Genomic DNA, 72,089 nt, shown 5'->3' with positions numbered 1-72,089 from the left:
CCTATCGCACTCCCGCCTCTATCACTGCTCTGTCTCCATCGCCATCACCGCAAGAGTTGCTGTATCACCCCCCTCTCTCTCTCTATATCTCCCTCTTGATTTCTTAAACATCTCACAGAGGCCTCTCGGTTTCCCTCTCTCTCTCTCTCTCTCTCTCTCTCTCTGTTTACACATACACATACATGTATATATATATACACACACACAAATCATATATACACAACCTTCATTCCATATATACTCGATTATATACACAAATCATATGTACATTCATGCCTCTATCACTGGGTCTCACTCACACCTCTGCCCTCTTGTCTATAGTTTTGTCTCCATCGCCATCACCGCAAGGCTTGCTGGATCATCCCCCGAACTCCCTCCTAGGTATGATTCAGCATTTCGCATCTGTCTCTCCCTCTTTCTGTATCTCCCTCCCAGGTATCCATATATATATATATATGTGTGTGTGTGTGTGTGTGTGTGTGTGAAAACACACAGAATATGAAGTAGGAAATGCTGAAAATTAGGGCATTGTTATTGAAATGTGATTGAAATTAAAAATTAGAATCTTTTCTTGGGGTGAATCAAGCCATTTGCTACATAAAGTAGGGCAAAGTCTTGTAGTAGTATACATATATATATATATATATATATATGTGTGTGTGTGTGTGTGAAAACACACAGAAATCATATACGAAATGCTGAAAATCTACCTCGTTGTTATTGAAATGTGATTGAAATGAAAAATTAGGGCAATGCTTGGAGTGAATCAAGCAATTTGCTACATAAACTAGGGCAATGCTTAGGGTGAATCAAGACTTTAATTCATGTTTATCGTGTGTTTGTTTGCATGTTATTATGTAGATTTGGGGAAATTTACAGTGAAGTTACAACAACAAAAAATGAGGTTGTTTATAGTTGAATTTTAGGGATTTACACTTCGTACTTGTGATATGCAATTAATTGTTTTCGTAAGACAATTATTTTCGTAAGCATGACCTTGTCAAAAGGAATTTTTATGGTTTTGAGCTAGATATACAATTAAATCATACATATGGATAGCATTGCCTAGCGTAAATGTTTACTTTTGTGCTATAAATAAGCATGGTAGTTTGTGGATGGATAGCATTGCCTTGCCTTGAATGGTTAGCATTGACTTGTTAAATTCTTGGAAACTACTTGGCAAACATGATAATTACATTATAGTAATATTTAAACATCATTACATAAAAAACTACACGGAGGCTGCTCTTGGTATGGGAACTGAGGAGAATATAACCTCGATGCTTCCATTTTAGTTCAGGTTGGAAATTTATGATGATTGCATCATGGCGGCATATTGTTGATGTTGCCTCCTTATTAATTTAAGTCCATATTTTCAAAGAAGGAGAAAGCTCGTTTATGCCCAAGGCTGGAGTTGGAAATATGTGAATATGCATGTTGCGGACATGCACATCTGACATGTATGATTTTTTGTTTTGTGATTTTCAGAATATGATGAATGTTCTTTTCTCTTTTTTTGGTGTTTCTACCTTTACTTTTTTATTTTCTGTTCTCTTCTTTACTTTCTTTTTTTTGGGACCAACTATCATAATGGATGCTTTTAAGTTTTGTTCTTTGATTACAGATTTAGACCTTGCAAGAAATTGCCGACTAACATGTTCTTTACAGCTTTGTCTTCATCGCCATCATCGCAAGGCTTTCTGGATCATCCCCCAAACTCCCTTCCAGGTATGTCCTCCATTTCGCATCTGTCTCTCCCTCTCTCTGTATCTCCCTCTCGATTTCCCTCTCTTTGCCTCTGTCTCTGTTTACACACACACACACACACACACACACACACACACACACATACATACACACATATATATATATGTGAAAACACACAGAAATCAGTTAGGAAATGCTGAAAATTAGGGCATTGTTATTGAAATATGATTGAAATTAAAACTTAGGGCAATGCTTGGGGTGAATCAAGCAATTTGCTACAAAAACTAGGGCAATGTCTTGTATGGAGGTGTGTAATATTGTCAACATGACACTTCCATAAATAAATTTAAAAGTAAAAAAAAATCCCAATGAAGCTGCTACTTCATGTCCTCATTGCTCATGCTCTAATAAACAACATCTTCCTTAATCTCAATTACTGTATTTGTACATAAATCAATTTCAGAACTATACATAATTATCTTACATAAAATTCACAAAAAAATAAAATTTATCTTTATGAAAGAATTCTATTTCATTTTTTGATCGATTTCTTTATTCGAAAATTTTACAAAAAGAGGGGTCTGGTCTGGGAAACAACCAGCAAGCTTAAGGTACATCAAATTGGTTACATAATATAATACAAAGTCTACGTAGACAATATATATAGACATAGGGGCTTTCAATTCAATGTAAAAATTCAGTTGCAAAGTCATTGTCGGGTTAGATGAAAAGGATGAGTCCACTAAAGGACCATATTAATGTTAGAGCCTATAAGTAGTAGTAGTATGTATACTGTGTGGGTGATTTTCTGACCACACTGCTAACTTAGTACTCAATTGGAGAACACCGGCAGAATAGATTAAGCCCGAACGACCTACAACAGAAAGAAGAGTTTCCGACGGTGGCTTGTCCACCCGGGGGCACTCCGACGATCAAGTCAGTACTCAATATCTCTCAAAGATAACCAATAGTGCTTAACTCACTAGACAGAATATCAAAAGCATAAAAGACATACCTTAGACCCATGAAGGTGCCTCTCTTTTATAGCCAACATAATCCTAGTCCCAATAGAATCCTAGCTCTAATGGACTTAGGATTACTACTAATCTTGGACTCCTAGTAGGATTAGGATAAACTCTCTAAGAGTCATACCTTTACCCAAATTGAAGTCTTCTCTTATTCTAGGACTCTTGTCCCTTATCTGCTTATCTCCGATTTTGACATCTTCGCAGATAACCTCGACTTAACCGAGATCACCTTGGCGTCATGACCCTGACACGTGGCACCTCGGCTGACACGTCGGCGTCACCTTGCCACGTGTCTGTACTCAAAAATATATCCCCACAACTGCCCCTAGGTTCTATTACCTCAGTATTCTGAGGTGATGGAACCTATATCATTCCGTTTTTCCAGTACGTCGGTTTACAGTATCTCAGCCGAGATCATTATTTCGGCTGATATGTCTTTGTTGAAGAATAAGAACTTCAAGAACCCTTTCACGCGTATGAGCTGTCATACACCATAATTCAACCGTTTCTAGCCACACATTTCTTTCTTACTAGTTCGTACCTGTGACGCGCCTGTAAGCCGTCTCTCTCTCACATGCGCCGTCTGACGCATACGTTCTTCTAGGCGTATTGATTACTTTTTGTTACCATTTTCATTTTTAACAAAACATCTCTTCGATTTTTCCCTTTCACCTTATTCTCGTTTCTGAAAAAATTTTTCTCTCTCTAGCTTTTCTCATTTCTTCCATTGTTCCAGACCTCAAGCTCTGCAACGGCCCTCATTCTTCCTCCCGGTGAAGCTTCCGCCGTCTTGTTACTTCTATAACCATCGTCTGACTTCGGCGATCCTTACACCGGCTTTATTTTTTCTGGTAAGCAACTGTTCCTTCTTATTTCAGTTCTTGATTGTTTTTCTGGAACTTCTTGTTATTATTGCTTCATTCGAATGTTTAATTTGTGAATCTGAATGTGTTTATTCCATGGTTTGGCCCTTGCCCATATCTTGAACACACGCACTGTTTCACCACTTCCCTGTATTTTTGCCACTGATTTTGGCCCTATATTTCTTGTATTCTTTATGTTCTTGATAGACCATCTCTGTTCTTGATTCTGAAACTCCGTTCTTGCTTTCTGTTTTTTGTGTCTTTTCCAGATCTGTGCCTTTGATCTTCATCTCCATAGTTTTAGGTTTGGAATTTATTTGTAGAACCCACATTTTAGGACAAAACTGAAACATCCCTTACAAATTTCTGCACCAGCTCAAACCTAGGTTTTTGCCGAGGTCCCAATAACCCTTTTTTGATACATCTTCTTTCTGAAATCCAATACCTTTAGTTATCCCGATATCATGGGTATGTGAAAGCATCGGGTAGACACCCCCTCTAAGCTAGAATTTTTTAGGCAAGAGTTTGAAATCCCAGCCGATGTCAATCTGAGATTGGCTTGGGATGATGACTCCATCATGCCTACAGACAACTCCATGCCCTTCCCTGTGGTTGCCTTTATTGAGTGTGGACTTCGGTTTCCACTTGACCCTTTTTTCCGTCAAATCCTTTACTTCTATAAGTTGAACCCAATGCAACTCGCCATCAATTCTTACCGAGTTATTACTGGTACCATAGCTTTAGTCAAATAAGAGAATGCCAGGATTACGCTTGCCGATTTCCAGTACTGTTATACCATGTGTCTCCTTAGAAAAGACACGGACTATGTTTACTACCTCAAGCCAAGATCCACTGAATATAAAATCGTAGCCGACCTCCCAGACTTCAACAAGGGAGTTGGAGACGATTTCTTCATCGTCTCGGGCAATTGGGAGTTTCATCCTAATGATGACCTCCATCTTTATCCCTTAAGCCGAATAGTTCTTAGGGGAGGAGCTGGTAAGGGCCACCCTTCATAAGTTTTCTTATCTTCTTGCATAAAGTTTTCAATATTCTGTTTTAATGTCTGTGTTGTTCTATCTTTGTAGTTCTTCCTTAGCCTCCAAAGAACTTTCGCCAATCCTTCTATCCCAGCAAGGATTTGAAAAAACTTCTGAACTTGCCAATTCACAAACGAATGGTGCCTCTGCTCTTCAACTTTATTCCAACATACAGGTCTGCTTTGCCCGACGTCCCTAGGAGGAAGAAAAAAAGACTTTCTCCACCATCTGCCACAACTCCACAGATTGCGTCCACATCTCGGACAGATCAAGGGTCAACTTCCGATCCAACTGATCAACCGTCAACCTCGGCTCCATACTTAATTCTAATATCTCAACGCCGCCGTCGACGCCGATTAGTTTCTTACGCCGAGATGGGTCACCAAAAACCGGTTGCAAAAGATCTTCTAGCCAGCATTCCGTCATCCGTTGATGATCAACCAGCACAAACCCAACCTCCATCGAAGCTGAAAAGAATAAAGAAGGCTCAACCAAAGGCTAAGGTAACTCAGGTTGAGTCTGAAGATACCTTGCCTATTTCAAAGTTGGCTGAGAGTGACAAACCTCAACCCTCTGCTAGGAAGAGGCGCTCTGAAGCCCAACTATCAGAATCCCCAAAATCAAAAAAGCTGAAGTCATCCTCCGCTACTACTTCGAGGTCTAAAAAAAATGATGCCCGCTGGTCCCCAAAAATTACTTTGGAGGATAAGCCAGTCCTTGCTACTGATAATGCCGATGACATAAATGTCGGCGTGGCGCTTAGTACCGCTTTGCTTTTGCCCGGCGATCTTGATCGCAATGCTGAGCTGAGCGAATATGAAAATTATGCTCTGATGCTTCAACGCTCCGTCCAAGTAAATATCTTCTACTTGGTAATTTTCTTCTTTTTTATGTACTTAGAAAATTTTACAATAACTTTCGTTTAGTTTACTTTCAGGCTATCCAGCATGCCCATTCTTTTTCTGTTCAATCTTTCGAAAATCGGCAGAAGCTGGTCGATATGAAGAGGGAGTTCTCTTCTCATCAAAAAACCAACAAGAATTTGCAGTCCAAGATGAAAAAGTTGGAGGACCAAGCCGAGGCTGCAATCAAAGCCCAAACTGAAGCCGAAGAGAAGGCTGAATCTTCCGAAGCCATTAGAAAGGTTGCTGAGTCCCAAAGAGAAGAGGCTGAGGAGAAGATGGCCCAAGCCGAAAAGGAGCTTCAAGAAGCCTTGGCCACCAAAGAGGCTAAAATCAAAGACGCCGATGAAAAGGCATACGCCCAAGGCATGGCCGATGTTACTGAGGCTTATGAAAAACAGGTGAAGGAGGCATGCAACAAAGGTTTCACCCTTGGTTGGATGTCCCTTCTGAAAAAGCTCAACGTTCTTGAGGACTCGCCCTTGAGAAAAGCCGACGTCATTCCTCTTTCATTCCCTCCATCTCCACTTCCAAGTCAAGACTTCGGCGAATCTGAGTCTGAGGATGGTGATGAGGATAAAGATGAGGCCTTGGTGAGAAAATCCAAGGATGCTGATGGGACCAAGTCCCCTCTTCAGAAGGAGCAAGTCCTAGACTTGACTCAAGATAAGGAAGGTGATGAGGTTCCCAAAGACGCTGCTCATGAGAAGGTATCATCCGACGTCCCCTTTGCCGACAGGAGTATTGAAGAAACTTTGCAAGAAATTGATACTGAGCTAATGGCGGAGAAGGCGGCCGAGGTTGCTTCTCAACAATCGTCCGAGGTCCCAACCCAGCTCACTGTCAACGCTGAAGAACCTTAGTTTTCATGTCTTTTCTTTCGTACTTTGTTTTTTGAAACAATGTAAGCCCTTCATATGGCCGACGTTCTTCCCTTTTGTTGAATGCTAATACAACTTTTCTTCACTGATTGCTTGTACTTTTGTCTTTTCTTGACTGCTCTGGTGTAATTCTATACTTAGAATATTCTGCGTGTCTTTCATATACTCTTCCTTCTTTATACAATCTTCTCGGGGTGACACACCTCGGGTAGATAAACTTCTTGGTTTTAATCTTAACTTGTAAACTTTTAACAAGTGTTGAACATCATATTGGTTTAACTCAACTTGTAAATTATCCACAAATTTCAACAAGTGTTAAAAAATGACTTCGGCTTAACTTCAACTTGTAAATTGTCCACAAATTTCAAGAAGTGTTAAACAATGATTTCGGTTTAACTTAACTTGTAAATTGTCCACAAATTTCAACAAGTGTTAAACAAGGATTTCGGCTTAACTTCAACTTATAAATTGTCCACAAATTTCAACAAGTGTTAAACAAGGATTTCAGTTTAACTTAACTTGTAAATTGTCCACAAATTTCAACAAGTGTTAAACAATGATTTCGGTTTAACTTAACTTGTAAATTGTCCACAAATTTCAACAAGTGTTAAACAAGGATTTCGATTTAACTTAACTTGTAAATTGTCCACAAATTTCAACAACTGCCCCCTAATGTGACCCTGAGTTCTACTTGGGTTCTCATTATGCATGTATTCTAGAGACAATGTCAAGTGTCTTGAAAAGAAGATTACAAGTGTTTATTTATTTACTTCGGTAAATGGCAAAGGAACAAAGAAATTCTAATGATAGAAAAGTTTTAAATTACAAGTGTTCCAAGGTCTTGGCAACTCTTTGCCCTCATTATCTTCAAGCCGATATGTCCCATTGCCCAGTACCGAGATGATTCTGTAGGGTCCTTTCCAATTTGGGCCAAGCTTGCCCTCTCTGGGATCCTTCTTATTGTCGACGACTTTCCTCAGGACTAGGTCGCCGACTTGAAACTCTCTTGGATTGACCTTTTTGTTATAAGTTTTTACAAGTTGCTACTGGTATGCTGCAAGTTGGATTGCAGCTTTCTCTCTTCTTTCTTCTAAAGGATCCAGATCTCGGGCGAAGAGTACATTATTAGTCCCGTTTTCTACTTCCTGGGTTCTGATTCCTGGGATGCCGAACTCCAGCGGAATGACTGCTTCTGTGCCATAGGCGAAGGGGGATTCCCCTGTTGATCTTCTCGGCGTAGTCCGATATGCCTAGAGTACATTGGGCAATTCGTCTACCCACTTGCCTTTTGCTTCCTGTAGCCTCTTCTTTATTCCATCCAAAATTACTTTGTTGGATGTTTCTGCTTGTCCATTGCTTTGTGGAAAGCTTGGGGTTGAAAAGTAATTTTTGATCTTGAACTTTGCACAGAAGTTCTTGATTAGCTTGTTGTCAAATTGAGTTCCATTGTCTGCAACAATTGCTCTCAGAATCCCAAATCTGGTGATGATGTTTCTCCATATGAAGTTCTTGACATCCATATCTCGAATCTTGGCAAGAGGTTCTGTTTCTATCCATTTTGTGAAGTAATCTATTGCTACCAGCAAGTACTTTCTTTGTCCAGTTGCTTAGGGTAATTGCCCAACGAGATCCATGCCCCATTGGGCAAATGGCCAAGGACTGGATACAGGGTTCAGGTCAGCAGCTGGCTGGTGTATCAAAGGTGCAAACCTTTGGCATTGTTCACACTTCTTCACATAGGCTTCTGCATCTTTTTGCATGTAAGGCCACCAATACCCCTGGGTAATGGCCCTGTGAGCTAGTGATCTGCCCTCAACGTGGCTTTCACAAATTCCTTTATGGATTTCGTATAAAAAATCTTCAACCTGCAAAGGGTGTACGCACCTTAAAAGGGGTCCAATGAAGGATCTTCTGTAAAGGTGTCCCTCTTCTGTTAGACTGAATCTTGCCAACATCAATTTGATCTTGTGTGCCTCTTGCGGTCGTCTGGCAGCTTCCCTTCTTTTAGGAACGCAACAATTGCGTCCATCCAGCTTGGTCCCATGTCTACGCACATTGTTTCATGCTCTGTGGTTGTTGGTTCAATGCTCGGGCCCAACAGGTAGTCAATCATTATTGTCCTTGGTTTTCCAGGTTGTACTGCACTAGCTAAGTTGGCCAACTCATCAGCGTGGCTGTTATCATCTCGGCTTACCTGAAGCAGTCGGCAGTTCTGAAACAGGGCTGACAATCTGATTACTTCTTTTGCGTAGGCCGACATTCTTTCATCTCGGGCTGCAAACTCGCCTGTTGTCTGGTAAACTATCAGTTGTGAATCACAAAAAACTATTACCTCATTTGCCTGCACTGCTGTTGCCAACTTCAGTCTTGCAATGAGTGCTTCATACTCTGCTTCATTGTTTGAGTCCTTGAACCCCAAACGAATTGACTGTTCTGGTACCTGCCCATCTAGGGATATCAATACCACTCCTGCCCCTGCTCTTTGTCGGTTTGAACTCCCATCAACAAACAGTCAAAAGAAGTCACCGATGTAGATACTGCAGGGTCTGAGTTTGTCCTCCTTCCTTTGTTCTTTCGTCTTTGGCTGTGCTTCTCCTTGCTTGGTTGGATATCGCTCATCCTGGCTCAACGGAGCCCGATGTTTGATGGATTCTGGTGTGAAATCAGCCACGAAGTCAGCTAGAACCTGGCTTTTGATTACTGTCCTTGGCCTGTACTCCAAGTCATACTGGCCTAGGGTGACTGCCCATCTGGCTATTCTTCCTGTCAGGTCTCCTTGTTGCAGTAAGGACTTCAAGGGGTGTTCTGTTAGCACCATAATTTTATGGGCCTGGAAGTAATGGTTCAACTTCTTTGAAGCCATTACTAAAGCTAGTGCCAATTTCTCTAAGGGTAGATACCTCGTTTCTGCATCGGCTAGGATTTTGCTTACATAGTAAACAACCATTTGCTCCCCTTTTTCTTCTCGGGTTAGTACTGCACTTATCGCATGTTCTGAAACGGCTAAGTACAGAAACAGCTCCTCCCCAAGTTCTGGATTTGAAAAAACTAGAGATGTGGTCAAGTATTTCTTCAGGTCGGCCAAAGCGGCTTCACATTCTTCTGTCCACAAGAAGTCTGTGGCTTTCTTCACTAGGTTGAAGAAAGGTCTGCACTTATCTGAGCTTCTGCTGATGAATCTGTTTAGGGCTGCAGCCCTTCCAGTTAGCATTTGCACCTGTTTTGCCGACGTTGGGCTCTTCAACTCTAGGATGGCCTTCATTTGATCTGGGCTGGCCTCGATGCCCCTTCTAATCACTAAGTATCCTAAAAACTTACCAGATCCAACTCCAAATGCACACTTCGATGCATTGAGTCGGAGCCGATATGTTTTAAGGATTTCAAAGACTGTTTTTAGATCGGCAAGATGACCCTCAGGCTCCTTGGTCTTAACGACCATGTCGTCGATGTAGACTTTTACTGTTCGGCCAATCAGGTGTTTGAACATTTTGGTTACTAGCCTTTGGTAAGTTGCTCCTGCGTTTTTCAACCCAAAAGGCATTACTCTGTAACAGTACAGGCCTTTTGGGGTGATGAACGCAATCTTCTCTTCGTCTGGGAGGTACATGGCTATCTGGTGGTACCCCCTGTAGGCATCTAGGAAGCTCATTCTTTCATGCCCTGAAGTGGTATCAACTAGCTGGTCAATCTTGGGTAGAGGAAAGCTGTCTTTGGGACAGGCTTCGTTGAGGCTGGTAAAGTCCACGCAGACCCTCCATTTACCGTTCTTCTTCTTTACCACCACTGTATTGGATAGCCATGTTGGGTAGTGTACTTCTCTAATGGCCCTAGCCTCCAGAAGTCTGTTTACTTCTTCCTCTACTGCTTCGACGTGCATCAACGTCGGTCTTTTGGCTCGTTGAATTATAGGTTTAGCCGACTTGTCAACATTCAGTTTGTGGCAAGTGACCTCGGGGTCAATGCCAGGTATTTCGTAAGGTGTCTAAGCGAACACCTCAATATTTGCTCTTAAAAAAGTTTCCAACTCTTTTTCCTCTTCTTCGGCTAAGCCCGAGCCGAGAAGAAAGAAGCGTTCTTCATCCCCATCCTGGACGAGGATTTTCTTCAGTGCCTCTTCGCTCTTCTCGGCTGGCTCGTTGCCGACGTCTTCTAGGACTTCCACGTCCTCATCTTTAATTTCTGCCTTCTATGGTTCTCGTATGTTGCAGGTAGATTTCATTGCTTCCATGGAGCAATTCTTTACCTGTAGCTGATCGCCTCTGACTTCCTCTATCCCATGCTCTGTTGGAAGTCACAATAGTTGATGCAATGTTGAGGGAACTGCCCTCATTGCATGCAACCATGGCCTTCCCAAGATGATGTTGTAAGGGGAGGGTGTGTCGATGATGGTGAATTCTGTCTTGATCTTCCTGGTGCCAGCCTGCACCTCCAAGCTTACTGTTCCCAGTGGCCATGTCGGCGTTCCATTGAACTCGACCATTGGGCCATTAGATTGTTCCATATCATCTAGGTGAAGGCCAAGCTCATTGTAACATCGGACGTACATGATGTCGCAAGAGCTGCCTTGATCAATCAGGATGCGTTTCACTTGGCACTCCCCAACCTGGAGGGATACTACCAAGGCATCATTATGCGGATGCTGGACCATCTCTAGGTCGGCTTCAGTAAAGGTTATCATTGGTCCCTGGTACTCTTCTGCCCGATGTCTTTTCTCTTCGACTTGGTAGACATGTTGCAGGTGCTTCACTTTTTGGGTCTCTCCTCAGATTTTGTTTTCGTTGACCTTCGAGTGGGTTACGTTGATTACCCGAGGTCCTCCTGCCTGCGGCTGCTGTGCTGGGAGAAGTGGGGCTGCTGGTGCCTGAGGAAACCTTGCCCGTTCTTCCCTTGTCCTGGTCTCATCGACAAGGTCTCTCAGATGTCCTTGTCTCACCAAGTCTTCCAAATATGTTTTCAGGGCTCTACAACCCTGAGTTGTATGCCCATCTTCATTGTGGTAGGCGCAATGTCTACTAATGTTTCTTTCCATGAACTCTCCTGGAGTCCTCTCTAGCATTCTGAAATAGGGTTGGTTCCGAATTTGATCCAGGACTTTGGGAATTGGGATTCGGAACACAGTTGTTACTGCTTGTGTGGCTCTCAGTTCTGCCTCTTGCCTGCTCGTTCCAATGTTACATCGGCCTCGCTTTGGCCAGCCGTTTCCTTTCTCTTGTTTTATCTCCCTGGTTCCCGACGCGTCTTCTTCGGCTCTGGCATACTTCTCGATTCTCGCCATGAGCTCCTCCATACTTTTTGGCAATGTCTTTGCCAAAGATTTTCGTAGTGGACAGTTGTCTTTCAAGATGTTCTTGAAAGATACGACTACCACCTCTTAATTACATTCGGGTATTCGATTGAACACTTCATAGTATCTTTTTGCATAGGCCCTAAGGCCTTCATCCTTGCTGATCTTTAGAGCCATCAATGCGTCTACCCTTAATGGCTGCAGCTTGTTTGTCACAAACCTGGCCACGAACACTCGGCCAGGCCTTTCCAAGTTTTCACGCTTCCCTTCGGTAGTTTGTGTAACCAATCTGATGCAATCTCCCCGAAGGATGAGGGGAGCACTTTGTAGAGCAACGGCTCGTTCCCACTATACAATGCCATTGAATTCAAATATAGTCCAACGTGGAAGTTAGGGTCTGACTTACCATCGTATATTTGAAACCTCGGCATACTGAATCGCTTTGGTGCCTCAAATCTGTCTAATTCCACCGAGAATGGTGTCCTCAGCTTATCTGGAGAGGTTACCTCGGCTTCGGCATTCTGTTGCTTCCTCTTGAGGTAATCTCTTAAGTCTTCTTTGCTCCGCCCAGGAGCTCGGCTATCTTTCGACTTCAATCTTTTCGGTATACTACTCTCGGCCTCGTGGTGAGTCCTTTTCGATCCTTCTCCATGAGTTGTGTCGAAGCATAGTGCCTGGCCCTGAACATGCCGATGTCCTTTGGGGTTTGCCTCCTTTGTGCGATGCGTCCTCCGTGATCCTTCTCTTCTTGATTCTCTTCGTCCGTCCTCCCTAGAAGGTCGGTGAGATTATCTCTCATTTCCGTTGTGCTGAGGGGCTACGAGGATTGTTTTCTGTCCTCCTTTCTGGGTATTGGCCACTGGAATCGGCGTGTCCTGCAGCGGGAATGGTGGCTGCATGACGTTATTTTGCATCATGAAATTGACGACCGACTGCAGGTCTGCCAATTTGTTTGCCATCTCTTTTACCTCTTCGTCCCTCCGTAGGCACCCATCCTTCCAAACCTAGAGGTCGTCCTTGTTGTAGTACCTGCTTTGATCAGGTTTCTTTGGTGCATCGTTAGTCTGGCCGTCGTCTTTCGCTCCGTGATTCTGGTCACGAGTTTCTGTATTGCATTTATCTCCTGTGATATCAAGGTCAATAGGTCTCTCACTCTCAGCAGGAGTGTGGTCCCCAACCTTTTCTTTTTGTCCGTTACTGGCCATCTATTCTCCTTTCTTTCCCACAGACGGCGCCAAATTGTGTGGGTGATTTTCTAACCACACTGCTAACTTAGTACTCAACTGGAGAACACCAGCAGAATAGATTAAGCCCGAACGACCTACAACAGAAAGAAGAGTTTTCGACGGTGGCTCATCCACCCGGGGGCACTCCGACGATCAAATCAGTACCTAATATCTCTCAAAGATAACCAATAGTGCTTAACTCACTAGACAGAATATCAAAAGCATAAAAGACATACCTTACACCCATGAAGGTGCCGCTCTTTTATAGCCAACATAATCCTAGTCCCAATAGAAGCTTAGCTCTAATGGACTTAGGATTACTGTAATCTTGGACTCCTAGTAGGATTAGGATAAACTTTCTAAGAGTCTCACCTTTACCCAAACTGAAGTCTTTTCTTATTCTAGGACTCTTGTCCCTTATCTACTTATCTCGGATTTTGACATCTTCACAGATAACCTCGGCTTAGCCGAGATCACCTCGGCGTCATGACCCTGACACGTGGCACCTCGGCTGACATGTCGACGTCACCTTGCCACGTGTCGGTACTCAAAAATATATCCCCACATATACCAATCTATGAATCAAGCAATTTGGAGTGTAGAGAGAGAAAGAGAGAGAGAATAATTTGAGACATTGAAAACAAAGTGTCATAACCCAGGTCTACGACAAGCTTGGAGATCTACAAATACTGCTTATATTCTAAAGATTTTGACGTAGAAGAATGTTATTTATAGTCAGCTATATTTTACCACTTTAATTAGTTTGTGTTCATTTGATTGAACTTCAACCATAATATGATGCAAACTTCTATATATACTTAAAACATCTTCAAACTTTACTCAAATTTCTACTTTACTTTAAGTACAAAGTTGAATAAAAACTATATTTAAGACGAAGCACTACAATAGACAAACAAAAACAAATAAAGAGAACTAGATAGGTTACATAAAGACGAAGCACATGCATTCTTTCTAAGGTTTTGTAGCCACTTTATTCAAGCCCATTTTGCTCTATCAACATTGATTTTACTAAATAGGTTAAATTTGTTAAAGCAGGGACGCACCAGTGTTACCTTTTTCTTGTTTGTCATTTGCTCGACAAAGTTTTGTACATGGCTATTCAGATTGCTATAGGCATCCATTTAGATTTTACAGAATTATAGATTCTTGGGCTGGACAGGCAAGCAATTATTATATTGCTGATGGGAAGATTATTTCCCTAACTTTGATAATCAAATTTAAGCAAAGTCCTGTTTCCTAAATGAAGGCCCCCCAAGTGTATTGGAGGTCAGTGAGCCTACAGAACAGAAGCGTAGTTTCTTGCATTATAATGCTCCTTTCAGTAGGTATGCCAGTGTCATATATGAAGTGTTTCCCTTGGTTATCTTGAGCAAATTGATGCATCTCAATAGGCCCCTGAGTATGAGTTAAGTTTCCAAAGTTTCCATTACTTACATTTATAGATAAAAATATTATATTGTTTGCAAACTACAAATAAGACTCGGACTAGTTATTCAACTTAGCAAGAATGAAGAATCCCTGAATACCTTTTCTCTTTGGCCTTCTAACTATGCAACTCAAAATAGTTGAGACAGTGACCATAAAATGCTTATCATGTCATGCACACACACTGTTGAGAGCATGGAAATGGTTTTGATTCTTTTGATATATCATTCTATTATTGACCATATGGTTTCACTAGTACTAGTGCTTTACTAGTTATGCTATCTAGTGGTCCAAAATTACGGGTCATTTCTGAAATTAACTTCCATAATTACGCATTGTTTTAGAACAAATCGTGTCATAAAGTCCCACCCTAAAAGAGATTTATGTGACAAGCCAAACAGTGAATGAAAAACAACATAATCTATCTCAACTTGAAATGCGTGTTCTCATTTGTTCCTCAGTTAATCTTTGTGTGAGTTGTAGATGACAAAATGGACAAGAGTTGGATGACGATAAATAAAAGGTTGACAAGTAAAGAGTATCAACAAGGGGTGAAGTCATTCCTTGATTTTGCTACGGCAAATGTAGGCGTAGATGATGAAATTAGGTGTCTGTGTGTCGATTGCATTAATGGCACAAAATATAGCAGACAAGTTGTGTGGATGCACTTGATCCAAAGAGGAATGGCATCTTCGTATATAACTTGGGTGCACCACGGGGAACATGTTCCCGTGTCTCGTCCTAGTGTATCAAATGACCAATGTGGAGGTAGTGGCGAATGTATGATAGATATTGATGATCCGCCCATGGATGAATTGCCTATTATGTTGGAAGAAATTTACATGAGTGGTCTTATGGATGATCATACCGACGAGGAACCTAACGGTTTGGAGAGGGAGGATTTGCATAAGTTCACTAGGTTATTCGAAGATGCACACGCAAAGTTTACTCGACATGTGAAAAGTTTTCCGTGTTATCATTCGTCATTAAGATGCTTCATGTGAAGGTGTACAACAAATGGAGCAACAAGTCATTCGATATGGTTATGCAGGTATTCAAGGACATTCTACCAGAATGTGATCAAACAGTTCCATGGACACTCTATGATGCTAAGAAGTTCTTACGTGACTTGGGTTTGGGATATGAAACAATTCATTCGTGTAAGAATGATTGTGCACTATTTTGGAAGGAGAGTGCTAATTTGAAGAAATGCCCTACATGTGACGCGTGTAGATACAAGTTGAACGACGATGGTGGTAAAAAGATTCCACACAAGGTATTGCGATACTTTCCTTTAACATCGAGGTTGAAAAGGCTGTATATGTCCAAAAAAACAGTCACAGATATGAGATGGCACAATGAGAAGCGTGTGGATGATGACATATTAAGGCACCCGGCCGATGGTGAAGCATGGAAGGACTTTGATAAGCAGCATCCTACGTTTTCTGATGACTCTCGAAATGTAAGGCAAGGGCTGGTAACAGATGGTTTCAATCCATTTGGAAATATGAGCACATCATATAGCATGTGGCTCGTAATCTTAATGCCTTACAATCTCCCACCATAGAAGTGCATGAAAGAGCCATATTGCATGATGTCATTGCTTATTTCCGAACGTTCGGCACCTGGAAGAGACATTGACGTTTACTTGCAACCATTAATAGCAGAATTGAAGAATTTGTGGGAGCATGGTGTGCAAACATATGATGCATCGAACGGGCAAATGGTAATGTAGACCATAAATGACTTCCCTGCGTTCGGTAACATGTCAGGGTGGAGTACAAAGGGTTACTTGGCTTGCCCTACTTGTAACAATAATGCATCGTCCTAGGGATTACGAAGTAAAATAGGGTATATGGGTGCTCGTTGCCACTTGCCTGAGAACCACACTTGGCAAACAAGTAAGCTCTTCAATGGTCAAACGGAGCATAGGTCCAAACCTTTGGACTTATCGGGGGACCAAATACTAGAGCAAATTGATTCTGGGACTTACAAGCCATATGGAAAGCACCCACAAAATCGAAAACGACAAAGGAATGAACATCAAAATTTGAATTGGAGCAAGAGAAGCATTATGTTTGACTTGCCCTATTGGAAAACGTTGAAGTTTCGACACAACCTTGATGTCATGCATATTGAAAAGAATATATGTGACAATGTCGTTGGGACACTTTTGAGCATATATGGAAAGAATAAGGACACTGACAAAGCACGCTTAGATTTGGAGGACATGAAAATACGTAAAGAGTTACACTTGAGGAGGCGTTCTAATGGGTCCTTTGAGAAGCCTCCCATATTGTACACATTGTCTGTGAAAGAGAGAGAAGGATTTTGTGATTTCTTGAAATCAATGAAGTACCCTGATGGCTATGCAGCAAATATCTCCAATTGCGTGACCGCTCAAGCTGGAAAATTATCTGGCCTCAAAAGTCATGACAGTCATGTCCTTATACAACGACTTCTTCCAATTGGGATGCGTGGCTACCTTAATAAGGAAATCAGAACGACATTTTTTGAGTTGGGAAATTTCTTCAAACAATTGTGTTCAAAAACATTGAGGCGTTCAAATTTGCAGAAATTAGATGAACAAATCGTACTCATACTTTGTAAGCTTGAGATGATTTTCCTGCCGGCTTTTTTTGATGTCATGGTCCACTTGGCAATTCGCTTGCCTCAAGAGGCTATGCTTGGAGGCCCAGTGCAATATTGATGGATGTACCCAATTGAGAGGTATTAACTCAGCCCTCGTATTACTGTCAAATTTTAATTAACGCTTTACTGCTGATATAAAGATTACAGTATAACATTGTCATCGGCTTGCTCATTAGGTTGTTTGGCCATCTAAAAGGGTTTGTGGCCAACAAAGCTCATCCTGAAGGTTCTATTGTCGAGGCTTACATTTCCAAAGAATGTACAACATTTTTTTCAATGTATTTGGATGGAGTTGAAACATTGTTTAACCGCCCAGAAAGGAATTATGACATGGGTGACCGTGGCCCAGGGTTGGCGGTATTCACTCAAACTGTACGTCCCTTTGGTCTAATGACAAGGGCGTCCGATGTGTCCGTAGCTGAATGCGAGATGGCTCATTGGTTTGTCCTACACAATAGCACAAAAGTGGATAAACACGTAGAGTATGAATCCTTCAAACGTATTTATAATGTATTTGTTATAAATTGATTAGTCTTTATCTTAGTAAATATTTTTGAATCGCATTTCTTGTAACTAGGGAGCACAAGAACTTGTTACACCAAAGTGCCGGTGCGTTCGACATTGAAAACAGACATCGGAAAGAATTTCCTAAATGGTTCAAAAATCATGTAAGCTAATATTCTCATAACCTACCATAAATCGTACATTACGTAAATGTCACGCATGCTTGTAACATGACACATGTTCTTCATGTAGATGAATGAATTGCAAAGCCAAGTTTCCCCCGAAGCAACTGATGATATGTGGTCATTAGCCAATGGTCCTAGTGGCTTAGTGAACACATATTCAGGATGTATTTGTAATAGTGTCCATGATCATACTATCGACTGTGACAACCGTTGGAAAAGTCAGAATAGTGGATTAGTCGTGGAAGGGAAGCATGAAGGGCAATTGATACACTTCTATGGACACTTGTGCAGAGTGTGGGAACTGAACTATCTGTTCAGACGTTGGATTGTATTGTTCCAATGTGAATGGTTTAACACCGATAGTAGTAGAACTATGCGTGTAGAACCACATTTGACAACAGTTGATGTAACAAGTCGATGGTACAAAGATGAATCATTTGTATTACCAAGTCAAGTTGAACAAGTATTCTATGTTAATGACACCAAATTAGGTACTAATTGGAGAGTCATAGAAAAGTTCCAACATCGAGGAATTTGGGATGTGCCAGAGATGGATGTCATACAACCTGATGATGTGTTCCAACAAGAAGAAACCACCGAGGTCGTACTTGCTATGGCTATTGATGATGATGTGGTTTTGCGTCGACATGATATTGAATCTGAAATTATTCCAATGGAAGTTTTGCAATCTGTCAGAGGTGTAGAAGCCAAGGGTGTTACAGATGATGCCTTCATCTGTGATGATGAAGATGGATTAATGAGGGAGGGTGACGACATAGACGAAGAATATGACCTACAAAGTGATTTTGATACAGATGTTGATGTAGAATCTTGATGTATATCATGCTTTAGTTCATGTCATAATTAGAGCAATGTGAATGTTCAATTGATGCACAAATGCAAAGGAAACTCATTATAATGAAGGAGGATCTATCTTTGTAAATGTCAATATGTCGTGATATAAAACACTATCATGAATGAGTTTTTTTTTTTTTTTGGAACAATTGGTGCTCGTCAAACTTCTATTATTATGAAAATTCTATAGTTATAATAAGAACGCTGCATATGTCATTGACTATTGTAATCACACATGAAAATAATTTGGTTTTTGTCCAAATCTGGAAATCACCTTGGTCTGTATCTGCAAATCTGAAAATCTAGAAATCACTTTGGTCTGTATCTGAAAATTTGAAATTAACTTTGGTCTGTATGTGAAATTAACTTTCTGTATGTGAAATTAACTGGTTTTTAAGAAAAATTGCCAATGGCTATCATATTTTCATTTAAGGCAATTGGAGCTTCAGCTGCTAGATTTAAATATTTCTTAATATTTGAACTAGTGATGCATTTATGCTAACACACACTCTTTTGCTATTCCAGGTTGCTCCTTATGAACGTCCACCACTCAGCAAGGCATACTTGTTTCCTAAGTGTAAGTCAATTTATCTTTGTTTCTGAAGTACAAGCCAAGTGAATTTCTGTGTACAAATGTTCTTCTCCTTGTGATGTGTTAACTCTTTCCATACTAGACTCCTTGAAACCAACTTTAGATCAAAGTGTTTGGCATGATTGAAGTTGACGAAGTTTTGTGACACTGTAATGTTGATGCTACATTTGCTTAAATATGATGTTTGTATCCTTCATACTTGATTGGCAGCTGCATCTCTGTTCCAATTGATTTGTTTGGTATTTTTGTTTCTTTATAGCAAACTTCACAATGCAATCTGTTTTGCAACACTTGCAAGACTTCCAGGGTTTCATGTCTGTGTTGGAAGCGGGGGTGAGAGGTTGCTTCCTGAGTGGTATGTTGAGAAAGGTGATACTTATTTACACACATTTCCCAAATTTTGATTGATACAGAATTATTGTAACATTGATAGCCAGCGTTTTATTAATACTTCTGCCTATGGAGATTTCTTTCAATAAAAGACATTCTCAAAAGAGTGAATTCATTTTTGAAGCTCAACTTATTGTTACAGGAATTGTATTGATCCTCAACACAAAAATAGTGAAAGCAGATCTTACTTCAAAGACTCTCGTTAGTGCTGCTAGAGAAACTTTCAATTATCACTTCTTAATAATCGCAATTGGTTCTTCAGTAAGTATCATTTCTCTGAAGATTTACATCAGACTGAATGTTTCTTGTATTGTCTTCATGTTCCATATCTAAAATCAACTGTTTTTTACTTTTTCTGCAGGTTATAAGGTTAATAGACTTTGGTGTACAAGGTGCTGATGCCAAAAACATCTACTACTTGAGAGAAATTGATGATGCTGATAAACTTGTAGAAGTAATTAAAGCAAAGAAAAATGGAAAGGTTGTGATTGTTGGAGGAGGATGCATAGGTCTTGAGCTGAGTGCAGTGATGAAGTTAAACAATCTCGATGTCTGCATGGTTTACCCAGAACCGTGGTGCAGTAAGTAGACACTTATGACATGTTTTTCTGTTCTGTTCATTTTCCAGTTACCTTATAATTGACAGTCTTGCTGAATTTATCCACTTCCGTAATGACATTATAATTATCACCCCGTGGCTTCTCTTTTCCTTTTCCTTGATTAGAGTTGGAATATCTAAGTTCTTGAAACATGACCACTAGTGATGGATCTCCCTGGCATTTCATGGTGTTCCTTTTCTAGGGGATTTCAGTATGGATCCGGTTGTTGAATTGGACTGGTCCTTAGTTTATGGGCCTTGCAGAGTGACATTAAAATGAATTAGTATTACATAATTAGAGAATGACTAAATTAGTGGAGATGTCATTGGCTGCTGTTTTATTATTTTCATATGAAGAATTTGGTTTTCAGATTTTACGTGTAATATGCCATTGATATTTTTGTCATCATTTTAAGCCTTCTTTGCAGATTGATTGGTGCTATAATACTCTATAAAAGATGGAGTTCTTATGCTAGGTTCTATTTTCTTGCAGGTTGACAGTGCAATTGCTGCTTTGAACTGTAGTGGTGTGGTTTTGGGATCACTGCCTATAAAGTTGGTTTTGTGAATTGTGCACTTTACATACTTTGACTATATTTTTTTGGTAGATAATAAAAAAAAAATTACGGAGATATATAGCAGGATACGTAATCAAGATGAGATGAAACCCCTCTAATACAAACCACAAATACATCTGAAAAAAACAAGTTATCACTTCAAAAACCCTATCAACAACGAGGCTGACTAATTAGCTTACCAAGCCATAGAAACAAAACCAACTTTCAACTATCTTTTAAAAATTCTTGTTGAGATGTTCCAAGCAAGGCATAGCTGCCAATTAGCTTGGTTGTTCTTCACCATTCTCCAAGAACTAATTCTAAACCTAACATCATCTGATATCTTCCTCATTTTCTGATAAAAAAAAACTCTGTTGTACCCTTTCTTTCCTAATGTAATATATTGCAACTGCAAATGAGAGCTATTATAGACGGCACAATTGTGATTCTTCTTACTGGGCACCATAGGATCTCATCTTCTTTAGCATTTCTTTCCAAATGGTAGTTGAGTAAGGACCAGTAAAAAAGAGATGCTGCTGAGTTGCTAGGATATGTAGTTTAATAGAAGCCTTTTCAATTAAAAGAGATGCTGCTGAGTTTCCAAATGGCACTTTGAAACCTTTTCAATTATGGCTCGGTTTGTTTCAATGTAGTTTTTTGAAGAACAATAAGATCATTTTTTTTATCATAAGAAAATCAATATTTAGCGCACTCAAGTAATTTCATCTGAAAAATTAAAAGCTTATAGCTAAATGATCAATTAAGTCAAAAATGCTTGTGTAGTTGATACATTTTATTGGGAATTAAAGCTTTAACTCTAATTCTTTGCAGCAGCAGCCACAAAACTTTATTTGGACAAAGCAGCCTAGCATATCAGACCAACAACAGATACAACATTTCAGATTGCCCTCTGTAGCCCACTAAAACATATTTAGCATCAAAGCTCCCCTGTGACACACCATTCCACAAATAGCAGCAAGCAACAAAACATCCAAAGTCAACAATAGCAGCACAAACTACTCATCAACAGCAGCAAATAGATCAGCTTATTCCTTCTGTCCAAACAGCAGCAAACAGATCAGCAAACAGCACAGCAGCAAACAGATTAGCAAACAACACAGCAGCAGGCAGATAACAGGCCAACCCCTCAGTTCAATGTCGGTTAACTTGCTTTGTAATGCTTTATATCATGCTTAACAAATCAGCTTATTTATTTTTATTGTTTATATTTTATTTAGTTCATGTATATCATGTTTTATAATGTAATTAAGCATGATATACATTGAGTTAGTTCATGCTTTCTAATTTATGTTTGTATAATTTAATTCATGTGTATCATGTTTTATACTGTTACTTGTGTTATTGAAGATTGGAAAACGGTTCCTGGCTTAAAGACTGGTCGACTTCGGAAAAAGACAGTCACGAGCACAATAACAGACTCACCGGCTGATATTCCTTCAGGATCAACCGTTGCTCCATCTCCTGTTCTCCAGGAGATGTCAAATGTGGGACCATCTCATCATGCCACTAGCCAACCAATTGTTGATTCTGATAAGACACAAGCCCCATTCGAAACGCAGCCGAGTGGCGTAGGTAAGATTAAAGTGTATCAAATTTGTCAATTATCACTTGTCATTGTAGCCAATTTTTTTATTTTTATTTTGTTAACAGGGACTTCGAAGGCCCTATGTGTACACGGACCAACACTTGGCAAAGGGATACAAAAAATAATTAGAGCCAAGAAAAGGGAAAAATGTTATGTTCACATCGATCGTGAGTTGAATGCAATGACTGGCAAGTATGCCACTTCAGCAACTAACGAGTTAGGAATTCAAATTAGGACCTTGTGCCTGTGAAAGATGTCAAGTCATGGCTGGATCTTGATGAGACTACAAAATCTGCCGTCATCCAAGCTGTTCTTGTAACTGACATTACTTGTCCACAAGATGTAATTGTATTATGTATGCTTATAAGAAAGACTTTTATTTAATTATTACAATTTCCATTTGTTATGCTTGTAGGACAAGTTTCAAATTAGAGACGATTTCCACAATGACTTACAAGCACAACAGATTGTGAATAAGAAGGCCTATGGGTTGCACAAAGATTGGAGGTACACCTTGAAGCAAGAATTCGAGTTGTTAGAGGGACTTCCACGTGATGAGATCTATGCCCATCCGCCCCTAGAGGTGAGTTTAGATTATTGTAAGCATTTGATCGATGTGGCATGGCAAAATGCATCTCACAAGGTAAAATAATAGACTAGATAGAGTACATACATCTATGAGAAAATCCGTAATATTTACCAAAAAAATGTTTATCTGCTTGTCTTATTTTTAGAAACGGTCAAAAGCTGGCAAGAGTAATAGGAGTCAATTGCCATACAATCATACCAATGGGTCTCGCTCATTTCCTATCGCAATGGCTGCTATGGTGAGATTGATTTTATTTAAAATTAAATCCATTATATGTTGTTTGGATATGAAAATGATATGTTGTGATTTTTGTGTAAATGATATGTTTGGATTAAATCCATTTTGTCATTACAAGTTATGAAAATGATATGTTTGGATATGAAAATGATACATTGATATGTTGTGATTAAATCCATTGCAATTACGTTAAGGGGATCTACGTCCATTGCCACTTGTGAAATTTGTGTAAACTAAAATACTACTGTCTCTATTTCAGAATCTGGCTACAAATCTGCTGAAAATCTGGCTGCAAATCTGTCTAAAAATCTGTCTCCAAATCTGTCCAGAAATTTGTATAAAAATCTGTTAATGAAAATTTGACTATACAAATCGGTCTGCAAAGAATCTGTCTAAACTACAAATCTGTCTGCAAGAACTCTGTTATCATACAAATCTGTCTGCAAAAATCTACTTAAAGTGTCATTGATTTATACGTTGATGTGTTAACAGGTAGCAAAAAATGGAGAGTTGGATTTTCCTAAGTTCTATGAGGACAGCTACACTTCAAAGAAAACGAATGACTGGATCCATCCGAAATGCCGTGAGCTGCATGTAAGTATGTGACAAGGAAATATACGTATTCAATATGACTGTACTTAGTACCCAATAATACATATATGTTAGTTAGCTTTTTTTGTCTTATTTATTTGCAATGATAGCAAGAGATGGTCAATGTACAAGCGGTTGCCATCGAGTTAGGGACGCCATTGACACAGGAGGAGCTTTCAAGGCAAGTGCTTGGACAGAAGAAAAGGTACTTGCTTGGATTTGGGAGTAGCCCATAACCCTCTACCATAGCTGCATCACAAGCACACGATAAGGACATGAAGGCAATGCAAGCTGAGGTGGAGGCACTTCGTGAGAAGTGACAAAAAGATCATGACGAGTTAATGAAAGAGCGATAGGAGCGTGAGAGATATTACAATGAGCTGTTGAAAGAGTGAGAGGAGCGCATTCAATTAGCCAATGAGATGTTGAAAGAGCGGGAGGAGTGACAAAAGGCAAGGGAGGAGACAAATACAAAGGTCGAGCATCTTAATAACGTAGTCGCCAAACTGTCACAACTCTTGGGAATCTAAGTTGGGTATCCGACATTTGCTTGTTGGTAAGAACAATTTCATTAATGTCACACTTACTTTGTTTAAATATGTTCGCTTTAAGAGTTGAAAATGTCATTAATTTGGGAGTTAATCTGCCTCACAAATTCAATGAGAGTTGTTTAAATATGTTCGCTTTAACTTTTGTTTTTATGTTTCTGAGCTGAATCTTTATACTCATTCCTAGATTACAAACCAAGACCGTCATTCACTGAAACCTTTGTTTATACCCACCAACCATCAACAAAATCCTTTTCATTTTCAACTCTAATTTACATTGTATCATTACCACCCAAGACCCTCATTCACCGAACTCTTACCTAGCAAAAAGAATACTTCAAATGAGAAGTTGTAAAGGAAGAGCACCGCTAAGTGATAATGAGGAGACATTTAAGATGCCTTGACAATTCATTGAAAACTCTACTAACCAATTTTAAAGTTTCATTAAACTGTCTACTACCTAGAAGATTAAAGCTTATTTATGAGTTTTTATAAATTAATAAAAACTCAAATCTCTTTTCAAAAATGTTATTTGTGCAATTGATTTCGTGTGTAGTTACTAGAGTTTGGTATTGAGTTTACTTAACAATGAACTTGTATTTAACATATTTACTTGATTAAGATTAACTATAGTAGCAACATGTCAATAAAACATAGCGAATTTCAATCTTCGTTTAAAGTAGCATGTTGTTTTCAACAGTGGTATGTTGAATAGTAACTCAAACCACTGTTTTAACATAATGGTAAGCTTCCTAGTGACAAATGTGACATGTAGGGACAGACGGTACGTGAATAGGACACATACGTCGGGAGTGCGAGTTGAAAATGTCATAAATTTAGTCGAAAAAAGGGGTTCGGAGGGCGAAAATGCCAAACAACCCCCAAACCACTATTTTTATGTAACGGGAAGCTTCCCAGTGACAAATGTATCATGTAGGGACAGACGGTATGTAAGTAGGACACGTACGTTGGGAGTTAGGGTTGAAAATGTCATAAACTTAGTCGAAAAAGAGGGGGCGAAAATGGAAAACAGCCCCCGAATCCCTGTTTTTTCGTAACGGAAAACTTCCCGGTGATAAATGCATCATGTAGGGACAGACAGTATGTAAATAGGACACATAAGTTGGGAGTTAGAGTTGAAAATGTCATAAACTTAGTTGAAAAAAGGGGTTTGGGGGGCGAAAATGCAAAGCAACCCCCGAACCACTGTTTTTTCATAACGGGAAGCTTCCTGGTGACAAATGTGTCATGTAGGGATAGACGGTACATAAGTAGGACACGTACGTTGGGAGTTAGGTTTGAAAATGTCATAAACTTAGTCGAAAAAAGGGGTTTAGGGGGCGAAAATGCAAAACTGCCCCCGAGCCACTATTTTTTCATAACAGGAAGCTTCCCAGTGATAAATGTGACATGTAGGGACAGATGGTACGTAAATAGGACACCTACATGGGGAGTTAGAGTTGAAAATGTCATAAACTTAGTCGAAAAAAGGGGTTCGGGAGGCAAAACTGCAAAACAGCCCCCAAACCACTGTTTTTTCGTAACGGGAAGCTTCCCGGTGACAAATGTGTCATGTAGGGACATACGGTACGTAAATAAGACATATAAGTTGGGAGTTAGAGTTGAAAATGTCATAAACTTAGTCGAAAAAACGGATTTGGGGGGCGAAAATGCAAAACAGCCCTCGAACCACTGTTTTTTAGTAACGGGAAGCTTCTTGGTGACAAACGTGTCATATAGGGACAGACGGTAGTAGGACACGTACGTTGGGAGTTAGGGTTGAAAATGTCATAAACTTAGTCAAAAAAAGGGATTCGAGGGACGAAAATACAAAACTGCCCCCGAGCCACTATTTTTTTTAACGGGAAGCTTCCCAGTGATAAATGTGATATGTAGAGACAGATGGTACGTAAATAGGACACCTACGTGGGGAGTTAGAGTTGAAAATGTCATAAACTTAGTAAAAAAAAAGGGGTTTGGGGGGCAAAAATGCAAAACAGCCCCTAAACCACTGTTTTTTCGTAACGGGAAGCTTTCCGGTGACAAATGTGTCATGTAGGGATAGACGGTACGTAAATAGGACACATAAGTTGGGAGTTAGAGTTGAAAATGTCATAAACTTAGTCGAAAAAAGGGGTTTGGGGGGTGAAAATGCAAAACAGCCCCCGAGCCACTGCTTTTTCATAACGGGAAGCTTCCCGGTGATAAATGTGACATGTAAGGATAGACGGTACGTAAATAGGACACATACGTTGGAAGTTAGAGTTGAAAATGTCATAAACTTAGTCAAAAAAGGGGTTGGGGGGGCACCATTTTGCAAGAACTAAATGTGGCGAAGGATATATCCTGTTGGCCTAATCAGCTGGAAATTCAAATAATGGATTTATAAAGTTCAGCTAAGGTTTAGGCGCAATTGTGTATTTGATCAATTTAACTATCACCACTACAAAATGTGCAACAACAGTTGAATAGTAAACAGTTCATATATATAACATGGCCTCAAGATTTGGCTGATGGAAGGATAATTCCTCAGCAACAGATCAGGGAACTTAGGACTAAAGAAGCTAAGTATTAAAGATACCTATCAAAATTAGATGGTTTTATAGATGAATAGTTAAGCATAATCTTTTTCAGCTTTTGTCCCCATAAACCTGTAAAGAACCCAAGGCATTACTCATTCACAAATAGAAGTATATGTAACATCTATAAACCCACTAATTAGTTGAATAGAAATGAACAGTATTATGATTTCATTACATTGTTGACTTAGTTTCTTCTTTAAGGAAAGCGTTTCCAAACTTTCTATGATTATATCGAATAAATTAGAATATTTTATGAAGAAAAAGTACACACTAATTTCCATCCATGGAGGTCACAAAAGCACTGTTTTAACGTAACGGGAAGCTTCATGGAGGTCACAAAAGCATAAGCATAGTGAAAACACCATCTTCATGATAACCAACACAATCTCCTTGCCTTTACAAATTGCTTAATTCAGGTTTCTTTATTGTAGGGCCAGTATTGCTTAACTCTAATGATGGGTCCTCTTACATTTTTATAACAAATAATTTTTGGATGAAATGGTAAGTACACCCATAAGTTTTGTAATTTGGTAATACCTACACAGTTTGCTTTCACATTTAACAACTAAAATTTACTTAGATAGATTTAGAGATTAAAAAGCTATAACAAGTACTCATGATGGGTTCATGTTTGGATGTCTTTCATTAGTTAATAGCTATTACTCTCCTTGTCTTTTAATATTTGAAATTATTACAATATATATATATATATATATATATATATATATATATATATATATATGTCGTCCAGAAGTGCCTCTATACGCACCAAGCTAAGGATTAAAATTTGTTTTTTTGCAGATGTTTTTGGACATACAAATGTGGATATGTTTTTTTTAACAAGTACGGGAGGGCATTGTTTTTATATCTCTATTCGTATATATAGCAGTTTGTACAAATTACTTTTTTGGTGTGATAAATATTAGCTAAGTTGGCATGGTAGAAATTAACATAGCACGTGGTACAAAATAGTTTTGGGGTAATACAGAATATAATTTTTGTTGTGGTACAGAAGTTCTAGGTATACAATTAATTTGGTTATTCCTGTATTATGTATGGAATTAAATTATTGATGTTGGATTAGACTTGGTTCTTATGGAATTTGTAATATATATATAATTGGATGTTCAATATTAATTATTTGGATGGTTGGAACTGAAATGTGTGCACGTTGTTGAATGCTTGATAGCATATTTAGTGTTGATGGATTATATTGTTTATACAGGGTACAGGTTGTATTCATAATGGATACATGTTGTTTAGAATTTTTTTTTTTTTTTTTTTTTAAAAATGCACGTTAAAGTATTTGGCCATCAAATATTTTGGTAGCCAAATACGTAATAAAATGTTTTGGTGACTAATAATTTAGTAGCAAAAACATAACCCAAAAAGTTTTTGCGACCAAATAATTAGTTGCTAAAACAATTGAGAATGAGAGAAAGAAACTATTGGCCACTAAATTTTTTAGTCACGGAAAAAAAATGATATCATTTGGCGACTAAACATTTGGTGGCAAAAAGTGAAGAAGTGAATGTTAAGAGGCTTTTCTCTACGAAACTTTTAGTGGACAAAAGTTACAACGACAAAAATTACTTAGTCACTAAATATATGTATTCTATTGGTGACCAAAATGTTTAGTCTATAATAGTCATTCTCATTTTATGGTAGCACTTTTAGTGACTAACAATTTAGTCGCCGAAATCACGTTTTGCCAACTAAATAATGTTTCGTAGCCAAATGTGTACTTTCGGTGACCAATTTTTTAGTAGCTAAAAGTGACACCTTTCCCAACCACACGAACTTTAGTAGCCAAAAGTCTCATTCGGCGACTAAAGATTTTAGAGGCGAAAACATAATATATGCGGACTAAACAAATTTAGTAGCTAAATGTAGTCACTTTCGGCAACCAAAGAAAGTTTAGTCGCCAATACTATCGCTGACAGGGTATAGACGACGAGTTTGGCGACAAAATATTTTAGTCGCTAAATCGTTTCAGCGACTAAATATTGAACTTTTGGCGACCAATATTTTAGTAGCCAAAAGTGACATTTATTGTAATGATGTCACATCTAAACTATAAACATTTCATTTTTTATTTCATAAAAGTAAAAAAAAAAGTCAAAAAATCAATCCCATGACATGAGTTTGGGTGAGATTGAGATTATTTTAGTCATAAAAAGACAGAATAAACTTTTTATGTCACATCTAAATTATAATTATTTTATTTTTTCTCTTATAAAAGTTAAAAAATTTATTCCAAATAAAACTTTTAACTCCATATTAAAATAATCAAAAAATTAAAAATCTAAAATGTTAACTCACGTTCCAAACAAATTCTTTTTAATCTTAAATTGAAATAATTAAAGTCAAAAAATTAAAAATCACCTCACATTCCAAATAAAGACTGCATAGTCAAGTGAAACATATCTTCTCGTACATTGTGACAATTAGTGGTCTTTTTAATCAATGGTCAGCCATGTAGACTCTCAATTGAGAGGACAGGTGAGTTCTTCTCATGGATAAATATTTTTCATTTATTTATTTATGTTAATTAAAAAATATTATACTCAGGCCTGATTTGAGATGTTTCAAAAAATTCAAAAAGTTAAAAAATTACACAAAAGAATAAAAAAGTTATCACAATTTATAAATTAAAAATATAAAAAAATTAATATACATAATATTTTAATATGAACTAACTTTACACGATTTTCAGGACTAAATTGATGGCTTTAGTACCGTGAATGGAACCAAAAAACAAATTACATATATATTCATTAAGTTGAATAGTAATATTAGGCTCACGGGAGCTCACCATGGGTTCCGTTTTGATAATCTGAACCGTTTAATGTGTACAACTCGTCCAGTACTATATGCTGTAAAAAATCACGTTGATCGGATATCGCTAACTACATAATCAAATCACTTTTGTATAAAAAATAGATGGTGTTATAGTTAATGATTGGAAAAAAAAACTAATCCGATCAATAGCTATAGATATCCGATCAACACAATTTTTTACAAACATATAATACTCGACGAGTTATATACATTGAACGGTTTTGATTAGCAAAACGGGACCCGTGGTGGCCCCCACTGGCCAAAGAGCACCGTCTAAATGGTTGCCTGAAAAGAAGGCAACCATTTCCTATTACACCACTCAGCAAACCAAACCTGCCACCGTACAGTCAAAAAGTCAAAACTTTTCCTACACACTAATATATACAATTTTTTAATACACATTTTTTTCGTAAAAAGTCAAAAATTTAATCCAACCATTCATATTTTTTTCCTCAATTTTTTAGTCCAAAAAGTCAAAAAATACACTTATTTAGGACATTCCAAACAACCCCTTAATGTATTATATATTCAATTACAAGTTGCTCAATTGAAATGTATCGAATCATAATATGAATATCAAAAGGGATGTTTCGATAAGAAAGAAGCTTTCTTCTTCTTCTTCTTCTTCTTCTTTTCTTTTTTTTTTTTTTTTTATCAGAAGAGGAGTTTCCATTAAGGTAGCCAAATGGCACTTACAAGGAGAGGAATCCATCCAAAAATCACTTACACCACCAAAGGAAAGATGAGAAAACAAAGAAAAAACTAGAGTAAATTTATGAAGAATCCCCAGCTACACAACAAGTGCTTGTGTTTGTACTGCAAGCAGAGGCCAACAAATGGCCGTAGAGCATGCCGATGATAGATCATAGAATACAACCACAAAGTGGGCAAGCAACACCAAGCACTGATGGATTCCAAAGGCCAAACCAAACCAATATAAACAAAAACAAAATAAAACCAGAACTCAACCTCAAACCAATGAGTAATCACACTTCTATCATGGGCTCGTACTAAAACTCCTGTAAGCTAAATCCGAGGAGGCCAGTGTATGGAGGCAGCAGATTCGATGAGAAGTAGAAGAGTTAGTGTCGATGTGGTGGTGGCGACGCCGACGTGAAGCAAAGATGAGATAGACGACGAATCTGGTGAGGGCTACGGCTGGGATAAGACAGAGGGAAAGAGAAGTGGAGAAAAACATACTGTAAATCCACCAGAAGGGGAAAAACACCTCACAATGAGGAAAAAGATGGAAAGCAAAGCTTTCAAAGCTTATTGATCAGAAATGGTAGAGAAAAATGGAAGAAAAAAGGGGTAGAGAGGAGGAGAGTGGCGGCCGGAGGCCGGAGCCCCCCTCTCCCACCCCCAACAGCGCTCAGAAAGGAAACCCTAGAAGAAAAAAAGGGTAGAGAGAGAAGCTTTCAAGACGATAAAAATATATACGCATAGAGGCATTATTACAATATTAAAAAAAAATAAAAACAAAAACAAAAATAATCACACAAAATAAATATCACTAAACACCTTCACGGCAATTAATCATCACAATAATTATAGTGTTTTAAGCTCCACTTTCAAAATAAATTATTGTAAATCTAAAATAATTACCTAACGTATAAAAATGCATTGAGCAACATCGAATCTCAATCACGAATATGATAGGAAAGCTTCCTTGGTGATAGCGAATAGTATAGTGATGAATTAAAAAGAAATGGTCAAAGAAGAAATAGAGACAAGGAAGAGCTAGAACCACCGCCCTTTGCCCCTAGGCAAGGGATTGTAAAAGAAAATAAGGTATTGCTTGAGAACATATTATTTTAATATTTTTTTAATTTTTTTGATAAAATATGAAGTAAAAAAAATTAAAATGTTTAGAATGATATTTTGATATTTTATGAAAAGACGTGTAAAAATTAGAGAAAAAAAAACTTTTTGATTTTTTGATATATATTATTAATTTTTTAATTTTTATTAGTAACTTTTTAACTTTTAAACTAAAATAGTGAGTTACCAAATAAGGCTTAAATAAAGAAAGAGAGCAGTTAAGATATCTTAAAGATAGAAAGAGAGAGGCTGTCTTAATTTGAAATACATAGATTTGCAATTATTTTTAATTATTAATTTTTTTTTTTTTTTGTTTACTTGTTTATTTCTTCCCAGTTATCTCATTCTTGTAATATTGTCGGAGGTTTGTCTTATTTGACTTTCTTATGCCGTTAATTGTTCAGCTTAATTTATGGGTTGATTTTTTTTCAAATTTATATTTGAATTTGAATGAACTTAGGTGATCTTAAGGTCTTGTTTGTCATATACTAAAAAAGTTAAAAAATTAAAAAGTTAGCATTCTATTTAAGTCACATCATCTTATTTAAGTCACATCACCTCTCTACCACATCACTTCAAACTCAACCTATATTTCATAAAAAGTCAAAAAGTACACTTATTTAGAATATCTCAAACCAACCCTAAGTTTGGTTTTAGTTCTTTGAACAGAGCATTTTATAAAGTTTTATATATATATATATATATATATATATATATATATATATATATATATTACCTATAATAAACAATTGATGAATTCCATAATAATATTTTCATTTTATTTAATTTGTCTAAAAAATATGGATGGTATATTTTCAAATACATATTTATCATCTTTTTTTTTTTTTTTTGAAAACAAATGTGATAAAATAAAAATATTATAATTTTTAAATTGAACTAATTTCTTGATAAATAATATAAACTAAGAATCATATAAAATCAATAATTCAAATTATTGAAACTGAAATAGACCCTATAGATACTCAATTTTTTTTCATATTCAAAGTCCAACCCCAATCTTATATTCTTGATATCCATAATATTTGACTAAACAGTCGGTGGATACAATTATATATTGTAATTTCAATTTATTTTTAATTATGTCAGTCATCTTAAGGAATTAAAGCCTTGTCAAGAAAGGAAAACCGGACTGCCCTTTTTTGAAAGGACCATTTCATTGGAAAAATCTCACTATTTCTCTCACACATAGTGAATCATGATTCCTTCTGGAAAGCTTAGCACATTGTTGACTTAAATATAGGAATTAATTGTTTGTAAATGCTACCCATTTGGAAACAAAAATTAATAATTTATAAAGTGTTTACAAAATAAAATGTGTGACTCAAAAATAAAAATAAAAGTTTAAGTGTGATTTATATTATACTAAAGCCTCGATTTAGTAATTTTTCAATTTTTTTGATTAAAATATGAGATAAAAAATTTAGTATATTAGGAATTTTTTTAAATTTTTTTTATAAAAAGATGTGTAAAAAGTAGAGAAAAAATAAAATATTTGACTTTTTAATATATGTTGTTGACTTTTTAATTTTTTAGTATTTTTTAACTTTTCAACTATAATAGTAAATTATCAAACAAGACCTAAATTTAAAACTGCATCGCAGGCTTTATATTTTTAAATTTAAATCTCTTTCTGAATATGTAATTTTTTTTCAATTGTTTAAAGGGCACAACTCTAATATATATATATATATATATATACACATTAATTATCAGCATTTGGGCAAGTTTCATTGCACCAGTAGTGATAAATAAGGGAATGACTATCTTCTATGCCACTACCCTCCAATTTTATTTTGTGAGTTTCATCCAGAACATATAACGATAATTCGAATCATTCATTTTATAAATATAACAATAAAGATGAATTATACAAAAATAAATAAATTCATAGAACTTTCTCTTCTATTTCCGTATTATGTCACATTGTCATTTAAAAAAATGAATACCATTTTTTTTTTTGATAACCGAATGTTTGAGCTAATTAGAATGTACTTCGACTAATGGACAAATCTCCAGCGGTCCTTTGACTTAACTCAAACTCAACCCTTTAAATTTTATTATCAATTTTTTTATAATTTAGCGAATTCCTAAGTTAATCCTCTTCTCATTAGATAACCGTTTGCATAAAAAATTATTTACCATAGTGAGCTCGTTGGTCCGTTTTTAGCTGAAGACTACATGGCAACATATAAGACAGATAGTTGGAATAGAAAATTGAGATGAAGGTGTTGGTGGGAGTGGGGTGCAAACCACTGTTGGTGATTCACAATGAGAGGATTAACACTAAACCAAACTGAAATTTAAATTCATTCAAAATAATTCTGAGAAAACAAACAAACAGACCACTTTTTTATTTTCTTTCTCCCACACACTTATCACTCTGATACATTAGCTATTTATAGATAAACTAGAAATGTGAAAGCATTAAATGCAAATACGGCTAGCAATGTGAAAGCATTAAATGCAACAACGGCTAGCAGCCAACCACCTTTGAAAATTTTGATTTCAGCCATACTTCTACTCTTAGGTCGGTGGAAAATTTTTATTTTATTATTATAGATGAAGCAAGATTACTTCACAGCATTCCCCCTTAATCTTGATTCTCAATGCGGCTTCATCCCAAGCATTATCTTCATTCTGTTGAACAGATCATTTTTCAATGGTTTCGTGAAAATATCTGCAAGTTGATCTTGAGATTTACAAGGAAATAATTTCACCTCTTTATTTTTCACATGCTCGCGGATGAAATGACAACGGGTGTCAATATGCTTACTTCTCCCATAAAGAAAGTAAATTCCGTAGTACTTTTCCGTTCATCCAAGTCACGTACCCAGTCGCTATCTGAGTAGCCAACAAAACTGAAATTATCAGTTGATTTATAGAATAAACCATCATTGATTGTACCTTTGATGTACCGAAGGATCCTCATTGCTGCATAAAGGTGTGACTGATTTGGTGTTTCCATATATCTGCTAATCGGTCTTACTCCGTAGAGCATGTCTGGCCTAGCGCAAGTAAGATAGCGGAGACTTCCAACTAGGCTCTTGTAATAAGTTGGATCCACATCACTTGCCTTTGTACCTTTTTTGAGCTCCACTCCACTGTCTACAGCAGTGTTCACTGGATTGTAATTTTTTATTCCATATCTCTTGAGAATTTCCTTGGCATAGCCACTTGGGGAAATAAAAATTTCATATTTTCTTTGTGCCACTTCAATGCCGAGAAAATGAGCCATCAATCCAATATCTGTCATTTCAAATTCTTGGATCATACTTCTTTTAAAGTCTTTGAACATGGCTGGCTTGTTTCCGGTGAAAATTATATTATCAACATAAAGACAAGCAAGCAACATGCTTCCATCAGCTTCCTTCTTCAAATATAGTGTGTGTTCATATGGACATTTTTCAAAACCATTGTTATGAAAATACTGATCAATTCTAGTATTCCATGCACGCGGCGCTTGCTTCAATCCATAAAGTGTTTTCTTCAATTTGTACACTTTGTTTTCATGCCCATTCTGAACATACCCCGAAGGTTGTTCTATATAGATTTCTTCTTCAAGGAAACCATTAAGAAATGCCGATTTCACATCATGTTGATAAATCTGCCACTTATGCTGGGCAGCCAAAGAAATCATTAGCCTGATAGTCTCCAATCGGGCAACTGAAGCAAACACCTCTCCATAATCAATTCCAGCTCTCTGCTTGTAACCTTTTGCTACTAACCTTGCCTTACAGTGTTGCACTTCTTCTTGTGCATTCCTCTTTGTCTTGTATACCCATTTCACTCCAATGGGTTTGTGCCCCTCCGGTAGACTGGTAACCTTCCGTGTGTCATTTTTCTCAATGGCATGAATTTCTTCATCCATTGCTTTCTTCCATTTATCTTCTTGGATGGCTTCTAAGAAAGTAAGTAGATCACTATCTGAGAGTAGGCAGAACAAATTTAGATCTGCTTCTTTTGTAGCTTCATATATCTCCTACAAATTTCTCATTGCTTTTGGTTGTTTGAAAAAACTATCATCTGATGATGATGCTGATGATGATGATGCAGCATTTTTATGAGCAACTGGAGATCTAGGTGCCGGTATTCTATGTGGAGAAGTTTGTGACTCATCTTGAACTTCTCTTGTAATTTCAACTGGGGATTTTGATGTTTCATCTTCAAGAATGAGTTTTGTATCTATAACAACTTCATCTTGATTCCAGTTTCAAGCTTCTTCTTCTTCAAATATCACATCTTTACTTATGATCACCTTTCTGGTAATGGGATTATACAACTTGTATCCCATTGTTCTGTCTCCATATCCGACAATGATACATTTTTCTCCTTTATCGTCGAGCTTGGTTCTTCTTGCTTCTGGAATCTTGGTGTATGCAACACACCCAAATATTCTGAGATGATTGACACTTGGCTTATGTGAACTCCAAGCTTCTTCTAGAGTCATAGAGTGAAGGCTCCTGGTTGGACATTTGTTCAACAGATACACAACACATGATAGGGCTTCAGCCCCAAATTGTTTGGGTAGTCACTTTCCTTTCAATATGATCCTTGCCATATCTAAGATTGTGCGATAATCCTTTCAACAACACCATTCAGCTGTGGCATAAATGATGGTGTTGTTTGATGCTTGATTCCATGCTCTTTGCAATAATTCTCGAAAGCATTTGATGTATACTCTCTACCTTGATTTGACCGCAATGTCTTGATGTAGTAGCCGCTTTGCTTTTCCACAAGAACTTTGAATTCTTTGAAGATATTAAACACCTCCGATTTTCTTTAAGAAAATGCACCCATGTCTTCCGACTATAATCATCAATGAATGTGAGAAAATATCTATTATGTCCATTTGACATTGGCTTCAATGGACCACACACATTAGTGTGCACTAGCTCCAGCGGCTTTGTTGCTCTCTACTTAACTTTTTTGGCAAAGCTAGTTCTGTGATGCTTGCCAAGAATGCAGCTTTCACAAACTTCATTAGTATGAGCAATATGAGGGAGCCTTTTTACCATATTCTTGCTTGACAACAGCTTTAAGTTTCCAAAGTTGAGATGTCCAAACCTCAAATGCCATAGCCAATCTTTGTCTTTGATGATGACACTTAAACACTTCGCAGCATCATGTTGGATGTTCAATGCAAACATCCGATTCTTGGACATTCTCACTCGAGCGATCAAATTACCATGATTGTCTTTGATAGTAAGATGACAACTTTTCATGTTGAAGTCGTATCCTTTCTCTAGGAGTTGTCCCATACTCAAAATGTTGTTTTTCATGGCAGGGACATAATAAACATTGGAGATGTAATCATGATCTCCATTTTTGAGCTAAATCAGAATATTGCCTCTACCTGGAGTCTTTGAAGAATCACCAAATGAGACTTGTGCTTGTATAGTCTCGCCAAACTCAACAAACAACTCTCTTTTACCACACATGTGATTACTGGCTCCCAAATCTAGATACCAAACATTGTTTTGGTTTTCAGTGTCTCCATGGTGGACAAACAGGACTATAGGTCCAACTTTGTTTGTTTCCTGCTCAGCAAAATTTGTTTGCTCTTCGGCTTCTGTTGTTGCTCTACTTTGGCATTCATTGTTGTAATGCTCTAACTTGTGGCGCTGGTAACACTGAACATTGCTTTTGTCAACTCTTGTTCGGTTGTTGTAACCACCTCCTCTACTTCTTGCTCTTTCTCTTGGAGCAAAGTGTGGTTGACTTCTTCCTCCTCTGGCTGGACCTCTTTTGCCTCTTCCTCGAAAACCAAAACTTCGATTATTGTAACCACGACCTCTTCCTCGGCTTCTTTGTGATGTCCCCCCTTGCTCGTTTCTGTCATCTTTGAAAGACAGCTTTGATTGAAGAGCTTGCTCTAGTGAACTTGAGGGAGTCTTCTTGTTGATCCTTTGTTCACAAATCTCAAGTGTGCTCATCAACTCATCAGTGGTCATGGCACTGAGATCCTTGGACTCTTCTATTGCTACAACCACGTACTCGAACTTGGGACTGAGTGATTGTAGAATCTTCTCTATCATTTGAAGAGATTCCATCTTCTCTCCATATCTTCTCATCTGATTAACAATGGTCAATTTTCTATTAAAGTACTCAGAAATCGACTTATTCTCATTCATGTACAACATCCCGAATTCGCCAACGTAACACTTGGAGTCGAACTCTAATCGTCTTCTCAATTCCACGGCATGAATTGCGAAAAATACTCCATGCCTCTTTAGAGGTTGCTGCTGCTGAAATCTTCTCAAAGCTTGACTCATCAATGCCTTGATAGAGTAGATACAAGGCTTTTTTTATCTTTCTTCCTTGAATCGTTTAATGTTATCTTCTGAGCTTCATTTAAATTTTTTTCATCATCGAGAGTAGCTGGCTCGTCATATCCTTGATCAACTAACTCCCACAAACCTTGTGAGACTAGTAGGACTTGCATTTGAATACTTCAATTTTCATAGTTCTCCTTGCTGAGTTTTGGAAACTAGGGCTGAAAGAAGTTGTTTGTACTGGCCATTGGTTGACTATAAAAAATTTGCAATTTTTTAGTATGTAATTTGTAAATTCTGAGTGTACAGATGTGTCCGGAATACTCCAAATAGTTGGAAAGCACTATTGGATCACTAAAAATGGATTTCAAACGGCTCAGATGTAGCAAAAAATAATTAAACGGCTCAGATCGGCGAATTCTGGAAATTCTGAGAAGTACTGGATAATTTTTTCGGATCCAATGACATTAGTGTGACGTTAGCGGCTTGGTAGCTCGGCTCGGCTCTAGCTCAGCTGAACGACTTGGCGTGATGTCATCAATGACGTCAACTCAAAGGATCCGGATCCGAGCTAATGGACCGAATCGTGTGCCAGACGGGTTGGACCCTGCAACTCCGGGCGAAGAAGGCGCGTGCGTGCGTTGCAGCGCATGGCGACGGCGTCAAGAGGCGCGTGCGGGGATTGTGAGGCTCAGTTTTCGACGTTATTTTTTTCTCTGTGATCGTCTCGATGACACCTACACACTGGTGTGATCAAAAATGAATTTCAACAACTTTGATTTCTGGGCAAATTTTGAAACGACGCTCTATTCTTGAAAATTTTGCAGAATGTTTGCAAATGCAAGTTATCTTCGGCTCTAATGCCATTGTTGGTGGGAGTGGGGTGCAAACCACTGTTGATGATTCAAAATGAGAGGATTAACACTGAACCAAACTAAAATTTAAATTCACTCGAAATGATTCTGAGAAAACAAACAAACAGACCACTCTTTTATTTTCTTTCTCCCACATACTTATCACTCTAATACATTAGCTATTTATAGATAAACTAGAAATGTGAAAACATTAAATGCAAATACGGCTAGCAATGTGAAAGCATTAAATGCAACTACGGCTAGCAGCCATACTCCTACTCTTAGGTCGGTGGAAATTTTTATTTTATTGTTATAGGTGAAGCAAGATTACTTCACAACAGAAGGGTCAGAAGCCACCATTAGCTTGAATGAATAAATACCCATTTTTGAATTTTTATTTGATTTTCAATAATCTATATATATAATAATGTGTTGTTCTAGAAATTTCAATACTCTCACATAATATATGTATGATGAATCGATACATATGTATCTAATAGAAGAGTTGTATAAAAAATTCATATTGGAAAAATGTTTTTTCAACCATGAGTTTTGACTGTCATACTAGTTTAATTAGTATGGGATTTACTTAATATTTTAGATTGATTTAAGAGATAAAGTTGTTTATTTTTATGTGAAGATTAAGAATATGTATTTGAATTTTTTATTTTTGATCCAAAAAAAAAATGGTGCATATTGGTAGTATCATTGCAATCCCTAGGCGTTGGTGCGAAGGCCAGACTTATCTCAATTCAAAGGAAGGAATCCACCACCGGGGTAAGAGAGAAATGTACCAACCCCTAACACAAAAGCCATAATCACAATCGAAATATAGCGTAGTCAGTTTCATCATTTGAAAAACGGGTCGTTAGTCAAGCCCCTCAAGAGTCGAGCCCTGCTTACTTGTGTGGAAGGAAGACACATTTCCACTCCGCCACCACCCTCGGTGGTGAATATGTGAATATGTATTTGATTGGTCAAAATCATTTACTGTGATTAAGAAATTGACATCATAGTGAGTGTACGGGTATGAAATATTCACTGCACGCGTACTCCTTGTAACCAAACTTGAACTCCTTAATACGATGTCGTTCTTTCTGCAAAACAACTCTGGTGAGCTACTCAGCAGGTGTGTGCAGGAAAACCCCTTTGATACCTAAGTCAATTCACAGGTTCAATATGAAGAAAAGTTTTGTAAATTCGAGAGTTAGAATTGCAATACCTCATTTTAGGTTTTATGCCTTTGCAAGGTAGAATCCTAATAGGACTCTAATTCCTCCTCATAAATTCTTAATAGAAATTCATTTCCTAAAGAATATTACCCATCCTTTAACACCATTGATCACTACAAACCAAGTAAAATGACACTACTCTTTTTTTTTTATCAACAAAAAAGAACTTTATTGATGGAAAACATACAAAGTGTACGGGAAAAAAATACACCTTCTCGTATAATCCTGTTGACTAAGTCTGCGCTCCTCCGTACGACGTCGCTTTTTCACCTGAAAACACAAATGTGAGCTAGTCGGCGGGTGAGTGCCGGAAACCTCTCCGATGCCTAAGTCAGTAAGCTTGACAAATAGACAAGAAGCTCTGTGTAAAAAGCAAAGTTATGTGTTGTATTCTGTTACCTCCTCCAAGGTGATGTTTGTGAGCTTTTATAGGTTTCGAGTGGCACAATCCTAGTAGGACTCATACTCCTCCATGCAGAGTCCTCCTAGGATTCATACTCCTGAAAGATAATGCTTATCCTTCAACACCCCCCTCACTGCTTAAACCAAGTGAGATGGTTTGTACCATGGCCGAACTATAACATGACCGAAATAAACTTGACTATGCAGAGCCACTGAGTAGGCTGAATTACCTTAGTTCGGTTCTGCTTTTACTCCTCCTTATCTCGGTCCTCTCTTGCTCAACCCATGGCACAGTTGGACCAAACTTAACAAAATTACGACCGGTATAACTCCTAGGTCGATCTAACTTAAAGGTACTGCCAGACCGACCTATTCAGGATACATCATGACCGGACTAACTCAGACCAGCCTAGCTCCAACTTGCCCAGACCAAAGTAACTTTACTATTCTTGGGCCGAAGTAACTTTACCTCTCTTGGGTCGGAGTAACTTTTACATTTCTATTGGGCCTTTTTGCCTAGTCCGTCGTACTTTGGGCCACAAAGTCCATCTCACAGCTCGGCCCAATTTTTACCAAAAATTACCCTCTCAATAAAGAGGAGGGTGCAAAAAGTATCACAGTAAAACCTCAAGATCCCAACCAGGTTGGCACCAAGAAGCCCACCAAATCATCTGTTAGCACTAACTCCAAACTCTAAGTTGGTGAGTAACCAACATACAAAGCAAAACAGGGAAAACACCAAAACAAAAATCGAAAAAATTGCAAAAACACCCTACCAACCAAAACAAAACACCCCTTTCAAGCTATAATCTTCGCCCCAGTAAACAACAACAGCAGCAAAAGATCATCAATATTAGCAGCACAGCAGCAATGGCAAAAACCCTCACTTCAACCCAGAACCAACCAAATACCAATATACACAAATTCACCCAGTAAACAAACAGCAGCAATAGCAACTCTGCAGCAGTGGCAAAGGCCCGCACTTCAAACCATAACCAACCAATAACTAATACTCCTGAAGCAGCACATCAAACTAAAGACGCCACCAATACCAATGCACACAACTCTTAGCCCGACAACCAAACTAAAGACGCCATTCCGGTTAGTCAAGGACCAAGTAACCGTACTGAATGAACCTTGCTTGTCTTTATGATTGCCGAGAACATATTACGCCGTGCTAACCTTAAACACAAGACCCAGTTCGGTTGTTCGGCTCAGTCACATGGCCAACTTCGCCTTGTCATAACCGGCTAACTGTTGTCCGGTCTTCTAAATATAGCATGGTCCCAAAGCCTTTTCAGCTTAGAATAACACGGAGAGCAAAACAGGCAATTTAGCTTGGCTCATTTGGACAGTCCAAACCCAAGGTCCGTGTATACTTAGCTCAGCTTGTTGCACGGTGCAAACACAAGGCCTATGTAAACTTAGCTCGGCTCATTTGGACAGTCCAAAACCAAGATCCGCGCAAACTTAGCTCGGCCATTTGCACTGCGCAGCTTACCCTCTCAGTGAGCTATTTGAAAATGGTTCATTTTTTTTTGATCGGCAAAAAAATTTTATTGATGGAAAAAACACTTTACATCAATAAAGAGGAGCTTGGAGCTATAAGAAACTCCAACCTCCTAGTTGGAGAGAAACCAACACACAAAGTAAAACAAGAAAACCAAAGAAATTAAAACCAGCAATCAGCAGCCCTTCCAGCAGCCCTTCAATCAATCCAAGCCCCATTTTTGTTTAATCCAACACAGCAGCAAAAAAAAAAAAAAAAAAAAAAAACATCTGAGGCACCTGATCATAGCATTACCATTTGAAAATGGTTCATGTTAGTAGATTTCCATTAAAATTGGTGTGTTTCACTTATCCCACTTGACTTGATCTGCTATATTTTTTGCAAATTCGATTTTTGATAAATTTTGTAAATCTGCAATTTTTCTATAATTAATTATAATTTGATTTCTAGTTTTTGGTTTTACATAAACACACAACATACACAAAAGATTGCTCTAACAATTCATGTAAGTAGATATTTTCTTGCTCACTTATCTTTTTGGAATGTCACATTTTCATTTTTCACTCAAAATAGTGGGACTCACAAAAGTAAATACACATAGGATCTATTCAGTTGTGTTTAGGAGTGAGAAAATAAGATAAGAAATGAAAGAAAAATGAAATTTATACAGAAATTTCATACAAAATTTAACATATAATTATAAACCATAATGATAGACATTTTTATTTGTAATAAATGAATATAAATGTGACACATCAATCTATATAGAATTTATATATAAATTTGATTTAGATAGTATTACTCAAAATGAAATAATATGAAGATTTGAAAAGTAATAAAGCTTATCCACAAATTCCCAACACGCACTGAAATTTTAGATTTTGCAGGAAGGGCACCGTCAAACAAATGGTCCACACTCATCTCATTCATTTCCGTGCAACAATGTTGGATCATTAGGAAGTTGTTTGGTTCTCACGCTATAGTTGACATTTCACCATCATATTTGTGAGAGAATACGAGAGAGAGAGAGAGAGAGAGAGAGAGAGAGAGATTAAGAAGAAAAGAAAAATAGTTGACATTTTTGCATGAGAGAGAGATTAAGAAGAAAAGAAAAATAGTTGACATTTTTGCATGGAAAATCATTAAGGGAAATTTATTGGAAAGTTCTATTTTGGAAACTTCTGTATTATTTGGTCTTATGTGTTAAATGGTTGATTGAAGAGTCCTTATTAGGTGGTGTGTGACCAGTAAGTTCTTTTTTTAAATGTGGATGGGTATTGGTTAGATAGGTATACTCTCACAAGTTAATTGAGGAATTTATTTTATTTTATTTTATTTTTTGAATGTGTGATAGATATGGTGTGTTAATGTGACACTCCAACGATGGGACACTCTAAAAAAATTAAAAAGTCTTTAGTGTACTTTTCCCAAATGTGACGACGTGACAGGTATGATGTGACACTCTAAAATTTTTATTCATCCTCAGTGTATTTTTTTCAAATGTGACAACGTGCTAGATAAGATATTATATTCCAAAAAAAATTAAAACTCCTTAGTATACTTTTTTTAAATGTGACAATGTTGCGGATATGTTGTGACACTCTAAAAAAATTTAAAACTCTTTAATGTATTTTTCCTAAACGTGACATGCGACACTTCAACGCGACGGACCCAAATTTGATTGAATTCACGTCACGTGTCCAAAAATAATTAGTAAAGAATTCACGGCTCACACTGCGCGTGTTAAAAAAATAAAACTTTAAAAAACTATTAGTGTGCTTTTCAAAAAATTGACACACAAACACCCCACCACCTTTCTCATACATAACCACGGCACATATTCTCCAATTATATTAATAATGGCTAAACAGTCAACAAATAATTTAAGAGACCACTCAATCACCAAAAAAATATTTAAGACCTTATGGATTACAAGTTTACAAAACGGGATTTACTGGTCAATTCTCCTATCATTAATTACTCATACAGAGACCATTATTTATTTATTTATTTAAAGTACTCATACTGTCATGATCGTAGACAAATATTATGATAAATCATTAATTATCCAGAAGTTTAAGTTGTTAGATCTAAGGCAAATAATGTATATCAAATTTAATACTCCCCCAGTTGTTAGAGTTCTGATACTATATTGGATCATCACTGTTTCAAAAGTTTAAGTATCTAAAAAAAATTAATTTAATAATATATATCAACTTGCATATTCAGCAATAATTTTGTTGAAGAAGAATTATTGTTGAACATGAAAGTTCGACAATATATTTCAGAGATCTGATGATTAGTTTGTTAGAATGCTGAAAAAATAATAACCCATTGTACATAAACTGAAACATTCATGTATTCATATTTAATTTTGAATATATATGTCATGTTCCTAAATGGGGAAAAAAATGGTAGCATAACAATTTTAGTCACCAATTACCCACAGTTGAAAATTAATCTTGAATTTTGATAATCATTATTAATAATAGTTTCATGCATTTTCTTTAATTTATATTATTATCTCATTGTGCAATATTCAATCCCAAGTTAATAAAGTTTAAAAAAAAAAAAAAAAAAAAAAACCCAAAATCAGCACCCATGGTTGAAAATTAATTTTGATTTTTGATAATTTAAAAAATTATGTGTTAATTTTAGAAATTTCTACACACACATGACGTAAATGAATTGATTCACATAACTAATTCAAGAAAGAGAGCCCTTATTGATCATTACAACTTTTCATAGATTACATGAAAGACAATTTTGTTGAAGCCACAAACCCTTTGAAAGAGCTATAATGGAATTATCAACATGAGTTAGCCAGTAGCCCACTTGATTTTTTTTTTTTTATTATACAATAAATTAAATTAAGAAACACAAAATTAACAAATAAAGGTAGTTCATGCCTCTTTTTAAAGTCAGAAAAGTCGAAAAATTCAAAATAATAGTATTTAGGAAAAACTATTAAGAAAAACCTCAACATTTGAGCCTTGTCAATTTAAATCTTGAGTTTTAAATTTCATCAATTTAAATCATAATATTTTGATTTATTTTTTATCTAAATCATTTATCTATTTCTGTTAAGTAAAAATTGACGGAAAAAAATTGGTTAGAAAATGTCTAAAATACTCTTTCTTATTAAGTTTAATAGTTAAAATACTATTTTTCCATCAATTTTACTTAATAAAAATAATCAAATAGTTTAGATTGAAATTTTTTTTAAAAAAAATTAATATTTAAATTAACAAAAATAAACTCAAGAATTTATTTAATTATAAGACTCAAATCTTAATATTATTTATTTTTTGTAGTTTTTTTTTTTTTTTTTTTTTCAAATATTTAGATTTTGGGGTGGCTTTTGGTTCTTGTGGAGTGGTGTTTCGCCTTCAACCTCAAGCAAGTTCTTCATCACCACATCCGAAGCACTTCTTAAGAGATCTGACCAATCCCTGCATATACCCATCATATTATCAATAGAAAGTCTATTGTTTTAGAAAAACAAAATCAGAAAGTGTCCAAAATATCAAATCAATGGTGTATATATTTAATCAAGTTGTTGTAGATTCATAGTATAAATAAATCTTAGTCTTTGATGAAATTTTTTTGGTAATTTTCTGTTTATTTTTTCTGAATTTGTAGACCTAATGTATTATCAAACACCATATATGTGTTCAACATCAATATACAAAGACTATATATAGAGAGAGAGAGAGTTATTTGTTTACATTGAAACCTATTAATTTAAAATAAAGTGCTTATTTAAATGATACTTAATTATAGAAATATTATCGCCAGGTCATTTGGTTAACAAATTTTGTATAAATTATTTATTTATTTTGGTAAGAATAGCTCCATATATAAAACTAATTACATATTCATAATAATATAAATAGGTACATAAATTAGGGATTTAAGTAGCGGCATCAGGAGATGACTCAATATTGGTCCCAATCTACCAACATCAGAACAATCAAACAATATGTATCGTGAGTCAAATGACATGATCACCATTTTTGTATTTAATTATCAATTGTGAAAAAGAGTTTTATAATAGCAAAATCAGCCGCATGGAATTTGCTTTGGGTCATGTGTCAACTTAATTGAAATACGTTGCTTAGGATGAAATTTTTAACTTGAGCCTTGTTATCTGAATGTACTCCCAATTTTCGAGTTAAATAACATTTTATTTTCTCGATAAAAAAAAAAAGGGGGAGGATTCTCTCCGGCCTAAATTTTGGATTGGAAGGTACTGTTTGGATCTATGAGATCCACCACAAGTCTCATTTCGATAATTTAAATTATTTATTTTGTTGGGCACTTTGCGTATTTCTTTCAAAAAAATTAGGTTGATTCAATAACTGTAATTTATTTAATTTATTACGTTTGTCACTAAAAAAAAGTCTTTTTTTTTTTAAAAAAGCACAATTGTTGTCTATTTTTTTAAGTAAAAAATTGAACATGTTATAATTATTAGATTAACCTAATTTTTTGTATGAATGAAATACGCAAAATACAAAATAAAATAAATGATTCGAATCATTAAAACGAAATCCGTGATAGGCTTCACGGATCCAAAGAACACTCTCCAATCTAAAATCTAAAAGAAAAAGTCAGCGTCGGTTGTAAACTAGCCGTGTTCAGCTATGAATCAAGTAATGCATCAACTATGAATCGATACGTATTACAAACTGAACAATATGCATATCATTTTCATTTCTACTATATACCGAGATATATCAATATTTAAAACCAAGGTATGAATGCATGCAAAATTTCAAAAGTCATGGGTGATGAAATGGTGCTCAGGGGAGTTAAATATGGAGTTGTTGCTGTCAACAATGGTCTTGTACTAATATGCTAATTGTTGAACTGATATTTTGTGTTTGTGATGATGGTGAATTTTTGTTTTGTGAGGATTTGGGAGTTGGTGGTTAAGCATGCTTGCTGCTATTCAGCTCGGAGGTGTAGTAGTGGTGAAGTTGGGTTTTGTGAGGGTGACTCTTTTGCTGATGTATTTTGTTTTCTATTCTTGGTTTGCTTGGGGTGTTTTCTGGTTGGCTCCTCACCAACTTTGATGGTGTGCTAGTAAATGATTGGGCGGTCTTATCGGTGCTAATCTGATTGGGATTGATTTGGCTTGCTATGATACTTTTTGCACCTATCCACTTTTCCTTTATTATTGTATTTGTCTTTCTTTTTATCAATAAAGATTTTTCTCTTTGCTGATCAAAAAAAAAAAAAAATTCAAAAGTCATTGTAATGTGCTACAAAGAAAAGTATGTGCTTTCTCACCCATTTGATGAGTCGAACGTGAGTCCAACTGTGTGCTTAGCCTCCTCCACAGCCCACCTAAACCTAACCAACTCCATGGCCTGCCGGCTTCCATCATCGACAACCCTAAGCTCCGACGGTTTTACGTCCACAAAAATCGGTATCACCTTCTTCTTACACTCCATAATCATGGCCAACTCATGCAGACAATAGAATGATTCGCAGTAACGGGGCGAAAAAATTGCGATCCCAACCTTACAATCACGTATCGCCATGTCGATGCTCTCCATTAACTTGTCGCCAGGCTTTAGTGTCTTGCTGTCCAAAAATGGCCTCAGTTTTAGCCTAGCAAGTTGATCATACAACAACCCTGCAACATTCTTGTTCGTGTCAGCTCGTCTGTGGTTGATGAAAACGTCGGTGCGTGGCAGTTTTTTGGCGCGGATTTGGGTCAGGTACCGGAGAATTTGCGGGTATGGTAATGAACGTTGCATGGCTTCTTGAACAAGGCTTGAAAACCCTAATATTTGTATGAATGTTGTTGTGGGTTTTTAAGGTTGCTTAAATTTTTACTTAAAAAAATCATTAATTAGCAATTTTGAACGATTTCATAAATAAAAAAGAGTATTTTATGTGATAATTACAAAAATAAATAAATAAAGTAGTTATTGAGTGAGAAGGGTATTTTAGAAAAAATCAAAATGCAACGGCATTTGTCCTAATTGAAGAATAGATGTTAATAATGTACAACTAAAAAGGTGTTTTTAGAAAGATATTTAAAAATTGACTTTTTTATTTTTTATAAAAATATGTAAAAAATTATAAAAAATGATGTGATTCAAAATTGATTAAAAATTGAGAAGTAAAAAAGCCTGAGAGACGTAAGTATGTTACGTTTGTTTGTAGTTTGGAGAATGTTTCGATATTTGTGTATTTATAGATGATTTGATTAAAGGAAACATTCAATTTTATTTTCACGGAAAAGAATTCTACATTTCAAGTGAGACTTGTATTTGCTTTGAAAGGACAGACAATAAGAGTAAAATGTTTTGAACAGTTTGACTTGGCCTTTGTGTTTTAATCCTTCAAACACGTTTTATGGTTTTATTTTTTTAAAATTTAGGACCAATTATATTTATTTCTCTTGTATTTAAAAAATAATACAATTAATTTCACAATTTTAATATAGATTAATGATTGAGGCCTCAAATTTTTTGGCTCAAATTTGGCTCGAATTTTTTTTTTTTTTTTTTTGCTGGGTTTATGCTTTGCTTGTTATTATTATTATTATTATTATTTATTTTTTTCTGCAATGTATTAGCCCAGAAAAAAATAAAATAAAATAAATAATACATTCGAGGCAATTTCGAGCCTCATTTTCGAGGCCTCAATCACAGCCGGTTTAATATAATTAGGCTAATATTTCTTGGTTATGTTTGATTGCTTGCATTAAATATAAGGATCTGGAGGTGATATATGCAATGAGTAATGTCAGATTTCATTAAAAAATATCATATCAAGAAAAATTTCATGAAACTTTTAAAAATAATTTAGTGTAATAGGTAACAAAATAAGAAAAACAAGTTATATCTTAATATAAGTATGTTTTAATTTTGCAATTTGGGTTTATAAATAGTATAAATTTAATTTTGTCTTATAATGTTCTATGTTTAATACGTTGTAACTTATGGGGTGTTTGGAAAGATGCTTTTTGATTAAAGTAGTCAAAAAAGAAAAAATATGTTAAAATAGTCAATAAAAAGAAATATTACATTCAAATCATAATCATTTTTTTTTTTCTCACAACTATCAAATTAAGGCCTCCTTTGGGAAGTTGGGCTATTTTAGCCTGGCTAAAAAAGTTGTATTTAGGAAAATAGTTAAATTTTTTTATAATTGATTTGATAATTGTAAGAGAAAAAATGAAATGGTTATCAGTTGGATGTGATATTTTACCTTATTGACTATTTCAATCTATTTTGTTTTTATTAACTATTTTAATCCAAATAGCCCTTCTCAAACAGGGTCCAACTAGTATTTAAAAAAAAATAAATAAATAAATGAAGAAGAAGAAGAAGAGCCAACTATCATCCCGAACATACTTTTTTTAGTTAGGCTAATATAGTCAAAAAAATCAAAAACCAACTAAAATAACCAAATTCCTAAACGAGTCTTTAGTGTATGTGATTGCATAACGTAAATAAAATACTACAAGCTAATCTAAGGATAAAGAATCTTTATAATTTTTTTATTTTTTATTTTTTATATTTCTTTCATGAAACGTAACATTACTCATATGTAATACTTCAAGATTTAGGATAGGATATAATATGTTGGGTAAATTACACTTTGTCCCTTTTATGTTTGATTTATTTCTCACTTTGGCCCTTAAAGTTCTCTTCTTTTTCTTTTTCTTTTTTTTTTCACTTTAACCATTTATGTTTCAAGTTTTTTCCAGTTTATTCTTAAAACTAATTTTTGTTAAAAATTAGACAGAAAATGATACATTAACCATCACATGGTATAAAAATATTTTATTATATATAATTCATACATTTATCACAAACTCAAACCCCAATATAATAATATATTTTTTACATTATGTGACAATTACTATGACATTTTCTGTCTAATTTAGGACAAAAGTTAACTTTATGAGTAAATTGGAAAAATTTTGAAATATAAAAGGTCAAAGTAAAAAAATAAAAAAAAAAATAAAAGTCCAAGTGAAAATGTGACTAAATATAAAGAAGGTAAAATATAATTTACCCTAATATGTTTAAATATGAAATGTATTATATACTGTGGATTATAGTTGGATATAAATATGAGGTAAAAATAGAGTAATTATTTTTTTCAGTTAATTGAGATTGCTAAATCTAATCAAGTGATTGCAAATCCCCAGTTTTGAGGGATACCCGGATATGATATACAAACTTCTTATGGCGCCGTTTGAGAATCTAGGTTTGGGATTAAAATAGGGTTAAACACTAAAAAAAGTCAAATAATCTCAAATAGTAACTTAAGGAAAAATTCTATTTTTATACACTTTTTTATCTCTGTGTACATAATTTTTCGATGCACATCCTTATGAAATTGATTTTATATTCTTGTTCTCAATCCACATCTCATATGTTCTAATTATATCCTAAACTAACATCCTTTTATATACATCTCTTAAACTATTTATTCCACAGAAAATCAATGGTGTAAACCTATTTTTTATTTCACCCACCTTGAAAACGCATAGCAACAATTAATGGTGTGTGAGTTTTTGATAAATACCTGAAAGGTTAGTTCTCTCAATGTTTATTTGCAGATTATAGTTTTGGGTATTGTTCATCAACAGTCACTTGCATTAATTTGTGTACCGAAACTTTGATTTTCAACCATCTCTTCTTGTTCTTTTGATGCCCCGTTCACTGGCCCAAAATACATCAAGATTCAATTTTTTTATTCTTTTTTATTTATATATATATATATATATATTTGGCACTATACTAGTAAAAAGGTTTCACAAGACTTGTGACGCTCTAAAATTTAAGATATCATAATAAGATTTAGAACTTAAAATTTAATTTTCTTAATTAAGAACTCTTACTTAATGTTGCCACCAAGTTTACCAAAATCTATTAACTAACATCCCATAAATTAAAAGTTCTTAAGTTACAACTCCAAATAAACTTAAAACTTAGTCTTAACATAAAAAAATAAAAATAAAAAACACAAATATAAAAAAATAAAACTAGGAAAATGGTTCATGAAATCTTGGGCATTCTTCAAGCTAACCAAGGTTGAATGTCGCCTTGCAAGGCCTCGGCGCTTCCTTCGGTTTCTTCGATACCTGGCATAAAACGCCAGGGCAATGGGAATGTCAATGAGCGACGAGCATAATAAGATACTACAACCCGAAGATACCCACCCCGATAATAATACTCACAAATAATAAATATTGTATAATAACAGTATAACAAACAGCATTTAACAAACATAACCGGAATGCTATTGGTTAAAATATTAACAATAGACAATAAAAACAATGGCAAGCGGAAGCAGTATTTCATAATAAGGAAAAATGCAAACCTTTCTTTTTAAATTCACATAGATTTAGTTTAACAGGTAAGTTAAAGTAATTCCCGCGGAGCACTATTTCCACTCAACCTCTAAGCAATGGCCACGGGCAATTCTGACTCCCCTTTGGTCAAATATCACTACAAGAAAAGGGAGTATAAAACACAGAAACTTTTGCAAAGGCGCGTTTCCCGTCGCAAAAAATGGTCTTTTGCGACAGCAGATTAAACCGTCGCAAATAAAGAGTTTTAGCGACGGCGACTAAAAAGCATTAGTAGCAAAAAAAATTTGACTTTTGGCGACTAAAGCAATTAAGTAGCCAAATGTATAGGTATTGGCAACTAAAAATCTATTTGGTCGCCAATATATGATTTTTACAGACTACAAAAATTTTACTAGCCAAAAGTAAGGACCTTTGGCGACTAAAAAAAATTTAGTAGCCTAAAGTGAGGCATTTGGCGACTAAAAACATGTTTAGTAGCCAAAAGTAAGGCTTTTACCAACTACAAACACATTTTAGTAGCCAAAAGTAAGGCTCTTTGGCGACTAAAAAAAATTTAGTAGCCTAAAGTGAGCTTTTCAACGACTGAAAACATGTTTAGTAGCCAAAAGTGAGCTTTTTGGCGACTAAAAAGAAGTTTAGTCACCAAAAGCGGTAATTTTAGCGCGGAAAATTTATTTTTTAACGACTAAAAAATAATTAGTAGCCAAAAGTACAGAATTGGCGACTAAACATAATTTTAGTAGCCAAAAGTGGTCTCTTTTTTTTTTCTACTAAATGATTTATTTTTAAATAAATTATGTTTAATAAAAAATAATTATGTTTATATATATATTTTTATATTAGTACGGGTTTATGTAGTATATAAATAATATATGTTGCATATATAATTATATGGTGTTATGGAGGTGTAGTGGAAAGAGTGCGTTGTATAAGATTTATGGTGTGGGAGGTTCATGGTTCAAAACTTCGGAAGAGCAGAGGGGTAATTTTTTTTTTTCACAAATAAGCTTTTGGCGACTAAAATGTTTGGTCGCCAAAAGCTTGAGTATTGGTGACTAAAAAAATAGTCGGTAAATGTATAATTTAAAAAAATATAATTGACTATTGGCGACTAAAAATTTAGTCACCAAATGTATAATTTAAAAAATATAATTGAGCTTTGGCGACCAAAGTTTTAGTCACTACAGACTTGGTTTTTGGCGACTAAACGCCAATACCTTTCGCGACAATTTTCCAGCGACCAAACTAGCGACTAAAAAATTTAGTCTGGGAAACTTAAAAATCGAATTTTGGCGACTAAAAATTGACTTTTGGCTTTTCTTGTAGTGTATCAACTATAAAATGATGAATCTTTTAATTTTTAATGAATGAATATAAATGACATGTTGTATTATGTATGAAATTTTCAAGAAAAAATGCATTTTAGTGGAGTAATGAAAAAAAAAATTACATTTTTATGGTGGTGTAACTTTCTTGTGTATATGGTGTAAAATCATTCATGTATGTGCTTGATGCAACTTAAGACCCTAAGTTCAAACTTAAGACCCTAAGTTGTAATAAAGGGAAAAGGAAATGAAAAAAAATAAAGTGAATGAATTAGACATTACCTTCTTTTTTTTCTCTCATTTTTTTTTTCTTCTATCGTGCAGAATGTATATATCGTATAAAGTATTTTAACATGTGCTTTGAAGGCACACGTTAACAAAATCATTTCTTTTTAATGAGAGTGGAATTCATAATTTGTTTAAATCTCTTCTGTTTAATTGATTTTGTTTAGATCTCTTTTGTTTAATTAATTGATCTCACGTGTTGTTGTATAAGTATTTCATTTTTTATGTTCTCCCATCAAATCGGTAAATAACTAAATGGGATAAGACCACCTACCTATTTGAGAGAAATTGGATGGATAGGTATCATGGTACATGAATACGTAGGTATTATATTTAGAGTTACTTTGATGAGATATTTTTGTGGATGTGTACAGATGATGGATAAGAGTTAGATTGATTTGGCAAATAGGATGTCGAGCGAATACATTAATGGGATTGATGAATTCCTTGTGCTTGCCTACACCAATAGGGTTGAAGGTTCGATGATCAGTTGTCCGTGTAGGAAGTGTAAGAATCGATACCATCTTGTACGAGAGGGTGTACAGGAGCATCTAATTTTGAATGGTTTTTTTAAAAAATACAAACATTAGATTAATCATGGGGAATCTTACGTATCTCTGCATGGTAATCGAGAGAATGAAACATTAGCTAATTTAGACATTGGGGATGATATGATTGGAATGATACAAGGGGCTATGGGAAATCCACATGCCGGTACAAGTGTTGAGGGTAATGAACCATAGGGGCCTGATCTCCATGCATCTGAACCCCAGCTCGGTCCAACTGCAGAGACTGCAAAGTATTTCAAACTTCTTCAAGATGCACAAAGTGAAATGTATCCGGGTTGTCAGAAGTTCACATCTTTGTAATTCGTTGTTCGACTTCTACATTTGAAGATGCTTAATCAGTGGAGAGACAAGTCTGTTGACATGTTGCTTGAGATATTGAATGAGGTGTTCCCGTTAGGTGTGAAACTCCCGGGCTCATATTATAAAGCTCAAAAGGTCACAAAAGATTTGGATTTCACGTATGAGACATGGGATGCATGTCCCAACAGTTGCATGTTGTTTCGAAACGAGGACTTCAATCTTGATAAATGTGTCATATGCAACAGTTCTAGATGAAAATCAAATGGTGATGGTGTTTCAAATGGTCCTAACAAAGGTAGCAAACGAATAGCTGCAAAACAAATGAGGTATTTTCCTTTAAAGCCAAGGTTGCAGAGGTTGTTTATGTCATCTAAGACGGCCAAGTTAATGAGATGACATGCAGAGGAATGAACTGATGATGGTGTCTTTAGGCATCCTGTTGACTCCCTTGCATGGAAAGATTTTGACCGTCGGAATATTGACTTTAGTAATGATTGCCGAAGTGTAAGGCTTGGCTTAGCATCTGATGGTTTTAACCTATTCAGGACAATGAACATAGTTCATAGCACTTGGCCTGTTGTGCTCATTCCATACAACTTGCTGCCATGGATGTGCATGACTCAACCATTTCTAATTTTATTCGTGCTTATTGACGGCCCGAAAAGACCTGGTGACAAGATTGATGTGTATATGGAACCGTTGATTGAGGAATTGAAAGAACTATGGAATGAGGGTGTGTCAACATTTGATGCATCAACAAATCAAATGTTTCAAATGCATGCAGCCTTACTGTGGACAATTAGTGATTTTCCTGCATACGCAAACTTGTTAGGATGGAGCACTAAAGGCGAATATACATGTCCTTGTTGCAATAAGGAAACTACATCGTGTTGGTTGAAGCATAGTATGAAACAATCATACTTGGGTCATCACAAATTTTTACGTACTGGCCATAAATTTCGGAAGGATAAAGTATCATTTGATGGTAGTCGGGAAGTTAGACTCAAACCAAAATTGTTGTCTGGAACTGAGATGTTGCTACAATTAGAATCTGAGGGTATTTTAACCCACCCTTAAGGAGAGGCATAGGAGACAGGTAGAGAAGGAGAAAGCCGGACATCACACCCATAGCTGGAAGAAAAATAGTATCTTTTATGAACTGCTATATTGGGAGCACAATCTAATAAGACACAACCTCAATGTGATGCATATAGAGAATAATGTTTGTGACAATGTGTTGTGGACAATATTAGGGGTTGCAGGAAAATCAAAGGATGGTGTTAATGCTCGGTGTGATTTACAAGATATGAATATTAGAAAACCCCTACATTTGCAGTTAAGAGGGTCGAATAAAGCCTATTTACCACCAGCACAATTCATGATGACCAAGGATGAAAAAGATTTGTTCTTGAAAGTGTTGAAGAAAGTAAAAGTTCTGACGGGTATTCATCCAATATATCACGTCGTGTGCGCTCACATGATAGAAGTATTGGGGTCTTAAGAGCCACGATAGCCATATTCTGATGCAACAACTTATTCCATTGGCTATTCGAAGATCGTTACCGAATAATGTAATTGAACCCTTGATTGAATTGAGCAATTTCTTTAGACAATTGTGTTCCAAAGTGAATCGTGCGACGGATTTGCAATATATTCAAGATCGTATCGCTGTAACACTTTGTCATCTAGAGAAAATATTTCTTCCGAGTTTTTTTGATATAATGGAGCACTTGCCTATACATCTAGCTGATGAAGCATTATTGGGTGGAGCGATTCAGTTTCGATGGATGTATCCAATTGAGAGGTATCTTCTTACTTTGAAGCAATATGTGCGTAATAGAGCTCATTCTAAAGGATCAATTGCTAAAGGATATCTTATAGAAGAACGCATGAATTTTTGTGCACAATATCTCAATGATGTAGAAACCAAACCTAGTAGACTCGTGAAGAACTATAGTGGTGCTGATAATCTGGGTCATGCTATTGGTGAAAACACAAGCTTTTATCTTGATAATACTTCTTGGATACAAGCTCGTCGGTACATCTTAATCAATATAAGCGCGGTTCAACCATTCATAAAGTAGGTCAAGTCACTTACTCAATATTTTATTATGTTTTATTGAATTTTTAACCAAATTTTTTGTATTGATAAAATTCCAATCTATACAGCAAACACCTTGGAGTACTTAAGCTCAAAATGCCTCGTGTCGACGATCACCAGCTTCGGCGTGAACATTTTGAAACTTTTCACATTTGGTTCAAGGAACATGTATGTATTTAAGTCTATAGATTCTAGTTACTTAAGTCGAACTACATTTTAAATTTTACATTTTTGTTTTAAATAGGTCCAAACTTTGCGAAAGACTACTGATGTCATATTTTCTGAAGAGATTATTCTATTGGCAAATGGTCCTCATAACCTGGCAAGGAAGTTCAACGGGTATATACTGAATAGGTTTCGGTATCGAGTAAAGGCCATTGATGATTAGAGATGGCAATCGGAACCCGGCCCGACGGGGACCCGATCCCCCGACCCCGAATTGAATGGTTATTCTCCGAAAAATACCTCCGACGGGCAGAGGATGGTATTAAAAATTTAATCCCCGATGACATTCGGGCTGGGGACGGGGATATATGTTTCAGTCCCAGACCCGGCCCGACCCCGGCCCAGATCCCCGCCCCGGTTCCCCCGACATGAAATTACTAATTTACCCCCATTTATATATATAATATATGTGTATGTATTAGGGCTTGGCTAAACACACTCATTCACACACATACACAAACTGTTTCTCATCTCTCTCTCTCTCTCTCTCTCTCTCTCTCTCTCTCTCTGTGTGCAGGTGCTACTCATGGTCACGGCGTCGGCAGTGGCGGCAGCGGCTCCTCCACTGTCCTATCCCTCTTCCCATCTCGCCGATGGTGGTGGCAGCAGCTTCTCCCTCCTCCCATCACGGTGATCTCCTCCTCCCATCTCCGACGTTTTCTCCCTCCTCCCACCACGGTGATCAGTGTTAGATCTGTGTGTGTGTGTGTGTGTGTTAGATCTGTGTGTATGTATGTGTGTGTGTGTGTGATCTGATCTGGTGATGAACAATACATATATGATCTGATCTGAAAAAAAAAATATATATATATATATATATGTTAGATCTTTTTTTTTTTTTTTGAGCTTATCAGATTGTTAATGGTGATGAACAACAGATCTGTTAGATCTGAAATTTTTTTTTTATTTATTTACATTTGTTACATCTGAAATTTTTGAGCTCATGAAATTGTTAATGGTGATGAACAACATTGTTAATAATTGTTGTTGTTGTTGATGACAGATCTGTTTAATTGTTGTTGTTATAGTTTGAAGAAATCATGGAACTAATTTATTTATTTATTTTTTCTTTTGGTCGGGGACTTTTCGGGGTCCGGGAAACCCGATCCCTGTTAAGGGGCGGGGGCGGGGGCGGGGGCAGTGATGAGCTCCCCGTTGGGGTCGGGACCAGGGAGGGGGGGAGTTTCCACCATCGGGGATCGGGGACGGGGAGGGTGATCCCCGGCCCCGCCCGCCCCATCCCATTGCCATTCCTATGGATGATTGTCGAGCCATACAAAATTGTGGTGTTGCTTTGAAGGCAGATACCATAAGTTATGATAGTCAGAAAGACAAGAATCCTCATGTGGGGTCTGTGTACTATTATGGACAATTGACAGATATTGTTGAGATTCAGTATTCCAATGAGAAGAAACATGTATTGTTTAAATGTGATTGGATTGACAACATTCACAGAAAGAAAGAAGATGTCTTCAATTTCATGTTGGTGAACTTCAATCATTTGTTGTACCGAAATGATCGAATTACCAATGAACCTTTCATCTTGGCGTCCCAAGCAAAGCAAGTTTGGTATGTTGCAGACCCGTTACAACCAAACTGGCAAGTGGTGGTGAAGATGTCTCAAAGAGGTTTATTTGATATGAGTTTGACTGATCCACAAATCGAGCCATATATGAGCCAACAATTGGAAGAAAATATAATGCTTCATGATGAAAAAGTTGGTTGGGTGAGGGAAGCCGCAGAAGGGGAAACAGTTGATGTTCAAATAGGCTGATATTTAATCAACATCAGTAATTCAATTAAGGCCAAGGTTGTAGTTAATCATCAGTTTCTTAATTTACTTTGTCTTTGTAATTGTATTAGTTCAATTAATGTCATATTATAGTTGATGACAAACCATTGTCTATGTTTCTAATGTCAATTAATGTTATATTGCTTGCAGATTATTATGGGAAGGAAGAGGAAGCCTGATCATCCCCGGCGCATGATGTCTGATGTGCTACATAACAGGACATCAGTAGCACCACCATCAGAGGAGGCATCACATCGGCCACCATCGGAGGGGCCATTAGTGCCACCACCATCTGACCAGCCATCGCAGTGACCACTATTACTGGCACCACCATTAGAGGAGGCATCCCAGCGACTACCATCAGAGGGGCCATTAGTACCACCGCATCGACCACCATCAGTGGCACCACAACAGCTATCATCCCAACTAGAGTCATCAGTTTATGAGCCATCCACAGGTATATAAATTTGCTTTGATTTGTATGAAAATTATTTAAACATACATTTATTTATTCTCATTATATATAACTTGTTTATTCTCATTGTATTTTGTAAACCCTTCGACTTCTTCACAACCCACCTCAGGTATAAGAATTCGATTTGTATTCACATTATTTAAATTTGCATTTGTTTATTATCATTGCATATTGTTTATTGTTGTTGTATCTCGCAGGTCATGTTAGTTCTTCATCAACCTCGACTAGGCGTGGTAGAGGATGTGCCAAGGGCATTAGGGAGTGGGGTACTGGTACAAAGCTGAACATACAAATTGATGAAAATCACCAAACGGCGTCGGTTTAGCACGAAACTTGGCACACACGACCACCTAGGCACAAGAGACTTGTGGGAGAAGACGGGGCTCGAATCGAATTCCCGGTTTGGGAGTTAGAGTCGGATTTCGGTCTAGGCAAACCAGTTCCTTAAGAAACTTGAATTCAAGGTGTTGACCCCCAAAATCACCAAACGGGGTTGGTTTAACATGAAACTTGGCACACACGACCATCTAGGCACAAGAGACTTGTGGGAGAAGACGGGGCTCGAATCGGGTTCCCGATTTGGGAGTTAGAGTCGGATTTCGGTCTAGGCAAACTAGTTCCTTAAGAAACTTGAATTCGAGGTGTTGATGCCCCAAAATCACCAAACGGTGTCGGTTTAGCATGAAACTTGGCACACACGACTGCCTAGGCACGAGAGACTTGTGGGAGAAGACAGGACTCGAATCGGGTTCTCGGATTGGGAGTAAGAGCCAAATTTCACTTTAGACAAACTAGTTCCTTAAGAAACTTGAATTCGATGTGTTAAAGCCCCAAAATCACCAAATGGTGTCGGTTTAGCATGAAATTTAGCACATACGACCACCTAGGCACAAGAGACTTGTGGTAGAAGACAGGACTCGAATCGGGTTCCCGAATTGGGAGTTAGAGCCGGATTTCACTTTAGGCAAACTAGTTTCTTAAGAAGATTGAATTCGAGATGTTAACGCTCCAAAATTACCAAACGGCGTCGGTTTAGCACGAAACTTGGCACACACGACCGCCTAGGCACAAGAGACTTGTGGGAGAAGACGGGGCTCGAATCGGGTTCCCGATTTGAGAGTTAGAGTCGGATTTCGGTCTAGGCAACTAGTTCCTTAAGAAACTTGAATTCGAGGTGTTGACGCCCCAAAATCACCAAACAGCGTCGGTTTAGTATGAAACTTGGCACACACGACCGCCTAGGCACGAGAGACTTGTGGGAGAAGACGGGGCTCGAATCGAGTTCCCGATTTGGGAGTTAGAGTCGGATTTCGGTCTAGGCAAACTAGTTCCTTAAGAAACTTGAATTCGAGATGTTGATATCCCAAAATCACCAAACGGCGTCGGTTTCGCACGAAACTTGGCACACACAACCGCCTAGGCACGAGAGACTTGTGGGAGAAGACGGGACTCCAATCGGGTTCCCGATTTGGGAGTTAGAGCCGGATTTCGGTCTAGGCAAACTAGTTCCTTAAGAAACTTGAATTCGAGGTGTTGACCCCCCAAAATCACCAAACGATGTCGGTTTAGCACGAAACTTGGCACACGCGACCGCCTAGGTACGAGAGACTTGTGGGAGAAGACGGGACTCCAATCGGGTTTCCGATTTAGGAGTTAGGGCCGGATTTCTGTCTAGCCAAAATTATTTACTAAACTATCTTTGTAATTATATAGTAGTTAATTTTTTTTGTTTTTCTGTAATTAAAATATTAACACCATTATATTGTCATTAATTATTTTTATTTTGTTATTTTCAGATATTTCCTAAGTAGCAGTTTACTTCTTATGGAATGCGGGCGTGTAAAGATTATGACCAACTTTTGTTTTTGTAACCCACGGAAGAATCATGACGAAAACTTTTAGTTTTGATTTACGTTATTTAGATTTGTGAACAACATTATGTATGTATTATGCGACATTATGTAGTGGGATAATTTTTATTGTTATGAATTTTTATTTATGTATTGTTATGAATGGAACAACATTATGAATTTTCATTGTGTGCCAACTTTTGTTTATGTATGTATTTATATTATTATGTAATTATCGTATTTTTTTTTAGTTATTTTTCATTTAATACAGGTTATTTTCATATTTTTAATAATTTTAATGCAGTTTTTTTTTTTTAGACTGCAGCACACACACTATCTCAAAAAGAAAATTGAACTGGGGTTTTTTGCGATGGCAGTTTTACTGTCGCAAAAGGTAAGGGAATTAGTTAAAAAGTAGGGCTTTTAACGATGGTGTTATTGTCGTTGCCAATAGTCCTTTAGCGACGACATCAATTGCTGTCTCAAATAAACTTTTAGCGACGGTATTTTTGCCATCGCAAAAAACCTTTTTAGCGACGGCAACACAGTGCCGTCTAAAAAAACCCCAGATTCTCACCCGTTACTTACGACAGAATTTTTCCGTCGCAAAAAGGCATTTTGCCGTCGCAAACAAAAGGCGACGGCGTTATGCCGTCGCTAAAACCCTTTTGCAATCCCTTTTGTTGCGACCTCCCACTTGCCTCGCAAAAAGCCACTTACCGTCGCAAAAAACCTTTTGAGACGACGTTTGGGGTACTTGCGACGGCGTTTTGCCATCGCAAAAAAGCAATTTTTTTGTAGTGTATTCAAATGTTACTTACTGTAACTACCAATGATGCCCACACACCAGGGTTACGTACTCGAGTCGTGACATCACGGTTTGCCCCAAGGGGAACGGTCTATGTTGTGACACCCGCACCACCAACCTTATATCGCCTACACCGATAAGAGCCGAAATACCTTCCCGTGCCATGTTAGGGTTCGTAACTCACTTGCGCAAGATTCTAAACTGGGCTCACCCCATCACTTTTAAATTTTAATGTATATGTTCAATTCCGTGTCCCTTTACTTTGTCCAATTCACATTTTGATGCATGTACGAGTTTTAGTTTGAAAACTACAGTGTCATAATGTTTATATAGCACAACACAATCGTGTATGACAACCAAAATAAATATGATAGAATGTCTTAGGAATTATCACAAAATTTCTTAGGAATTCACACACTTCTTCTTTCAGCACTGTATGGTAAGAAAAAAAAAATATGAAACCCATAGAAAACAATGTTCAACCATTACGATATTTTAACTGGTGCTAGTTCATTGAGTTAGGAACATATTCCGAGCAGAATACCAGAGCTAAAAACAATTTCAAAATGGAGAAATAAATTTTGGAAGAAAACTGGTACGTCCAGCACAGGTGATCTGTGTTGGAAAAATAAAAAGTGGCCTCAAGAGGTGTCAAAAGGAGGTATGGTTAGAACGGCTTGTTAGATACTTGAGTTTAGAACATATTTCCAGAAAGATTTGAAGACTGAAAATAAATGGAAGATGGTCAAATAATTTTTCTAAGAAAATTGGACAGATTCTGTCGCATTTTAGTGAAACTACAACTTCTCCTTTTAGACTTATCCATTTTTTGTGAAATAGGTTGCAAATGAAAGATAACTCTTATATCTAACTATTCCAAGTGGTCATGCAGAAAACTACCATTTGCAGAGAAAATGGGACCTGTTTGAAGCCACTGCTTCTGTTGTGTTGTAAGCGACGGTTAGGGAAAATACTTGTTTCGGTAAGAAAATGGTGTCCAATGATTTTATAAAAATTTTACACAGTCTATAACACCTATATATACTTCCACTATATACAGATTTTTAACATCAATTATTTTCAATTTATTAGAGCCCTCTTTTCATTCGATAAAGTCTGAAACAGTGAGGAAGAATCTAAGTTTCAGGTAAAAGGAAGCCATTCTCATCTCATTTTACTCTCTTGCAAGATTATTTCAACAATGGAGAATATTAACACATAAAAACAGTAGCTAAGACATATATCTATGTTTACAAGAAGGAATATGAAATTATAACATAATGAAACGCTCATCCTATCAAAATTTTAAACATGCATGGTACTATTTTTCTATATATGACTTAACCATGCTTAGTCTTGCATATATAAATTATATAAATTCAGTTAGAGGTATCTAAGGGAGGATAGAGGTGATATATTCTTACCTCAAGAGCTTTTGCAAACACTTCTCAAAACAATGTTTGAAATTGGTATTCACCAAGTACCCTCTCTTTTTCCTCTCTTTCTCTTCTCTTTTCTACTCTCTTTTTCCTTCTTTGCTCAGCTGTGTGAATAGTAGAATGGCTGGGCTGAATGTGGGTTCCTTATGTACGAGTTTGGGGCCCCTTTTTTTTGTTTATTTATTCGTTTATTTTATTCTTCTTGGCTTGGGAATTATGATCTACAAGGATAGACTTGTAGGATGTTTCTAAGCATGCTTTGGCAGCAGCCCCTTGGGAAGAAAATAGTCGGATTCCTCTGCCCAAAAATTTTGATTTTTTTTTTTTTTTGTATGTTTAAAATGAAAATCAATGTATATATATATATATGTCCTAGTCACTAGATTTTTTCTCCGTACTATCCTCTAACTAACTTGGTTATTATTTATTTAACTCATTTAGTTTTCCACAACTGTGTTTAGATACAAAAATTTATTCATAAAAGGATAAAAAAAATTATTTGAAAGAATTTAATATTGGTGTTAATCATGATGCTATTAATATAATAATTTAATAATTTAATAATCACAATTTATTGACTTAATATTATTATTAATAAACTAATTAGTTATCCAAAAAATTCAGGTTCTTACAGGACTCGCCTCCCGATCCGGCTTCAAGCATTGTTCACCAATTCATCATCTCAAATTCCATCGCCAATCAAACCCAATTCGAAAACCAACATTTCGACGCTTATAGAACCGATTTTAGAGGTGGTGGGACTTACCATCAACCTCATGGTGTGTTGTCTAGCATTCAGTTTCTTGGTGAAAGAATGTCTAGATCACTAGACCTTGTCCAAGGTACTCCAATGGCAGAGGAATATACTATCAACCAGAGTAGACATTTAATGGATCTTCTTGGGGCATCAAATGAGACTAATCACCAAGTCCAAAGGCTCTCTCTATCTCTTAATTCTGATATGCTTGTTCCTTGAATTTGAATTTTCATTGATTTGCAATTCTTTCATCACAAAAATCAAGAATTATGATAGATTTTAATGACAAAATGATATAATTATGGAATATAAACTTAGAGAGTAAAGCTAACAATGGAAAATTAGGATTTTTTTTTTTTTAAATTCAAAAGGTGTATATTAAGATTTTTTTTGTTCTTAAAAGATGTGTACAGAGAATATTTCTACATAATATTATGGCTGATGTTGGATATCTATTATGGTCATTTTTATTTAGGATATAATTATCATTAAATTAATATTTCATTACGTGTGTGCCTTGAGTTAATTAGTTGTATGGAAATAAAATTTCCCCTAGCGTAAGCCACTGTCAATTAGTTGACAGCCTGCCATCACATGTGATAAATGACGATTTTTCTCCTTTAGACCAATTTTGAGAAAATGTGAATGTCTTAGGTTAAGGGCAAATTTATCATTTTAGACTCAAACATCATTTCAAACACAATTTTTTTAATACAACAATCAATCAAAAAATTCAGCCCAACTTTCCAAATACAAAAATTAAAATAATCTACTAAAACTGTTAATATATGAAATATATTAATATATTATATATGTATATAATTAACATATTATATATGTATATATTATTCTTTGTATTGTATTCCATATTTAGATTCTAGGCTCCTCCCTATTAGGTATGTTCAAATCTTGCCTTTTTCTTTCCCTACCTTATTCTTTCCTTACCTTATTCTCTCCCTACCTTATTCTTTCCCTTTCCTTTGTACAACACTCCTACATAGTCCTATATATATACCCATAGCTTTGTACTGTAAAATCATTAATTCAATACAATACATATTATTTTCTCTCTCTACTATTCTAACATGGTATCAGAGCTTAGAGTCAAAATCCTTGATCCTCTTAATTCCGGCAGTCCACAAATATTGCTCCATCCCTTACACCTAGTTTCGCAACACCACGTCTCTATTCTTCTCACCTTGTTATTTCTTTTTTATTGTTTTCTATGGATCGTTCTGATATGGCCCAACCAATTTCCATCATTCTTGATGGTTCTAATTACACCATTTGGGCTCAAGCCATGTCTAGTTTTCTCAAAGGGAAGAAGTTATGGCATCTTGTTACTGATGATACTGTCAAACCTATCAAAAATACTGATGAACTTGCCTCTAAATATGAAGAACGACTTGATGATTGGGATAGTAAAAACCATCAAGTCATCACATGGTGCCGTAATACTTCCATTGTCTCCATTAATCTTCAATTTGGGCGCTTTGACACAGCAAAGGAAATCTGGAATTTTCTAAAGACTCGTTATAGCACCACTGCTCTTGCTCACCAATATCAACTTCTTAGCCAACTGCATCACATGCGACAAGAGTCCGGTCAATCTATCAATGTTTTTCTGTCCCAGATGTATGCTGTTTGGGATCAATTGTCTTTGTCTGAACCTAAATGGAACTGCAAGGAAGATGCTAGTCAGTTCTCTACATATCGAGATAAACAACGCTTGATATCCTTTCTGATGGCCCTTCGGGATGATTTTGAACCTGTTCGAGCTTCTCTTCTCCATCGTCATCCACTTCCAACCTGAAGAAACTCGTCTTGGCTCTCTCAAAACTCCACAGACTCACAATGTTCTTGCTACTTCTCATCAGTCTAGCAAATCATCCGTTGCACAATCATGTACTTATTGCCATAACTCCAATCATAGTTTACTTACATGTCCAATCCAGATTTGTAAATGGTGCAACAAGACTGGTCCTGGCCACTATCAGAGTGACTGCTTCAAAAATCCTAATCGCCAACCTCATGACAGTCGTTCTAAAGGAGGTCAATCTCGATCCTATTACCGCTATCGACCCGCTGCTCATTCTCGTTCTGCTGCTGTTACTGCTGCCACATCTTCCTCTGATGTTGCTCCTCCTGAGCACAACCAAACCTTCACACTTCATGACATTGAATCCATAGTCAAACAGGTTCTCTCTACTTCTGGTACACCCTCTACTACTCTGTCAGTCACCTCAGGTACCTCCTCATGGTTCTTTGTTTCTGCTTGTTGCAATCATATGACATCGGATTCTACTATTTTCTCTTCTACTATGTCTATATCTAATATCCCTACCATTTATACTGCTGATGGCTCTCCCATGCATGTTAACCATATAGACCATGTCTCTACTTCTACTGTTTCCCTTCCTAGCACTTATTTAATTCCTCATCTTACTCTCAATCTAATCTCTATTGGGCAACTTTGTGATCTTGGTCTTACTGTTCTTTTCTCTTCCTCTGGTTGTGTTGTGCAGGACCCCCGGACGGGCCAGACTCTTGGGATCGGCCGTAAAAATGGGCGTTTATACGAGTTCATTCATCTTCACATTCCATCTCAACTCTCTTATTCTACAGTCGCCGCCTCCACTAGTTGTACTCTCGATCTTTGGCATTCTCGTCTCAGCCATGTGTCATTCAGTCGTTTACGTAGTTTAGTGTCAAGTGGTCAGTTAGGTCATGTTACAAATAATTCAGTGGATTGTTTATCTTGTCAACTTGCCAAACAACCATCTTTACCATTTAATAAAAGTGATTCTATGTCCCATGCACCTTTTGATCTCATACATTTTGATGTTTGGGGGCCTTCACCACATCCTACCATGGGGGGATCTAAGTATTTTGTAATTTTTGTGGATGATTTTACTCATTTTACATGGTTATTTCTAATGAAAAATCATTCTGAATTACAACAATATTACTATGATTTTGCTAATATGGTCAAGACACAATTTTCTCGCACCATCAAAAATTTTCGTACCAACAATGCCCAAGAATATAAAGTAACTAATTTTTTAAAATTTCTCCGTCAACATGGTACACTCCCTCACTCCTCTTGTCCTAGCACATCTAAACAGAATGGTCGTACTGAGCGTAAACATCGTCACCTTCTTGACACTGTTCGTACTCTTTTAATATCTACCTCTTGTCCAGAGCGTTTTTGGGGAGAGGCAGTCCTCACTGCTGCTTACACTATTAATCGTGTTCCATCTCCCATCATCAACAATCAAACTCCATATGAGTGTCTCTATGGTAAGTCCCCGGCTTATAATCATCTTCGTGTTTTTGGTTGTGCATGTTTTGTCCTATTACAGCCCCATGAACGTAACAAATTAGAACCTCGGGCTCGTCTTTGTTGCTTCTTGGGATATGGCATTGAACACAAAGGTTATCGTTGTTGGGATCCCATCTCTAAACGTCTTCATGTCTCTAGACATGTGGTCTTTTGGGAACATAAAATGTTCTCTTCCATGTCTCCATTCCACAACTCTGATTCTCCCACTACACCTTTCTTTACTAATCCTTCTATTCCTCTATTTTCTGATGATGAGCTTGATACAGATGCTACTAATGAGCTTACTACCAGTCCACTCCCCTCTACAGAGTCTGGCTCTCCTGATGGTCCTGCATCTCCATCTCATATTCCTAGTCCTCCTGTTTCCCTTGAAGTCCCTACCTCTACTGATCCTCCAGAACTTCCCACTGAATCTTCTGTGCTTCCTACTACATCTCTTCGTCAATCTACTCGGGTAAAAGAACCTTCTGTCTTGCTTCGTGACTATCATTGTTATTCTGCTATTTTCTCTCAACATGAACCTCACTCTTATCGTGAGGCTAGTACTAATCCCCTTTGGCAGCAAGCAATGACAAAAGAGTTACAAGCCTTGGACCGAACTAGTACATGGGAGTTAGTTGACCTTCCTCCTAATAAGCCTCTGGCTGGTTGTAAATGGGTCTACAAGATTAAGACACACTCAGATGGGACCGTCGAACGTTATAAAGCCCGTCTGGTTGCTAAGAGCTTTACACAAGAATATGGAATTGACTATAAAGAAACCTTTGCACCTGTGGCTCGTCTCACCTCTGTTCGAAGTTTAATTGTTGTTGCTGCCATTCAAAAATGGACATTATTTCAGATGGATGTCAAAAATGCATTCTTGAATGGTGATCTTCAAGAAGAAGTCTATATGCAACCACCTCCTGGATATCCTCACTCATCTAATCAGGTCTGTAAACTTCGAAAGGCACTCTATGGACTCAAACAAGCTTCTCGCGCATGGTTTTCAAAGTTTAGTTCCACCATCCAGACCTTTGGTTTCTCTTCCAGCTCTTATGATTCTGCTCTCTTTATCCGCAAATCTCAACATGGCATTGTTCTTCTTCTTCTTTATGTGGCCGATATGATTCTTACTGGTGATGATGTTCATGGAATTTCTGCACTCAAAAAGTCTCTTAGTGAAGACTTTGAGATGAAGGATTTGGGTACTCTCAAATATTTCTTGGGGCTTGAGATCTCCTCTAGCTCCAATGGTTATTATCTCTCTCAAGCCAAATATGCTTCTGATCTTCTAGCAAAGGCTGGCCTCACTGACAGCAAAACTGTCTCTACTCCTCTCGAGCCTAATGAACACCTAACACCCCTGGACGGCACACCTCTTCCCAATGCCACCTTGTATCGACAATTAGTAGGCAGTCTCATTTATCTCACTGTTACTCGACCTGACATTGCACATGCTGTTCACCTTGTTAGCCAATTTTTGTCAGCTCCTCGATCTACACATTATGCTGCTGTGCTCCATATTCTTCGCTATGTTAAAGGCACTTTGTTTCATGGTCTTCACTACTCTAGTTCTGCACTCTTATTCCGTGCCTATTCAGATGCTGATTAGGCTGGTGGTCCGACTGATCGTCGCTCTACCACAGGATTCTGTTTCTTCTTAGGTGATTCCCTTATATGTTGGCGTAGCAAGAAACAAACCTTGGTCTCTCCCTCCAGCACCGAATCCGAATATTGTGCTCTTGCAGATACCACTCAGGAGCTCATTTGGCTTCGCTGGTTACTTTCAGATATGGGCATTACTTCTTCCAGTGCCACTCTTCTATACTGTGACAATCATAGTGCTATCCAAATTGCGCATAATGATGTTTTCCATGATCGCACCAAACACATTGAGATTGATTGTCATTTTGTTCGTCAACATGTTACTCAAGTCACTATTCATCTTCTTCCTATTTCCACTGTTGATCAGATTGCTGACATCTTCACCAAGACCCATCTACCGGGACCTTTCCAAGATTTGGTTTCCAAACTCAAGTTGCTTTCTACCTTGCCCCCTTGAGTTTGAAGGGGGATGTTAATATATGAAATATATCAATATATTATATATGTATATAATTAACATATTATATATGTATATATTATTCTTTGTATTGTATTCCATATTTAGATTCTACGCTCCTCCCTATTAGGTATGTTCAAATCTTGCCTTTTTCTTTCCCTACCTTATTCTTTCCTTACCTCCCTACCTTATTCTTTCCCTTTCCTTTGTACAACACTCCTACATAGTCCTATATATATACCCATAGCTTTGTACTGTAAAATCATTAATTCAATACAATACATATTATTTTCTCTCTCTACTATTCTAACAAAAACAACTAAAAAATCAAGAAACCAAAACGACAGCCACTTCCTAAACAAGCCTATATCTAGATCAACCAAATGTTAGATATAACGACACGAAAAACACATACAGTCCCAAATCATATTAATATCCAGCCATCCTTCTTATATCCTCTAAACAAACGAGGGTTTAAAATCTAAATTTTTATATCTCATTTTTTAATAGTACAAGATAATACTGTCAATTTTTTATGCTAAAATAAATATTTATCTTTATTTAGATGTTTACTTATCATCTGCGACATTATTGAAAGGGAGACCAACATAATGATGTTAGAAGTATAAGATTATATGTTTTTTTTTTATTAATAATTCGTTTACTAAATTTGTTCATCTCGAATTCTCCTGAGCCTCCGTTTGAAAAGTTGGTTTTGAAGTTTTTTTTTTATTAAAATAGTCATAAAAAACAAAATAGGTCTTTTTACCTAATAAGATAAAATATTACATCTAATTCATAATCATTATATTCTTTCTCCTACAAAAAAGTCAAAAAAATCAAAAATTCTTTTCAAATCAAACTTTTTAACTTCAAACTAAAATAATGTGTTCTATTTAAAATAATTCTATTTATATATTTTATTTTCAAGATGAATTTGCTGTATTACAATTACTTAGAAATAAAGTGTATTACAATTACTTGGACAAATACATACAGCCAGACAGTCAAAAAATTGGCTGTATTACAATTACCCAAAAATAAAGTGTACTATTTACAGCCAGACAGGCAGTGGGGGTGGCAGAAAAACTTGTTCCAGAAATTGCTGTCAAACAAAAGGTGTATTACGAATAAAGCTTGAGACCCGACTGGCGGTGCTGGGAGTCTTTTGTAATTGGCTTAAAAATTAGTTTTTTTTTTTTTTTTTTTTTTTTAAGTTTTTAGTCACTCCTAAACCGACACGTGACACTGAAAAGTCACTGGGGGTCACCCCACTGGGTCCCCAGCAGAGTCGGGTGTATTACAGTTACTCAAAAATAAAGTGTACTATTTACATTTAAATATGATATAGCCTGTGTTTGGCATGTGGGTTGTGGCACAAACCGACAAAATTGACTAAATTAGTCACAAACGGACAAAACACAAAAAGCCTCCATTTTGGAGCATAACTTTCACACAAAGAGGGATGAAATTACAAATTTACCCCTGGGCTATTTGGGCTACTCTAAAAGAAGATTCCAATGTCAACCTTTTTTCCAAAAAAATAAACAAATAAAAAAAAAAAACACGTTTTCCCATAAAACCAAAGAAAGTTGAAAAAAAAATTTAAAAACATTTTTTTGTTTTTTGTTAAAATATTTTATAAAAATAAACCCAAAATCTATTTATAAAAATATTTTTAAATATTTTAATTTTTTTTAAATTATGTATTTGATTATTTTTTGAGTGTAGAGTTGTGAAAGTAGTATGGCGTTTCGAGTTATGTGTTTGGTTATGAGTTTTAAAAATAATTTATTAATTCAGTTTTATTTTATGTGTTTGCTTACGATTTGAGTGTAGAGTTGTTTTTAAATTTAAAATATAAACATTTTAAATTATTTAAATTTTTTTGTTCAAATAATTTTTGGAATATTTAAATTATTTAAATTTTTATGATTTAAATTTTTTGAATATTTATTTTAAATTTTTGCTTATTAAATTTTTTAGATTATTTATATTATTTAAATATTTAAAATCAAATTAAAATAACATTAAAATTAAAATGAAAATAAAATTAAAATTAAATATTTAAAATTAAATTAAAATTAAATTATTTAAAATACACAGGACAATAAATTAAAATCTCACTTTTTATCATTTCACAGAAAATGAAAAAAACATAAAAATAAAAATAAAAAAACACATGAAAAAACCATTTGCAAAAAAAAAAAAAAAAAAAAAAAAAAAAAAAAACTTAAAATGCATAAATTATTTAACAAAAAATACACCTCATTTAAAAATATTTAAAAAATTACAAAAATGTAAATTCAAAAAAAAAAAAAAGAACGACAAAAATACGCCTCATCCAAAAAAAAAAAAAAAACAGAAATTACCATTTGCCATGTAATTTACAAATAAATAAAACACATGGAAACCCATTTTTGAAATATAAAAACAAATTAATATGTACGAATAAAAAAATGACAAAAACGTAAATTAAAAAAAAAATAACGAGAAAAATACACCTCATTCAAAAATATATTAAAAAAAAAACCTAAAAACATAAATTACCATTCGTCACGTAATTTACAAATAAATAAAACAAATAAATAAAAAAAATGTTATTGTATACCAATAAAAATAAATAAGGCAAAAAACGTAAATTAAGGAACAAGAACTAATTTTAATGTATAAAAAAATAAAAATGACAAAAACATAAATTAAAAAAAAAAATAAGCAAAATACGCCAAATCCAAACCCAAAATAAAAAAAATAAAAAAATAAAAACGAAAAAAAAGAACAACATTTTCGGTCCTCCAAGGAGGTTGACGTGGACGATCAGATTTTTTGAATCATTGTTCCACCTGAATGAAGGGTAGTTTGATAATTTAACAGAAAGATACCTCATCAAAAAGTTAAAAAGTCAAAAAAATTAAAAAATCATTCTTAAATCAAGTTTTTTAGTCCCAGATTAAAATAGTCAAAAAAGTCAAAAAACTAAAAAGCCAACCCACTTTCCAAACGGATGCGTCTTATATTTAAAATAATTTTTGATTTAAACTTTTGCAACATTGCACTTGGCCTTGTTATTTTAGGGTTGCAGTTCGTTGCGATTTAAAAATAAAATTATAAACTAAATTGTAAAGGTGTCGTTTGGTAACACTTACATTTTCAGTTTTCTGTTTATATTTACAAAAATTTTAAAAACTCAAATAAAAACTTGTTTGGTAAAATTTTTGATTTATAAATCAGTGGTCTCAGTTTATAAATTTGGCCAAAAAATGAAAACACAAAAAAGTATTTCCGTTTTAAGTTTTGAGTTTTTTTTTTTTTTACCACCCAACACTAGCCACCACCCACCACCATTTTCCACTACCGTCTTCCGCCACCACCACCCACCGCCCACCCCCCACTACCACCTGCCACCACCACCTACCCACTCGCTACCACCACCTACCATCCACCCACCAATCACCAATCACCAGCCACCCACTCGCCACCACCACCCACCTGCTATCCACCCGCTACCACTCGCCACCCGCCACTACCATCTACCGCCCGCCACCACCACCCGCCACCTACTTGCCAGCACCACTCACCACCCACCTGCCAGCACCACCCACCACCCACCC

General features: G+C 36.3%; 2 protein-coding genes across 2 annotated transcripts; one reads left to right on the top strand and one right to left on the bottom strand.

The window, feature by feature from the left end:
• Positions 1-14,868: 14,868 nt before the first annotated feature.
• LOC145799857 (uncharacterized) lies at positions 14,869-15,944 on the top strand. Its single transcript, XM_082889490.1, has 2 exons — positions 14,869-15,333; positions 15,384-15,944. Exons 1-2 carry the CDS (start codon positions 14,869-14,871, stop codon positions 15,942-15,944), a joined length of 1,026 nt encoding a protein of 341 aa, XP_082745616.1.
• Positions 15,945-45,150: 29,206 nt separating this feature from the next.
• On the bottom strand, positions 45,151-47,584 carry LOC114267911 (putative 2' cyclic ADP-D-ribose synthase BdTIR). The gene is made up of 2 exons (XM_028208993.2): positions 47,112-47,584; positions 45,151-45,268 (listed from the first exon to the last, which is right to left on the bottom strand). The coding sequence occupies exons 1-2, from the start codon at positions 47,582-47,584 to the stop codon at positions 45,151-45,153; spliced, it is 591 nt and encodes a 196-aa protein (XP_028064794.2).
• Between the last annotated feature and the right edge of the window lie 24,505 nt (positions 47,585-72,089).

This window comes from Camellia sinensis, chromosome 9 (assembly GCF_055761805.1).
Source record: "Camellia sinensis isolate YWXY chromosome 9, ASM5576180v1, whole genome shotgun sequence".
Taxonomy (NCBI): Eukaryota; Viridiplantae; Streptophyta; class Magnoliopsida; order Ericales; family Theaceae; genus Camellia; species Camellia sinensis.
Note: the sequence above shows the minus strand (reverse complement) of the source record. Positions and strands in the feature narration are given on the sequence as shown.

Excerpts from the sequence above, each read along its gene's own strand:
- LOC145799857 (XM_082889490.1), top strand. The coding sequence starts at position 14,869 with ATGGACAAGAGTTGGATGACGATAAATAAAAGGTTGACAAGTAAAGAG. Across the intron at positions 15,334-15,383 it reads ACGCAAAGTTTACTCGACAT|GTGTACAACAAATGGAGCAA; the intron begins GTGAAAAGTTTT and ends CTTCATGTGAAG.
- LOC114267911 (XM_028208993.2), bottom strand. The coding sequence starts at position 47,584 with ATGCAACGTTCATTACCATACCCGCAAATTCTCCGGTACCTGACCCAA. Across the intron at positions 45,269-47,111 it reads ACGTTCGACTCATCAAATGG|GGATTGGTCAGATCTCTTAA; the intron begins GTGAGAAAGCAC and ends GGGTATATGCAG.